The following is a 72,089-nucleotide window of genomic DNA, read 5'->3' on the forward strand; positions in this document are numbered from 1 at the left end:
AGAGGCTTAAGAAGTTAGGCATTGGTTAGGGCGCCTGGGTGGCGGTTAAGCGTCTGACTTCAGCTCTGGTCATGATCTCACAGTATGTGAGTTTGAGCTCTGTGCTCAAAGTCAGAGCCTGGATCCTGCTTTGGATTCAGTGTCTCCCTCTCTCTGCCCCTCTCTGCTCATGCTCTGTCTCTCTGTGTCTCAAAAAATAAATAAAAACATTAAAAAATGAAAAAAAAAGAAGTTAGGCAACACTTTCAGGTGGTAGATTTTTCAGGTGTGTAAAGTAAGTTATTACTTTATTACTGCAGCCACTTTTGTATGAATCAAACCAAGGAGAACAGCGATATAGGCAAAAGTCTGAGGCATCTCTTTTTAAGTAGTGTCAGAATCAATATCCAAACTGCAACTTACATAAATATTTTTTAATGAGGGTTCAATCCTAACTTACTTCTGTTTACTTAAGTTTGGAAATTGTGTACCAAATTTTATTCCTGTTTCTTCCTTTCTATCTCCTTGTTCTTCACCTTGTCTCATATCCTGTTCTGCTTCAATGCTTTATTAGGTCTGCAAGTACAAACATTGTGCTTCCCCACCAGGTTATTGTAATAACCCCCTAACATGTCTTCTGCTGGTGATCTCTTCCAGGTAAACTTCACACTGTTTGTTGTTTCCATAATCATCTTAAAAGACAGCTCCAAATCATTAATATGTGACTCAATGAGTTTACAAAACTCATCAGAATTCTTCCCTCTTTTAGTCAGGGCTCTTCATCATAAGGTTGCAAATGTCTTTATGAGAGCATCTCCTTTCTCTCTTCTCCCCAACACATGATCTTTCTCTTCCTGGTGTATGATCCTTCTTTCTGTTTCCCAAATAAATTAAACCTGCTCCTGACCTGTCTTAAAACCTTTCATATTCTCTTTCTTCCCCTGGAAGGCCTTTCATTCAAAGACCAGCATGGTTCAGTCTTTCACATGGCTTCAGATATGCCGTTAAATGGTATGTTCTTTGAAAGGTCTTCTGTAATCAACTTAAACAAACCAGAGCACTGCTCTGATACTCTCAACTTTTACTGCCAGGCTTTGTTTTTATATAAAACACTCGTCATTAACTGATGACTTATATATTCTTGCATTTGTTTATATTTGTGTCCATCCACTGGAATTTTATTTTGGTTCCCCATTGTGTTATCTGCCCATTGAAGAGTGTGTGATCTTCATAGATGCCCAATAAATAGATGTTATTAATATGATCATTTCTAGTCTTATCTCTTTCTGTCTTGATTTATGCTATTTATTTTCAGAAAAAAATCACAGATCCTGACTGTTGTCCTTCAAACAATGCACTTTCTTACTTCTATATCTTTGTCATGTATTTTATTTAGGGGTGTCTCCTCTGGGCATCATGTTATTTAAATTATTTTAATTCTTCAAGATACAGTTCTTGATGAGATTTTTCCAAATTCTTCCCACCATTGTGACCACATGTTCTCATAATACTCAAAAGGTATAAATCCCTACATGACATATTGTATCACATATTGTTTTATAATTATTTCTGATCTTTCTTTATGCCTTTTACTAGATTATACATTTCTTAGGAACAATGCCAAGCACTAAATTTGTTTATAATTCTTGGAACTTGTAAGGCAATAATAACACTAAAATGGATCTAAAATATTTGGGCAGTAAGTTAGAAAGAATGTAGCTATTTAATTTTCAATGTTTTTTAAGCACTACTAGAATGTATTAAATTGATATCTCAATGTTAAACAAAAGATTTCTCAAGAGTTGACTATTCAACAATTTATAAAGTGCATATTAATTTGCACTGGATCACAACAAGGCATTGTGGAAAAAAAGGTACATGCACACACTCTTAAACCCATAAGCAGAGTGGAAGGCAGAAGAATGGCTGTCAAATGTGTCTAGAGACTAATTCCTGGAACTTCTGAATATGTTATACTGCATGGCAAAAGGGATTTTGCAGATGTAATTAAGGTTATGGGTCTTAGAACAGGGAGATTATCCTCTATTATTGGGGGATTGGCCCAATTTAATCCCATAAACTCTTAAAAGCAGAGCATTTTCTCTGGCTGAAGTAGGAGATAGGAGGCATAAGGAGAGGTCAGAAAGGGTAGAAACATGATGAAAATTCAACCACCCACACTAGCAGTGAAGATGAAAGTGGCAGTGAGTCTCAGCACGCAGGCGGCATCCACAAGAAGAGAATCACCTTCAGCCAACAACCAAGAAAAAGAACCTCAGTCTGACAACCACATGACACACATCTGCCAACAACCTGAATGTGTTTAGAAGCAGATTCATCCCCAGAGCCATCTGTTTGATTTGACAGGGACACCTGGGTGGCTGTCAATTGAGCATTGGACTTTAGCTGTGGTCATGATCTCGCGGTTTGTGAGTTTGAACACTGCATCAGGCTCACTGCTGTCACACTGTAAGCACAGAGCCTGCTTTGGATCCTCTGTCCTCCTCTGTCTGTCCCTTCCCCACTTGTGCTCCTCCAAAAATAAATAAATATTTTTTTTAAAAAGACATGAAACAAAAATACAGCCCTACCAATACCTTGATGTCAACCTGGTAAGACTGAGCTAGAACCCAGCTGAGCTATGCTGTACTATGCTTTCCGGAGAAGGAATCTATCAGTTGGGAAGAGAGCCAACTGGGTCCTCAAATGGCCTCTTCTCTGTGCCTGCACACACACACACATACATGCACAGTGAGAGAGAGAGAGAGAGAGAGAGAGAGAGAGAGAGAGATTGATCTCCACTCTTTTGCTATTCTCTGATGTCTCTTTCTCTTCTTATATAGACATCAACCCTATTAGGTTAGGACTCAATACTTATGACCTTATTTAACTTTATCTACCTCCCTAAAGGTCTTGTCCCCAAATACAGTCACATTGGGGAGTGGGAATCTACCATAGTGAAAGGAGTCAATGATAACTGTAATATTTTTGGCCCAACAAATTAGAACAATTGAAATTTGATTAATTGAGATGAGGAAAACCCTGAGAAGAGAAGTAATTGTTGTGAGAAAGTGAGTTGGCAACAATGTATTGAAATTAGGATATTGAGTAACCAGTGAGATTATGAGTGGCATACAATAGAGATAAATTTGGAAATTGTCATGTGTGGAAGGTAATTAAAGCCTCTAGACGTGGTAAAATTATCAATGGAGTGAAATAGATAGAAATGGGAGATTTTGGCGAACTTCCTTGGAGCACTTGGGTTTTATGAGTTTAAGGATGTGACGAAGGGCCACGGAAAGAGACTGAGAAAGAATGGCCCAGTAATAAAGTCACAGTAAACAGAAAAATGTATGTAGTGTAAAGCCAATTGAAGGAAGTATTTCAAGAGAAGGAAAACATCAACTGTGCCACATATTTTTTTTTCTTTCATGCCTATGCATCTTGAAAAATGTTTCTAGATTATTCTTCATATATTTACAACATACTAATTATTAATGTACTCATAATAATTAGAAAAGAATCCAAATATTTACTTATTATCAAAAACAGATCTATTTTTATTGTTGCCATAAATATTTTTCTTGATTGAAATTTTTCTAATTGTTATAAGACTTCCCTAAATTTTATTGACTACTTTACAAAAAGATGATGTGTCTGAAGAAAAAAATTAAAGCCAGATATCCATTAAATATGCACTAAATATCTTGTCAATACTAATAGTAATGTGTTAGCATGATATTCTTTATTTTTAATACTGGATTTAACTTATTATTTGATTTTCAAATCCTGAAATGCTATTATATAGTTTGTCTTCCATAAGTCAAGGCAGTCAGCACTTGATATCTATGGTAATAATAGAATTGAGAAAAACTGGCTAATGACTATCTAGTATAGAATGACACTCTTTGATTTAGTATGTGCTAAAAATGTGTCAATTATATTCCTTATTAATAACTCTGAAAGCACAACAACCAAATGTACAAACAATTCAAGAATTCAGTATGATATGTGTATTAGATATCCTTTTAAAGACTTCAGAAGAGATGAATATAAATTCATAATTGAATCATTTGGTATATCGTAATAAAAGAGCACGGTCTCAGAAATATTTACATGTTCCTATGAAAGATTTTTTTCTATAAGTATTTTTTTCTATAAGTATCTATTTCTCCATTTATAAAGTTATTGTATGTTCAAAACAACTGATTATTCCCTATCGTATTTTCACTCTTTACGTAACTTTTTTCTTCTCCATACAAAAATGTAAAATGTTTAGAAAACAGTTATCCATCACACCCTTGTCATTGTTTGTCATTGTGTGAACATACACTTGCATATGGAAAAGAAAAAATATTTTTATAGCTTTTATTTTTAGTTAGTGAAGAAGCCTCTCCTTTACTTCTCCAAGTTGACTCCTTTTAGCTTGAATCAGGGAGCCACATGCCTTCTTCTCTGCTAATCACTAGAAAAAGAGTCACTTTTGTACACGTATCTCTGGAGGGTTGACCACACCTCACAAGTGAATATCTGCCCTGAGTTGTATAGGTCCCTATCAATGAGACTTGTTATTCTGAGGCCCTGGGTAGGCACTCTGATTAATTCTACATTAGGAGTTTTTTGCTTTCACAATGGCCACTCTCCTCCTCCTCCTCCTCCTCCTCCTCCTCCTCCTACTTTTTTTTTTTTTAATTTAAGTAATCTCTGCACACAACCTGGGGTTCAAATATACAATCTGGAGATCAAGAGTCTCATGCTCTTCTGACTCAGCCAGCCAGGTGCCCCCAAAATTCTACTCTTTACATTAAGTTTAAAATACTGGAAGCACTATGTTTTTTTGTTTTCTTTCATTTTTTTGAAAGCCAAGTAAAGTATCCAAATGCAAATATTAATTTGTTAATTTTATTTTCAGATGTGCTGAGACTTACATAAAGCACATTTTAATCCTTTCATTTTTTTTAAATTGAATTTAAGAAGTTTTAGATTCATGGGGCACGTGGGTGGCTCAGTTGGTTAAGCCTCCAACTCTTGGTTTTGGCTCAGGGGTTGGTCTCCTGTTTTATGAGTTCAAGCCTTACCTGGGGGTCCATGCAGATAGTGTGGAGCCTGCTTGGAATTCTCTTTCTCCCTCTCTCTCTACCTCTCTCTCTCTCGTTCTCTCTCTCTTTTTCTCCCAAAATAAATAAATAAACTTTAAAAAAGTTTTATATTCATTTTATAAACCTCTATAGAATAATTTTCTCACATCTTAATGCCATTATCCAGAAGGAAACTTCAATATACAACCACTCAAGTTGTATGTTTGAGTTGTATAACTCAAACATTTAATAACACAGGCAGACCATCTCTTAATGATATCTGGATGAGTATGGCATTATCAATAGCCTCTCCAGTTTAATCATAGAAAAAGAAGATTAGATAATTATGCTATTTTTATCATCTCAGTACAAATACATGTCCATATGTGTACTTGATCTAAGAAGAGACAAGAACAGAAGGTAGAAATTTTCTCCTCATAAAGAATGACATTTATTCTTGCTATATGCTAATTCTAAAAAGGTATTTGGCCAATCAGAGTGATTATTCTATTACTATTGATTCCAAATTAGTTTTTATTTTTGTCTTCAAAGTGATATTTCATTTTGTAGGAAACACTTTAAATAGGACAAATATAGTATTTGGGAATAGATGAAATATTAAGTTTCCAAAGAAAAAATCATGTGCCCCAAATTTTTGAAAGTGATTTTCTTTTTGTACACACACATATACACACATGCACAAACAAGCATACATGCTGTGTCATAATCACAAGGAGAACTTAGAGTATTTAACCTTTGGGGTCAATGTCATGCCTTGATATTTCAGTTTTGAAAAGTGAAGTCACTTTTCTTTCATTAATTACAGAGGTTAGGGTACTTTAAAAATAGTCTTTCTCTTTTTGTTGAGGCATCCGAATTTTCTAGAGCAACATATAATCAAACATTTCAAAAATCCTATGAGACACAGATTTGGCAATTTAATGACAATGAAAACACAGAAATCCTATTCTATGTTATTCCCTTTTAGGAATATATCTAAGAAAAACTCACTGCATGTGCATAGATAAAATAATCATTGCCATTTTTAGACATTTAAAAAATGGAAAGAAACTAATTAACTATCAATAATGGAATTGTTAGGGGCACCTGGGTGGCTCAGTCGGTTAAGTGTTTGACTTCAGTTCAAGTCATGATCTCACCATCTGCGAGTTTGAGCCCCACCTCAGGCTCTGTGCTAACAGCTCAGAGCCTGGAGCTTGCTTTGGATCCTATGTCTCCCTCTCTCTCTGCTCCTCCCCTGCTCACTCTCTCTTTCTCTCTCTCTGTCTGTCTCAAAAATAAACATTAAAAAAAATTTAAAAAATAATGGAATTGTTAGATACTAAGGTACACACACATGTGGATCTATTTATAAAAATCAACGAAAGCAGGCACGTGGGTGGCTCAGCTGGTTGAGTGCCCTGCTCTTGGTTTGGGCTCAGGTCATGATCCCAGGGTCCTGGGATCGAGCCCTGCATCGGACTCTGTGCTGAGCATGGAGCCTGCTTAAGAGTCTCTCTCTTTCTCTGCCCCTCTCTAACTTTGCTCCTCTCTCCGACTTGCATGCACACTCTCTGTAAAAAATAAAATGAAAGTAAAGTAAAAACTCAATGAAAACATGTTCATAGCTTATATATAAAAATGGACTAGAATATTGCACAACAATGTGTGCTAAGAATAATGCTATAGAATAAAAATGAAAGTGAGAAAGAAAATTATGCTTTTATACTACTTGAAAATTTTCATCATTGACATTCACTTTGTTGATACATTTTGAGATCTGTTTTAGTGACACTTCAAAGACAAAACATGAAAAATGGTACTTTCCCCTCCTGTTTATATTAATTTTCCTTTTTAAAAAACTGATCTTCCATTGATTTGCCCTTCTTCCATTCTGTTTAGAATTTTGGAAGATTTTTTGTTTGTTTGTTTTTTATGCATTGATAATTTGTATTTTACCCAGCTGATAAGTGAATGACTGTGACAGAGAGGCCCTTTTCCCTCACTTGTCTCATGTTGTTTGTAGCTGCTTTGGTATGTATGACAATCTAATTAATAATTCCGAAGGCATTGTCTCTGAGCTCAGGCTCCAGCCCTGTTCCTTTCTTACAGCTTTGATGTGGAGTATATCTCAGGTGATGACATATTCTGGTATTAAGTTTATTCTAAAGCTTAAATATAGTTGATCATGAAGAGATCACACTTAAGTATCATTGATGCTTGTGACTAAGTGAAGATACAAGTGTTTTTTTTTTTTAATGAAATTGGAAAATGGAATAGAAAAAAAGCACAACTTTTAAAACCCTTGCTATATAGAGTACAAAATAAATTAGATCTTTCTGGTTAAATAAAGTTGTACATTTTAACTGTTACCATCACCTTCTGAAGTAGCAATTTGGATTCTGACAGCTACAGGTCACAGCTAGAGTTCATTTTTAACTCCGTGAACTTGGGCATATGGTGTACTTTGCTCATTATAATTAGTGTATTAGTAACTTATTAGGTTATTTTGAAAATTATTAAATTATTTAACCTTTGTTTTTATGATACATAAAATGGAATCACTTAATTGAAAGTATTATTTTACCGCAACGAGAGTGAGTTTTTTAGTACAAGAGAAGTTGTGTCAAACTAATACTTGTGAAATCGTTCAAATGTTTTCTTTCAAAAAGTGATAATTTCACACAGTGGGGTTTCAGTAAGCCTTTTATAAATTCTTAATAAACTGCGAGAAATATAATGTGAAGCATGATATTAAAAAACAAATAAAAGCTCTTAAATTCCTTTCATATATATAAGTTGCAATTCAAACCATTAAGCTTGGCGCTGTGGAGTGGAGCTATGCACTGGTAAACTCAAACTATCAAGTTAGTTGAGGAAAATCTAACTTGTATAGAATATAAACTCATTTTGTATAGAATATAAGCTCATTAATGAACCACAAGCAGTAGCAAGACATTTCAAACAGGTGAAAGTGATATACAGTAGACATATATACATTTTTTTGTGAGGAGTTGGAAGAATAAGAACATGGCAACAATAACATAGTTTACAGCAAGTGTTTTTATTTTCCTTGCCCAGGTAGAACATGTTGATTTTGTTTGCTGTTTCTTTTGGAATTCTATTATTTTTACTAAGAGAAGCCAAAGTTTACCTTTAATATAAATAGCTGTCACATTTTTAGGCATCCCTACTGTGCCTTATAACTGGCATATATAAATGCAGTGTCTTAGATGTATTCCTACTAATGTATTTTTGTTTTTGTTTACATTTTGTCACAGCAGAGAAACTTCCAAGTGGATTTGTTACAGGGAATATTTGTGCATTATCAGTTGTGGGTAAACTTTGTGATATTTCTGGCTCAATGATTATGAAATATACTAACTTTAATCTAGATTGATGACTGCTATTTATGTTAAGTAAGAAAATGTGTTTATATACAAAATTTTTCATTACTATTGGAATGTAACAGCACCAGGTGGTAGCTATACATTTCTTAAAAATTTCTTATACATTTCTTAAAAAAGGATCTAGACCACAAATGGTGCCAAAAAAACTGGATATCTGCATGCGAAGGAATGAAACTAAATAAACATTTGCCTCATACCATACACAAAATTCATTCAAAATGTATCATAGACTTAAATGTGGGAGCTAAAACTATAAAATTCTTAGAAGAAAATATAAAAGTAGAGCTTTGGCCTAGGATAAGACAATGGTTTCTTAGAAATTACACCAAAAACACAAGGCAAAAGAAAAAGAGATCAATTAGACCTCATTAAAGTTAAAGCTTTTATTCTACAAAGGACACCATCAAGAAACTGAAAAGACAGCTCACAGAATGAGAGAAAATATTTGCAAATTATATATCTGGTAAAGGACTCGTATTCCAGAATATATAATGAGCAGCTCAAAACTAAAAAAAAAAAAAAAAAAGAGAGAGATAAAAAATTTGAAAAATGGGCACAATATTTGAATATACACATCAACAAAGAAGATAGCAAATTGAAAACAAGCACATGAAAAACATATTCAGCATAATTAGTCATATAGAAATTAAAGTCTAAACCCTGAGAGACCACTTTGTATCCAGTAAGAGGGCAAAAATTAAAAAGATAGAAAACAACAAGTGTTGGTGTGCCTGGGTGGCTCAGTCTGTTAAATGTCAAACTCGTGATTTTGGCTCAGGCATTGGTCTTGTAGTTTATGACTCCAAGCCCCATATCAGGCTCTGTGCTGACAGTGTGGACCCTGCTTGGGATTCTCTCTCTCCCCCTCTCTCTCTGCCCCTCCCCAACTCTCTGTGTCTCTCAAAATAAATAAATAAACTTTTCAAAAAATTAAAAAAAGAAAAGGAAAGAGAAAAGAAAAGAATGTGAAAACAATGTGGAAAATTGGAAACCTGATACATTGTGGGGGAAATTGTAAAATAGTGCAGCCACTCCGGAAAACAGTTGGGCAGTTTCACAAAATGGTAAATATAGAGTTACCAGATGATTTGACAATTTCACTTATATATATAGATCCTCTCAAATTGAAAACATATGTCCACACAAAAAGTTTTACATGGATGTTTATAGCTGCACCATTCAAAATAGCCAAAAAGTGGGAACAACTCAACTGTCCATAAACGGATAAGTGGATAGACAAGATATCACATACCAATACAATTATTATTTAATTATGAAAAGAAATGAATTACTGATATATTATACAACTTGAAAACATTTTGCTGATTGAAAGAAGCCAGTCACACAAGTGTGCATATGGTTATCATTCCATTTATATGAAATGTCCAGAATAAGCCAACCCATAGAGTCAGAAAGTGGATTAGTGATTGTCTGGGGGATGGATAGAGGTAAGAATGCTGAGTTACTACTAATTAGTAGTAAATTTCTTTTGGAGGCTGTGAAAATGTTCTAAAATTAGCCAGTGAGATGATTGCACAATTTTGTGAATATACTGAATACCATCATGTATACTTTATTTATTTATTTTTTTTTAATTTTTTTTTTTTTCAACGTTTATTTATTTTTGGGACAGAGAGAGACAGAGCATGAACGGGGGAGGGGCAGAGAGAGAGGGAGACACAGAATCGGAAACAGGCTCCAGGCTCTGAGCCATCAGCCCAGAGCCCGACGCGGGGCTCGAACTCACGGACCGCGAGATCGTGACCTGGCTGAAGTCGGACGCTTAACCGACTGCGCCACCCAGGCGCCCCCATCATGTATACTTTAAAAGAGTGAATTTATGGTATGTAAATTATATCTCAGCAAAGACATTATTTAAAAAATATTTTAAAAAATTATTAATTTTTTTTCAAATGTTTACAAATATAATCTAGACCACAGGTCAGAAAACTTTTTGTAATGGGCCAGAGGATAAATATTTTAGGCTTTGTCAGCTACCTATAGTCTATGTCACATATTTTTCTTTTTTATGTATTTATTTTTTGCACAAAACCTTAACAATGGAAAACGATTCTTACCTAAAATAGTCTCTAGTACAGATTTGACCTATTGAGCTGTAGTTTTCCTACTCTTGGTCTAGACCATTAGTTCTCAAATTTGTTTTCAAATCACCTAGAAACTTAAAAGTATAAGTGCCTGAACTCTATCTAGATGTTCTGAAGCAAAATGTAAAGAAATAGACCTTGGGAACCTTTATATTTAACAGCATTCCTATAGGTTCTTAAGGACACATGTACATAAAAAGACTAGAAATATCTAACCTATTTATTATAACTATATTCCTGATGGCCGAAATTACCTATCAGTGCAGCTCATGTTTCTATCCCTGAAGAGTGACACAACTAATATTAGAATTAGTTGCTGCCCACATTGCATAACAGAAAATAATTACTCTTTACATCAAAAGATATCAGTATATTTGTCTTTAATATTTTTATTTATTATAGTGAAGACCACATTTTCCTGAAAATTTTCTTTGCAATTATATTAGCATTTCTCAAAGTGTGTATTAGAGCTAGTCCTATGAGGTGTTGCAAATAAGTTTAGAAAATGTTAAATATGACATCTTCAATGGAAAATGTGCCATATCCATTAACAAATTAGAATATTTTAGTTCTTTTGTAGAAAGAAATCTACTTCACTGTAACACAGTGTTTCCTATACTTTTCCCCCCTCACTCTTCAGCATCTCCCTCTTTTTTTTTTTTTTTAAATACTTGTGTCAGAATCTGATACTTTGAAAACTCTTATTAGTTACTTTATTAGGGATACTCCATCCTGAGCTATCATTAGCAGCTATAAATACTATTAAGACAAAATCTGTCAAATTAGTATTCATGCAGGTATCTGCTGAAAAACAAGAAAAGACTAATAGGGAAAAGGCACATTTATAAAAATAAAAAACACGAATATTAATCTTCTAAGATAGAGCCAGTTCATTTATATCTCAACAGGAATCTATGAATTTGAGAGAAAACTAAATATTTTCTGCATCATTGAACAGGGAAATTTTCTTCATCAAGAAAATAATATGAAACTGAAATCTTAGTATATCTCATCTTTTTAAAACAAAACTCAATCAGTAAAATTCTCTCAGGGATCATTCTCTATAAAGAGTGTTGCTGCTTGGATACTTCCAGTTTCAGATAAAAATAATAGAGAAATTATACTTAAATTTAGAAATATGCAAGCCATGAAACAATCTATGGACATTGCTATAAAACTGAAATAAATGTCTTAGAATATTCAGAGGCAATATTTAAATCTCCAGAACAGCTCTAAAGTAATAAGAAACATATTTCAACACTTATTTCAAGACATGAAAAACAGAGAAAAGTCTCTGTCATTTTTATATAGTGCAATTATTTCACTGAATAGTCTCACATTGGGAAAATAATGGCAAAAGTTTTTCATTTTTGAGATTTATTAATTGAAATAACAAATATTTCAAATCAGATGCTTTGTCAAACATAATTCACTAGAGTTAAACTACTATTTAATAATGTAATTAATGTAAACTTACATGGAAAGTTAACATGAAATAAACATAGAGGACCATATAGAAATGGAAACTCTACTGACATATGTTTTATTTTTTTTAATTTTTTTAAGTTTATTTATTTATTCTGAGAGAGAGACAGAGACAGCATGAGCAGGGTAGGGGCAGAGAGAGAAGAAGAGAGAGAATCCCAAGAAGGCTCGCGCTGTCAGTACAGAGCTGGATGTGGGGATTGAACTCACAAGCCATGAGATCATGACCCGAATCAAAGCCAAGAGTCAGATGCTCAACTGACTTAGCCACCAGGCACCCCAATGACATATATTTTAGAATTACTAGTCATTTATAAAATTAATACAGAAATAGTAGTGAAATAGATGTTATATATTCTTAGGACATTTAGATTGTAATTATCCCTTTTTGCAAAGTTATTGAAAACCTGAATCTTCATAACTGATTTGCATTACGCATTTAAAGAACGATACAGGATAAAGAAGTTTCTAAATGAAATTTCTTCTCCTCTATTTGCTAGTTTTCACAGGCATCTATTGGTTCTTTGAGAGTTAGATTAAAACATTTACAGAGCCATATCTCACTTTTTGTTTTCACTTTCCTATGGTAAGTAGCATATAATTTGCTCCATAAATATGAGTTAAGTAGTTTTTGACAATATGGAAGACTAACATGGGCTTCTGGCTTTTCCTCCTTTACCCGCATCTGAAAAATCAAAAGTATAAAGAAATGAAAAAGAATTGAAAACCTTCTTATGACTTTCTTATGGCTAGTTAGTACAAATGGCACTGGGCTGGTGGTAGGGTGGGTTCCAAAGACTCTAGGGAAGAGAAGGGTTGAGATCCAGGGAGCAAGTATAGATTGTAAAAATATTTGCCTGTCCTAAGCCTAGTTTAAGGGAGAAATAAGCAAAAGCAGAGCTCTAGGGACCTGGGCCCTGCCAGGGGTGAAGTGTGCAAAGAGGTTTAGTAATGCCTGATAGAATCTAAGCCTACCTTACCCTATTTCTTACTTCAAGATTAGAGTATTATATTTGAAGTAGAAAGTTTTGGAAAGAGAAAGTCTCTTAGTCAGACCTACCAGTAGAGAGCCTGAATGACAAAGCTTTCTAATGCCTGGGAACAAGGAAAGAGCATGAAGCCCAGTCTAACGTCAGAAGCTCTATACTATGAATTTCTTGTTCTATGGCCTCTATACCCCACATTCGGTAGGGAAGGAAGAACCATAGATATAGTCTGGATTTTAGCTTCTGCCCTTGAGCACATATTACCAGTAAATAACTCCATGATAATATAACACTTTAAGCTGTGTATACTGGCTACCTACAATAAATTAAAAAAAAAAAGGAACCAAAGAATGAAAGTAAAGTAGTCATGATTTAAAATATTCAGATATAAATAATATGGAGCACAAAATACTAAATATGATAAGTATGACTTATATTACAAATATAATAGATAAAATAACAGAATAATTAACCCAAAAGATAAAGGGCATTTCATCTGACCATACTTGTATTAATTTTAAAATTAATTAAGAAATTAAGCATTAAAAATTAAAATTAATTATTAGAATATGTAGAAACCAGACTAGTTCACAGTCAAAAAAGTGTGAAGAATGACTGACAAAAACATAAGGGTATTTTCAGGTGATAGAAAAGCTCTACCAAGTAAATGTACATTTACTATACTTACATTTTACCTCATAAAATACGAGTATTAAAAAAACTCAAATAATTTCATACCAGAATTGATAAAGAGGTCATTAGAGATTCAAAGGTAAAAGTAAAGACATTACCCAAATTGCTTCCAAGGCACAAGGAGAGGGAAATATAAATGGGAGCTCATAAGGAATGACAGACGGAGAGTCTAACATATGTCTAATTGGACTTACAGAAGGAAGAATGAGAGAATGGGAAGGAGGTGACACTAGAAGAAAAAAATGTTTCAGAGCAGATGAAAACCTTCAATTCAAATAACAAGAATATAAATCCCAACTAAAGTAATCCAAGGTATCTATACAAAGGTGTAATTTGACTATGAAAGAATATAGAAAGGTGTTAAAGAGAAAAAAAATTATGTTTAAAGGTAAGTTATACTAACTTCTAGAAATAAATAATAAAATCCAGGAAACAATGGAATTTTATCTTCTGTGGTGAAAGTACATAAATTCCTAGCATGAATTCTTTATTCAATATAAACATATGTTAATAACGTTAGAAAAAAATAGGCATTTTTACCAAAGTAGCATTTGCTGTCAGCAAATTCTCACTAAATGTAAATAAATTAATTAGTGAATTAAATGACAAAATAAAATAAAACAAGGAATGTTATTTCAGTTGGGAAGTCAGTTGAAGAACTAAAGGAAACAAGTTATACAGGTATCATAAATAATCACTTTGTAAATTGGCAATAATAGTTATTTTGATGTTTAAGAAATTTAAGCTAAAATTAAAATATACAGTAATAGTACATGCAAGTACAAGAGGGGAATGAAATTTAAGTGTTTTGCTTTGTATTTGCTAATCAAAAAGTGAGTAGAGATACTAGCTGACCCATAATCACTGATCCACAAATGACCATCAGTGACCCATAGTCACTGATCCACAAATATCAAAATAAGAAAGCTCTGAAAACACATATTAAAAAATGGTATTAACTCATTTAGTGCCAAATCCTGAGCTGAACTGAAAAGAAATTTAATAACAATTTTATTGCAATCTTATTTATGGCAATCTTATTGCCAATTCTAGTTGAATTACTATTAGTTTCACAACGTATTAATAGATTTTACTTTATTTTACAATTATTACCTCACTCAAGAGAGATTAGAGTCTATCTGAATTTAGCTGATGTTCACCAGCACTGTTTTTGTTTCATTTATTAAACTGGGTGCCTCATCCAGTTCTGGGCTTGGGCATAGGATTGGGATCAGCATAAACAGACAAACAATGCTGGAGGAAAGAAAAAACAATAAAGCTTTTGGTAATCAAAATTAAGATCTGGAGGATGATCAACCACATGCCTACACAGAATATTTGAGCTCTGGAGATGCTCGAGAGGCCAGAGACCTAGACTGAGTTACAGTTTTTTAAAAAGGAGATTAAAATTCCCTGCATTGTCACTGTGCTCAAGGAACAAAGCATATAACTAGTCTTTGCTTACAGATGTATCTTGAAGATTTATTTCTCATTCGGATAGGAGAACAGAAACCCAAACTAGGGAACCGTTTAAGAATAATGATGAATATTCTGCAGTCTTTTAAGGGTGAAGCCACAAAAACCTGACAAAGTCTCAATCAAAAGCCTAAGAGCCCATGCTCAACAGACAGGAATGAAGCAGAGATATTCCAAGTATCTTCAAATTTCCATCTAGATGTGTTCATGTTTGGATTGAAATGATATCCTTGTGCTATCTGTATAACAGAGGAGTGAGAGAATCTTTCCTGGTAAAAAAAGAAAAAAACACGTTCTGGATTCTCCACAGTGCCTTTATTTTTCTTAAGGATTTTTTTTTAATTTTTTTTTTTCAAAGTTTATTTATTTTTGGGACAGAGAGAGACAGAGCATGAACGGGGGAAGGGCAGAGAGAGAGGGAGACACAGAATCGGAAACAGGCTCCAGGCTCTGAGCCATCAGCCCAGAGCCCGACGCGGGGCTCGAACTCACGGACCGCAAGATCATGACCTGGCTGAAGTCAGACGCTTAACCGACTGCGCCACCCAGGCGCCCCAATTTTTCTTAAGGATTTTTAAAGTTTATTTACTTATTTTTGAGACAGAGAGAGAGGTGAAGAGAGAGAGAGAGAAAGCACGAGTGGAAGAGGGGCAGAAAGAGAGGGAGAGAGAATCCTAAGCAGGCTCTGTGCTGTTGGAGCAGAGCCTGATGCCGGGCTGGATCTCACAAACCATGAGATCACGACCTGAGCCAAATCAAGAGTCGGATGCTTAACCCACTGAGCCACCCGGTGCCCCTATCGTAACTTTAAGTTTACAGTTTAGCATACATAAAAACTACTAGACATTCAAATAGACCAAAATGACAAATATTGTAGAGAAAATTAACAGTAAGAGCAAATGTGAAAATGGTTAAGAGTTTTGAGTTAGCAAAAAAATGGATAAAACTGTGCCTTATACAGTGAAAAAGATATATGAAATTAAGGTGAAAATAGATAAAAAGAAGAATTTTACAAGAAATTTGGCAACTTTAGAATAAGCATCTTTAGCCACATTCTATAATGGAAGAATTCAATATTAGAAATTAGCTAAAGATACAGAATTAACAGCAGATCAACACACAAAAAATATTTAGATAAAGAAATAAACTGAAGAAACAAAAGAAAAAATACAGTAGAAAGAAAATGTAGAAATGCAAGAGGGAATTCAAAGAGATTATTAATAAAAACAGATGTGAAAACCAATTCAAGGTGATTGAACCTACTTCAGGATAAATCCAAAGAAAACCACATTTTAGTATATCATAGCAAAATTACTGAAAATCAAAGGCTTTTTCAAATCATAAAAATAGCTAAACGTAAAGGTACATCGTTTCAAATAAGCAATAATAACACTATCACTTAAGAGAACAATGAGAATGAAGAGACATTGGAAAAATTCTCTTAAACACTGAGAGTGAAAAGAATGGCACATTTAAAGTCGGAGAATTTTAAAGATAAAAGATATTATAGATGTTATGCCAATAAATGTAATAAAGTCTTTGTGAGACTGCTCAAAAAAAAAGGCACTGGAAATTACTTCTATGTGGTTTTTAACAAGATATTTGATTCTTAGTCCACTATCATTTTGTTATTTTTGTTATTTTCAGCACAACCGTCAGATCAAAATGGAATACTTAAAAAAATTTAAACGGAGCACAAAATTGAAAAATATACAAATTGATAACCTAAGTACTTATGATCACCAACATGCATTACTACCAGAGGGAAAAAATTTAAAAGTGTAGTCACAATGAAGGGAAATATTTTTAACTAATATAATTCATAAGGAATTAACAAGAAAAGTAAGTCATACAGTCAGTAAAAAAAAAAAAGGAGAAAATCACAGAAGGAAATCAACAAAAGATTTGAACAGATACATGACAAAACAGGTTGTGGCAAATGGTCATAAGTGTGTGACAGGTTGTTCAAATGTGTTAGTGATCAGAGCACTGAAAATTAAAACCCATCCCTTAAATTATCAGAAAAAAATAAAAAATATATAAAATGAACTTTAGGTTTTGGTGGAGTTTGAACTTCTGGAACACTTATCCATTGTGGTGGGAATATAAACTAGCACTACCTGGCATATTCTAACTATCTCCTATCTCATGACCTAGCAATTCAACTTTAACACAAGATATATAACTTAGTATTGGAAGAGTTCCAGATATGCTCATAGACATGCATTGTTTATAAAGGCATAAAACTACAAACAGGTTATAAGTCATGAAATGGAAATCGCAAAAATAAAAGAGATAAATGCATTGTTATATGCTCATTCAACAAATTTGAACAGGTGCCTGGATGAATGGAATGAGAAAGCTTAGCATATATCTTACGTTAAAAGCCTTTCAAGCAGAAGGAATAGCTAAAGTAAAGGTAAAAAATGTGCACTTGATATATTGAGGATCTACAAAGTAGCCAGAGAATTACAGCAGAGTAGGAGGGCAGAAAAGGTAGAAGGGCAGGTCAAAGAGGTAATGAAGAAGAGAAAGTTCATATAAATCTATGTGGTTATTCTCAGAAGGGATTCCACTGCATAGTTTTGAGCAATACTGTGGAATTACCTGATTTAAGTTTTAGCAGGATCATTTCAAGACAAAGTTATAGTAGGATAATTTACAAGCATGTAAATGTGTTTCCAATGAAATTATTTATACAGCAATGCAACAATTTTGTTAGGAGATAATAGAAACAATGCAGGGTAGAGGCCTACAACAGTGACATTGAAAAGATGGTCAAATTATGAATGAAGTTGATTAACAAATATGCAATATGAAGACTTCAAATGGATCAAGATATTTAGGCTTATTATCATTCTATTTTCTGAACAAATAAACTCTTGAAATGTCAAGGACTTAGCACTTGTACATTTCCTGCACACATATCAATCTGCTGTTCATTTTTTTTTGATCAGGTGAATCACACCAAAACAACAAAGTAGGGATCCCAGCTCCTTCCATTAAATGATTCTGCCCTCTTTACACATGGTCTGAGGATTGTCTCCACACCAGCCACCAGAACACAATAGGTCATAGCAGATTTTAAGTGGTATTTATTTTCAGTCAAGGACGTACTGTGATATACATCACTTTTACACATATTCTCATGGCTAGAATTAGTAACATGTTCTCATCTAACACAGTAGAAATTGGGAAAAAAATATCAAAAAAAAGGAATGAGCTTTGTTTGTCACCTTGTTACTGACTGAATAAAAGTGTAATTTACTGAGAAGAATGCAGATGGAACTCATCTTTTGTGGGAAGAAATTGGCAATTCCACTTTAGATATGTGAAGCTGTGGAAACATTTCAACATTTTGGTTGCCTGAGTGGAGATATTGATAAGGTACATGCATGTGTGAATCTGTAGGTCAAGAAGCAACCTAGCCAGCTCATTAAATTGGGGCATAGCTGGAACACAAATGATACTTTAAATCACCTACAGAGTGAACAGTAGAAGAGACAGGAACTGAGGATGACATCCTGATATGCTTTCATGTTTCAATCTAAGAAAATGAGGGTAAATCAACAAACAAGTCTGTGATAAGGAGAGGTTGGTGAGGTCATTCCAACTCCCCCCTTCTTTTAATTTTGTCAGTGAAATGAAAATCTCATGTGTTGAGATTAAGATTCAAGGAGGAAGCATCAGAAGAGAAGAGTCTGAATAGAAAACAAAAAAGCAAGTGGACTTGTGGAAATACAATAGGATTGGTAGGCATCAGTAAGGTCATAATTGATGTTAGAGTTTCTAGATTTAAAGTAAGACTAGGGGCACCTGGGTGGCTCAGTTGGTTAAGCCTCTGACTTCACCTCAGGTCATGATCTCATGGCTCATGAGTTCAAGCCCTGCATCAGGCTCTGTGCTGACAGCTCAGAGCCTGGAGCCTGCTTCAGATTCTGTGTCTCCCTCTCTCTCTGCCCCTCCCCTGCTTGTGCTCTGTCTCTCTCTCCTTCAAAAATAAATACACATTAAAACATTTTTTAAAAAATACAGTAAGACTATTGAAGGTTTCATATTTGCTTTACCGCTCACATTTGGCTGTCCTACTGTAGACATGAATTGGGCTTTTTCAGACTTGCATCATGAAGATAGTGCTTTGTGGTAAATGAGGTTTTTATAATGTAAGTAAGGTTTCATAATGATGAAATATGGGGTGTAAGTAGTAAGAAGACAATTTAGATGTTGAAGGGTCTTAACTTTTAAGTAGGGGATAGGATGTTGAAAGATGAATGTAGAGGACAATAAAAGGATGATAGGATTGATAAAGTGTGGGTGTCTTCCTTATGCAGGGCCATGCTAATCTTCTCTGTATCATTCCAATTTTAGTATATTTGCTGCTGAGGTGAGCACAGGATGAGAAGGCTTAAAACTTTATTGCTATACATAAATGATGATGAGTAAATAAAAAATTATACTTTCTTCATGATGAAATTATTTAACATTACGATATTTTATTTCTTTCCACATTGATCAATAGATTAAATGTAATCCCTATTACAGTAATAGGAAGATTTTACTGAGGACCTCAACAATTTACCCGAGAAATTTTATAGATGTGTAAAGTTCATGAATAATTATTATCACAAAATAATAGTAAAAACAATATAGTCCTATCGGTGACATTAACCATGAACCAGTATTGAAAGTTCAGTACTAGATAAATGTACATATAAGAAATTGTAATATGGCAAAAGTGACACCACATGTCAGTGGGAAACAGATGAATTTTTACTAAATCATTTGGGAAAAAAAGTTATCATTTAGGACAAAAACTATTTACAGAAAACTAGGGCTAAACATTTATGCTATGTTATATACAAAACATACACCCCACTGACTGTCAAAATGTGAAGGAAAAAACTGTTAGTGTAATCAAAGAAAATTCAGACAATTAATTATTACGTAAGGATAGAGATTCATATATTAAACAAATCCACAAAGAATATATCATAAGTAAAATCATGAACTTGACTACATACATACAAAATAGGAATTTCTGTTCAAAGACAGCTTTCTTGAGTAAGAGTACGGTAACAGTATGAGAAAACATTTGTGCCATATAAATCTGAAAATGAATTAATCTTTGGAATATAAAAGTTGTCCTCCATATACCCAAAGTAAATATTACAAAATTAGGAATATTAAATAAACAGGAAATCCACTAGTGGGAAAATCTGTAGAGCTGGTAAGTCCATTGCTATTTTAGGAAATGAATGTTTTATATATTGCTTGCAAGTCTCTAGAACGATATAGCCATTCTGGAGGTCAACCTCAGAAGAATGTAATGAACTAAGGCAAATATTCACTCTAGGATTGAGTAACTCATCCTGCACATATATGAATGGAAATGCTTGCCCTCGTCCACAAGGAACATTTGTGGAGATTTTCCTTTTATGTAGTTTTGTGACATTGATTATTGGAAATAATGTGCATCCCCGCAGTGGGAGGAAGCAGGTAAAATGTGATTAATGCATACAAAGCAACACTCTTAGCAATTATAAGTGGTTAATTTATAAAAAGTGCAACATGGTTGGAGTACATAATTGTACATACATTACATAATGCTATGTAACATAATGCTTAGTGAAAAAATGAAAAATGTTTTCCAACATATAAAGTAAAATTTTAAATCCTATATATTTAAAATGATACGGACATATTGTAAAATATTTATCAAACACATTGAAGTATATACTTTGGAGAAGAGAGAAACAGTAATGTGATCAACAGGAAATTAATAAAAGAAAACTGGTAGAGCATACTTGCACAGTCAATGGTAGTATAACATTAATGTACATGTTTGACATCTAAATAAAGAAACCTATGATACATACATAATTTTTACTAATTTGGGCTTCAGTTTCTAGACAAAACTGTACTTTCTGTCTTTGCCTTGTGTGTAGAATATTGTATTTCTAGAGAACTTTACAAGGATTTATGTACATTTGAACTAAAATTGTAGATTTTCTGAAGAGCACTATATTAGTAAGAACATAATTTACAAGTTTTCTTGTTATGCAAGTAAGTTATTTTTCTTGCCTCATAGCTACATTACAAGTCTTGTTTGGCTTCTTTGTAACTTTGAAACAATATGAATAAAATTTCAATACTATTCAAGAAGAATAGTATGAAGGCTCAGTCGGTTGAGCATCCGACTCTTGATTTTGGTTCAGGTCATGATCGCAGGGTCCTGGGATGGACCCCCACATTGGGCTCTGTGCTGACAGTGTGGAGTCTGCTTGGGATTCTCTCTCTCTCTCTCTCTCTCTCTCTCTCTCTGTCGCTCTCTGCCCCTCTCCTCTGCACACACACACACACACACACACACACACACACACTCTCTCTCTCTCTCTCTGTCTGTCTGTCTCTCTCTGAAAATGAAATAAATCTAAAAAAAAAGTACTTTCCCTTTGATGTTTCATTTAACAATAAGAGTCTGAGGCAGAAAGTGCAAGAAGCATATCCTGTGATTTCATATTTAATTCAAATTCTTTTTAATCCTTAGTCTTGTAACAGTTCCCTGAAAAAACAGTGGATTTATTATGAATTCAACAAATCAGTATCTTTGCGAACACTAGTTTCTATTGTACTCCTAATAGTTTTAAGTTGTTCCTACCAATAGAAATATGATTTTAATTAAGCATAAACTATATTTTCTTCTCTAGAATTAATAAAATTTAACTATATTTATATTGGTGGATTTCATTGTAAAGTTAATATTTAGAAATATTCCACTACGTGTTTTTCACTTAGTTTGACCCTGAATAATGCAAGCTAACTAGCACTTTTCTTTTCCACTTTCAAATTGCTTTTTCTCTTGTCTAGAACTTGAATTTAGAAATGGCAGAATCTCAATAGAGGTAGAGGGTAATTTCCCACAAGACCTGGCTAATTTATAGCTTTCAACACACCAATGACCCCTACAATTTGGCAGTTGCTTCATTAATTCCTCTACACCTGCTCCATTTATCTTGCAAAAAAAAAAAAAAAGACAGATAAAAGACACAATCCTCTTTCACTGCAGCTATTTGCGAAGAAAAGTCCTTCATGTCTTTCTGAAGTAAATTGTAACCTGCATTATGGAGAACAAAACGACGGTAGCGTCAGATGAATGTTCCCAGTTTGTCACTGGGATGAAGAAGGAAAGTTTGAACAGCCACATATTTTTGGAAGAAGTTTTTTTCTGCTCTTTGAAATGTTATGGCCATTCAAAGACTTCAGTTTTCACCAGGATCTGCCATCTGAGTCATAAAATTTTGGAATTAAAAAAATAAAAATAAAAATAGTCTGAGATATTTTTAAAAATAATGTGTTCTTATAGTTAGTGATAAATTATATAGGCTATCTCTTTCTCTCTCTCTCTATCATTTATCATCTCTCATCTGTATCATCTATGTATCAAATGAAAAAGACCATTTTAAGCTACCTATATTTAATACATTTATAAGAACAAGCATTTTATTTCCATGGAATATAAATGGTAATGTGAGTACTTCTAGCAGCATGGAAAATGTACTTTCATCAACAAGGAGTTGCATTGATTAAAAATAAAACATTTTAGTGTCAAACTTAGGAAAGCATCTATGTAACTGGTTGACTAACCAAGCACTTTTTTCCTTTTTTTTTTTTTGCAGTTTTTTCTATCGTTATGGATTTAATAAAAACAAATATAATTTGTATTTTTGTTCCTCTTTTAAGGTAAATGGTTTGAATTCTTGGTGTCTAGCAGGTGACGACATTTTAAAAAATAATATAATTCATAAAATATACTAAGGAAAGCTTTTGAGAATTTGCATTATTAACATATATAAAAGGTAGATATACACTTGAATTAGATATGGGTTCCCTCTTCAGTATTTCTATTTTCTATTATAAATTATTGAGGGTTGGTGATCACTGCAAAGACTGGACATTTAATTCTTTGGTAAGATCCCCATGCCACTATTGCCAGGAGAAAGGTTTAACTTACACAGAACTACTTCTATTCTTGTGTTACCTGTATGTATCAAATATGGAGCTCACAAATTCACACCATTGTTATCAACAGAGGCTGAATAAGAACAGAATAGTAAATCATATCACCTCTATAGTCGTCAAAATGGGAACAACTGAAAATCATGCTACACGTGATACAGCCTTGCGGTGTTTATATAGTCAGTCATATTATTTAGTTATAAGAATTATAACATAAAACATAATGTTTCAGATGCCAAAAAATATTTATGGCGTATGTGACTTAAAAAATAACCCATCAACAAGTATTAGTAAATAACATAAGAAAATATTTAAACATAGCATATATAGGCATGTCTAGATACTGCATTACTCTCTCTTTACTTTTTATTAATTCAGACTTACTTCCTAATTCAAATTAAAATATACTTCTAACTGTGGTGGATATCAACAGAAATGGAAATCTGAGAATTCTCCTTCTTTCATATGCGAAGTATAATAAGACATTGATACAACTGTTGGCAAGATGGTGTAACACTTTGTGATTTAGATTTATGTGGGACTGGGATCCTTCTTTAGAAATAATTACAACTGGGTTTATAATTATTTATAAAATAATGAACATTTAATGTAGTTATTTCAAAATGCCATTTACTACTTAAGGTCATTTCTATTAAAATGTTCATAAAATTATTTTTGGCTACAAGGAAGTATACACTTGGCTAATAAATTTCATTTTTTTCTATTTGGAAGTCACTTTAAATATAACAATTGTACAAAGAAAAGTAAAATTTAAAACAAATAAACAACTCCTCCAGGAACATTGAGCTACTAGTGGACCAGAATCATGATTAAAATGCATAATCTAGAACAATGACTAGAATCTCAGTGTATTAATTACCTATTACTGTGTAGCAAATTATCCCCATACTTAATGGTTGATATCTGGAAGGCAAAACTTCCTTTCTTCCATTTGAGAATTTTCTCAATATTTCTTGACACTTAACAGTTCTATATGTAATTAGTTCTATATGTAATTAGTTCTATATGTAATATGAATTCTGTATGTAATTAGTTCTATATGTAATATGTAGTTCTATATGTAATTAGTTCTATATGTAATATGAATTCTATATGTAATTAGTTCTATATGTAATATGTAATTCTTTTCTTTTTTTTAGAGTATCTAATTTCTTCTTGCCTCATTTTGTTTGACCTGTTCATGCCTGTGTGTGTGTGTGTGTGTGTGTGTGTGTGTGTCTGAGTTTTTGTGTTCCTTGTGTATTTTGAAATTTTTATGTGACAGTTCATTGTCTGTTAGGATCTTCTAAAGGGATGTTTGCCTATAAGATGGTATAAACATTGTCAATGAGTTGGCTTTTTATTGTTCACAGTTCTTAGCTAGTCTCACATTAACAGCTAAGTTCTAGGCTCTGAATCACATAAAAGGTTCATTTCTGGGCTTATACAAACAAGAGACCAAGATCTGGTCTTGGGTTTTACCTAAAGTTATTGGACACTTCATTTCCAAATTTAAACATTGGAGAGTAATTATCTCTGCCAAGTTAGAAACAAGTCCACAGACTCTGTTTATTAGGATTATGAAGTTGGACCACAATAGTTTTCTATAATATTTTATATTATAAGTTATAATATTTTAGGCTCAACTCTTCAGGGACTTTCCTTTTACAGACCACAAAGATGTTTGTTTCTTGTACTAACCTGTATCTGTCTGCCTATCTTTTATCTATCTGTCATCTGTCATCTATCATATCTATCTATCTATCTATCTATCATCTATCAATCATCAACTGATTGATCAATCTTCTCATTTTTAAAGGTATTTCCCCCTAGACGATAGAGATCTTCTTTCAAGAAAAGAAGATTTGTAGAAGGACTTATAATAAAGAAGTCACTTGAGGTAAGTAAACATTCACTATTCTGGAAAATATTTGTGGGTTTACATGGACTAGGTATGGGGATTAACATACTAGAAAATCTCTTGCCTATCCTGCTATGTCCAACAGCATGGATGGACCTTGAGTATATTATGCTAAGTGTAATAAGCAGATATATAAAGGCAAGTACTGTATAATATCACTTATATGTGGAATATAAAAGGCTTAACTCATAGAAACCAAAGACTAGAATGCTGGTTACCAGGAGCTAGGGGTTTGGGGAAATGAGGAGATATTGGTCAAAGGGTATAAACTTCCAATCATAAAATGAGTCAGTTTGGGGGATCTAGCATTTAGCATCATAGTTACAGTTAACAATACTGTATTAAACACTTGAAAGTTTCTTCTTTTAAAAGTTAATTTATTTATTTTTGAGAGAGAGAGAGAGCAAGTGGGACAGTGGCAGAGAGAGGGAGACAGAGAATCCCAAGCAGGCTCCACACTATCAGTGTAGAGCCTGGCCTGGGGCTGGAACACATGAACCCTGAGATCATGACCTGAGCCAAAACCAAGAGTTGGACACTTAACCACCTGAGCCACCTGGGCTCCCCTATACTTGAAAGTTTCTCAGAGAGTAAATCTTAAGTGTTCTCTCTATAGAAAATAAATGGTAATTATGTGAGATGATGTAACTATATTAAAACTACTATGGTAATCATTATGCATGATGTAAGTATATCAAATCAACACATTGTACACCTTAAAGTCACACAATATTGTAAGTCAATTATATTTCAATAAAGCTGAGAAAAAAGAAAATTTCTGTCCTTAAGAGTTTTTTTTTTCAGGTTTATTTTTCCAGAACTAAATAGTGGTTTTCCAATACATTTTGGGATAATAAAATTTGTTAAATAGAATAAAAATTACTATACCCACAGGTGACTAAACTAGGATATTTTGAACAACTGATTAAAAATTGACTTTTTTGGGGCGCCTGGGTGGCGTAGTCGGTTAAGCGTCCGACTTCAACCAGGTCACGATCTTGCGGTCCGTGAGTTCGAGCCCCGCATCGGGCTCTGGGCTGATGGCTCAGAGCCTGGAGCCTGTTTCCGATTCTGTGTCTCCCTCTCTCTCTGCCCCTCCCCCGTTCATGCTCTGTCTCTCTCTGTCCCAAAAATAAATAAACGTTGAAAAAATTGACTTTTTTGGTTTGTATTTTCTTTATTTCATACAATGGAGATTAGTTAATGGACATACTAATCATGAGTTTGGCAAAAGCCATTTCAGACTAAGCCATCATCAGATTTTTTTTTCTTAGAAAATTCAACAATTTTTCAAGGCACTAATACAATCATTACCTTAAAAATTCTCTCAAATATATTTGTTGCATTGAGTCATATTGGATTACTAGTATCATCTAAACATTCTTCAATGTATACAATTAAGTTATGGGACTATATGTTACTCATTATAAATAGTTTAATGATAAAAATGATAGAAGAAGAAGGTTGAGTACATTATACATTAAAGTGCCTCATGGATGGCTGCCAACATACATTCTATTTCTATAAAGTATAGTGCAATAATTTAATGAAATCTATAAATGTTACAAAATAATTTTCGTGAGAAAATATATCTAATATGCTGATATCTAAATTAGCTGTGATAAGATAGAAAATTCTAATTTAAGAAATGCTTAGCAAGTTCATGAGCTTGAATAAATTCATTTTGAATCTAAAAATATAGAATGTAATGTTAAAATGGTATGATGTTATCCAAGAGGTTATTCCTCAGGAGTAGGAAACATTTTTCTATCCTTTTTACTCACAATTTTAAACTTACATAGCATTATAAAATCCTTACTAAATTATAAACTTACATACCAACATGGAAAACATTTTCAACTTATAAAATGATAAAAGAGTTAATTTATTTAATAAAAATTTAAAAATAAAATTTGGGTTAAAAATGGCAATAATCAAAATAAAAACTAGAAAAAACCAGAAACCATTTTTTCATGCTAAAAAAGAGAGACAGGGATAATTGCATCTATGTTCATCAGAGATATTGACTTCTGGTTCTCTTTTTGAGAGAGGAAGACATTTTAATCAAAGCAAAATATTTGTCTGAAAACTGCCTAATTTTTTTTCTTGTGCTCTTAAGGTAATCTACTTAGGAAGGTTGCTCCCAAAGTTATTCTCTTTGCTTATTGGTTTTTTAAATATATAAAATCCACAGTACAGACATATTTGAAAACTTGTTTTTTTCTTTTTGAAATTTTTGATGCTCACTAGAAAGATCACACAGAAAATTATTTTCCAAAACCAATGTAAGCAATATACTCTATGTCAATATTCTTACATATTTTTGTACATAGACACAGAATGGAGAGAAACAAATGTTTTTTTTTTTTAAATATGTAAGAAACTAATCAATAGCTTTGTATATCTTTCTCTTTTAATTAAGTCCCAATTATCATTGCAAAACTGAAATAGAAATGCTCCACTGGTTTTATTCACAGGCATGTATAATGCATATATAGCTTAATGACTAAAACAGAAGTCATGGAATTAAGTGAATAACTACACTAGTTTTTGAAAGATACTAATTATACATTTAGTTCAATTGGAGGTACTAATTTTAATTGAATTTAGCAAACATACATTTTCAAAATGAATTATTTGATATGAATGCAAAGTGAATTGGTTAATATGAACACAGAAATAAACAATATCTTTAATTATTAATATCTGTTATTTTGTGCAATCGGTTTTTATAGGAGTGTTCAGTAGTAGTATTATTCCATGAAAGCTTTGTTTAAATCCTCTTGTCTTTGATAGTTGTGGTTAGTTGATGTTATCTATTAAATTCCTAAGGATCTTTCAGACCAACAATCAGCAAAATCTGGGCAGGGAAAATGCTCTGGACCATGTACTCTCTGGTCTCCTCCTATAATATCACATTACTTCTCTGATTTCCTTCTTTGACTTACTGCTCTGGCCAATAACGTCTGGAAAGTATAATCATAGTTTATAAGCTCACCTCATAGAAGAAAGTTAATTTATATTGAGGTATTTGGACTGCAGTTCAGATTAAGTGCAATGGTAATGCAACTACATGTTTCACACACACACACACACACACACACACACACACAAGGTAATAAGAGTATAAGAAATAAAGAGATGCTGGTTAAAGCAATTCATTTTATACTCAGTCTATTTGGTATATGAAAAGCTATATTGCTATATAGGAAACAAAATGTGTGTCCTAAATGCTTTACAGGTATTTATTGTTGAATATTTACTCAGCAGTTAGTGTCTGTGGAATTATGATCTTCCACTTACCTATGAGGAAACTGACAGGTGAACAATTACCTACTGTCAGAACTAGTAAAAAAAGAGCACAGGTGCAAATTTAATCCATATGATTGCCAACTCCCTGTTCTTAACTACCATATTAAAGGGTATCATATAATCATGTAATTGGAGTTCAAGATTAAAAGAAGATAGTGCATCTGACAGAAAATGAATAATGGAAGAGATAAAGTCTAAGAATATCCGGAAACTGATGACACAATAAATAACTGATTTTAGTTTTTTTAAACCAAATTGAATAAATACAGAGAAAAACCACCCCAAGGCACATAATACTAAACCTAATGAAAACAAATCTTATAACAGAGCCAGAAAATAAAATCATATTATTTTCAAAAGACATGAGGAAACTGATGATTGATTACTCAAATATAGAACCAAGCAGAAGAGGGGGGGGGGGCAGTGTCATCAAACTGCTGGAAAAAAATAACTACCCAAACAAAGCCCCATATGAGCAAAAACCAATCTTTCAGAGATGAAGCAAACTTAGAAATATTGTCCAACCCCAAATGGCATTATTAGCAAGTCTGCAGTTAAAAAAAAACAGAGATGAAAGGAAAATTATATCAGATGGAAGCATGGAAATATAGAGAGCGAGTATAAAGTGATAGAGTTGGTATGCAGAAAATATAAATTGTCATAGACTATATAAAATAAGATTTTGTAGAGGTTAAAATATGAGTAGAAATAAAAACTACATAAAATAACATGCAGGTTTAGGGCAAAGTGGAGTTAAAGTGTTCTAAGATCATGCACTTTTCAATAAATGGTAGATGTACTAATTAATATTAGACTTTAGCAACTAAATGGGACATGTCATAATTTCTAGATAACCACTAAATGAGCTAGAAAGAATGTGTTAACATGTCACAGTAGGAAAAATGAATAGTAAAAACAAGTAATCCCAAAGAAAACAAAGAAGCAAAAATATAACATAAAACAAGTAGAATAATATAACACAAAAATTAAGTTGTATATTAAAAATATATATCACAACAATATTCCATTGGAATACACAGAATAATACAACTAAGATACATACATTCAATATAGGTAATCAGTAATTTTGAAAGTAATAGAATGGGAAGAGTTATGCTATGAAACACTGTTTCAGGCTAAATAATTCCCTTTCTCAAAATGTCTGTGTTCTAATCCCTGGAACATGTAAATATTCCCTTATATTGCAAAAAAAGACTTTGCAGATGTGATTAAGTTAAACATTTTGAGATGGGAAGATTATCATGAATTTTCTGGGTTGCCCTGATATAATGAAAGGATATTTATTTAAAGGAGTCAGAAGGATCAGATGGGCAATAGAGGATGAGATGATAGAAGCAAGTGGTTATAGTGACATTAAGAAAGGGCCATAAGTCAAGGGATCCAGGGGCCACAAAGATTTTAAAATGGCAAGAAAGCAGTAATCCTCTTACACTCTCCCATCAACACCTTGATTTTAACTCAGTGAAACTGGTTTTGGACATCCAAACTGCAGAACAAAAAGAAGAATAAATTTGATTGCTTTAAGGCACTAAGTGTATGGATTTGTTAAAGCAGGAATAGAAAACTAATACATTATACCAAGGGAGGTGGGAGTTATGCAATAACAGAAGGCAGTATAGAATTTAGGATAGAAGAATTAGCAGATATACAGATGGCCATTTCTTTAAAATGAAGAAGTGAATCCATCAGGGAGATACACAACTTCAAGTCTGCATCCATCTAACACATAGCTTCCAAATATGCGAAGCAAAATGGACATAGATAAGAAGAAATATACAAACTGAATGTTGTAGGTAGACTGTTTCTGTCACTGATAGACAAAGAAACAAAATTCATTAACTATTTTAAACATGAAATATGAACATGATTGACAGAATCGACTTAATTGATATATATTAAGCATTGCTCACAGGACAATGATGATCAAAAGATTAGCAGAACAAACTCAGTGTCACTAATTACTAGTGTTAATATTAGGTTTATTTCATTATTCAATAATGTAAAGGTCACTTAACAATTTTAATTCAATCAGTAAGATTTACTATGTGATCAGAATAATAGATAAAAATAATGTAAAAATAAAATTTTAAAGTAACTAAAGATAATATTCTGCAATATCGGATATAAATCATAGTTTGTAAAATTCAACATCCACTCAGAAAAAAAGAAAAAAGAACCTCATGAACCAAGAAATAGAAGGAAATTAGAAATTTCCTTAACTAGTATGGAGAAACCATACAAAATCCCACAAAAGCATCATGTTTAATTATGAATTATTGACAATATTACTCAAATGTTGGAAGCAAAAACAAAAAAAATGTGTGATTATCACTTTAACTCAATATTGTACTCTATATTTTACCAAGTACATTAAGGCAAGAAAAAAATATATGTGAGGATCAGAAAAGTTGTGCTAAAACTGCTGAGATTTAAGACAACATAATTGTGAATGTCTAACTACAAAAATTTGAAATATTTGATTTAACAAGGTTAATAAGCACAAAATTAAGATAGATGAATCAATCCTACTCTTATATACCACTAAAAATTGAATTAGAATATTAAAATGATATGTGAAATAGCATAAAAATCAGTCGTACAAATCTAACAGAAATTGTGCAAGATATCTAATAAGAAGGTATAAAAATACTCAAAAAATTAAAGGAGGCCTAAATAATGGACAACATAAAATATTTATGAGTGCAGGACACTCAATTTTGTAAAAATATTTTTCCAAATATATATATAAATTTAATTTAATCCCATTCAAAGCCATAGCTGCTATTTTGTGGAAAAATACTAGCTGATACAAGTAAAAACATAAAAATGAAAAGAAACAAAATGTCCAAGAAAATTTTGAAGTGAAGGAGAAAGAAGATTTACACTATGAGACAATAATGTATTTAGATATAGCTATTACAAAAATGTAATATCAGTTCAAGTATAGACTAATAAAATAATGGAACAGAATAGAGTTCAGAAATACAACCACACATGCATGGTTTGTAAGAAGATTGGCACTGCAGTAGGGAGAGAAAGAGGCAAGCAAATATCCCAATTAGAAAAAAAAAAAATAGTGAGTCTAAATTAAATAAATATTAAAGTATAAAAAATTAAAATACTAAATTTCTAGAAGAAAGCATAGAATATTCTAAACCGAGAAATAAAACAAGACACAAATATCTGCTACCATAAAGGAAAGTGATAAATATAACTACATTAAATGTAATAATGCAAGCTCATCATTTTTTAAGAGGATGAAAGGCTATCCATAAGGTATACATACACAAGGTATACATCTTTCCAATATTCAAAATATGTAACAATCTTAAAATCAATAAGAAAAACAGATAAATAGAAAAGTGAGTAAAAATCTCCAGTGGAAATTGCATCTCGAAAAACAGTTATCTAAAGGGTTGTCAATAAAAATATGAAAATATCTCAATCTCATTAGTCACTAAGGAAATGCAAAAAAAAAAAAAAAAATGAAACAAACCAAACCCTCTATGAGAGACAACTTTATATCTACCAGAATGATTATATGTGAAATGATTGACAATGCTAAGTGTTGGCAAGGATGTGGGGCTGCAAGGGAACAATCATGAAATACTAGCGGAAATTTTAATGTTCATAAATTACATTGAGAAACTATTTGATAATATCCATTAAAAGTGGATCATACCATGTCAATCAGCCATTTTATGCCTGTGTATAGACTTAATAGTCATGCACAGAAATGATTTGAGCAACTTTATTCATAATAGAATAATAGACAAAAATTGGAAACATGTGAATGCTTATTAACAGGACAATGGGTTCTATTCATATAGTAGAATACTACACAACAATGAGAATGAACAATAAACCTTCTACAATCTATGGCATAGACAAATAGTACAAATTGCTAAGTAAAAGGAGCCAAAGAGATAAACGTAAACAATGTATGATTCCATTTGTAGAAAATTATAAAGCAAGTGATGTTAATTCATGGCATTATGTCAATAGTGCAGTGAAATTGATGGGGCATATCCTGGGAGGGAGAGTAGCATGACTTTGGGATATTGGTAATGTTCTATTTCTTGACTTTGATGTTGTATGGCATCTTGACTTTGATGTTGTATGTTGTATGGTTCACTTTGTGTGAATTCATTGCATTGTAAACTTAAAATGTATGTACCTTTTAGCATGTGTATTTTATATCACTAAAAAATCACCAAACAAATCTGCCACTGAGGTTGTTTTTTAATATTTGTTTTTTAAAAAATTTTAACGTTTATTTATTTTTGAGAGAAAGAGACAGGGCATGAGTGGGGGAGGGGCAGAGAGAGAGGGAGACAGAATCTGAAGCAGGTTCCAGGCTCTGAGCTGTTAGCACAGAGCCTGACGTGGGGCTTGAACCCACGAACAGGGAGATCATGACCTGAGCGGAAATCAGAGGCTTAACCCACTGAGCCACCCGGGTGCCCCTAGTTTTGCAAATTTTTTTTTTAATTTTTTTTTTTTTCAACGTTTATTTACTTTTGGGACAGAGAGAGACAGAGCATGAATGGGGGAGGGGCAGAGAGAGAGGGAGACACAGAATCGGAAACAGGCTCCAGGCTCTGAGCCATCAGCCCAGAGCCCGACGTGGGGCTCAAACTGACGGACCGCGAGATCGTGACCTGGCTGAAGTCGGAGGCTTAACCGACTGCGCCACCCAGGCGCCCCTAGTTTTGCAAATTTTAATAGGGTTCTGTCATTTGCTCCATATAGTTTTCACCATTTTATAAGGACAAATAATTTTTGTTGTATATATTTAGTTAAATTACATTATCATTATCTAAGGGCCCTATTCATCTTTAATAGTACATATGGGTTTAAGTCAATTTCATGTGATGTTAATAATGATATTAGCTTCTAACTGTTTCATGTTTGCCTGGTATACTGGTAAGTATATCTTTAATGTTTACTTTCAATCTTCCTGCATCCTTACGTATTATGTGTACCTCTTAATAAATATATTATTATTAGATTTTGATTTAAGCCCAATCTGGCAGCCTCTGTTTTTTCACAGGATAATTAAGGCCATTTACATTTTTATGATTAGTGGTATATTTGAAAGTATTTAAACAATTTTATTTTTGACTTTCCTTATATGTCTTTGTAGCAGATGATGTTGAAAACTTGGCCAGATTTCCTTAGATCTTTTTAGCATTATGTCTTTTTTTAGATTTGGCCACAGCCCGCTTCTGCAGCCCGTGGCTGGAAAGGTTTTCTCAGGTTACTGGGACATATTTTGCTTCCTGGGGCAGAACTTGGAGAACTTGGGAGTTCACATTCCCCTAGGGCAGCTCTTTACCAAAGCCTGATGGTGCAGGAATATAAAAGCCCTGTCCTTAGGTTTGGACATATCTGAAGATAACTTACACAACAGAGCAGTCATGAAGGATTAGACTGAAGATAACCTTTGCAAGACTGTTTGAAATCATATCCTTGCTTAATTACATCCCCTTCCTTTTGTCTTGATTCAAAGAAGAAGAAGGAGAAGGAGAAGAAAAGGAGAAGGAGAAGAGAAGGAGAGGGATTAGGAGAAGAAGGAGAAGAAGGAGGAAAATAAACCACTTACCCAGGATCTGCTTTTGTGCAACCAGGCATAGGACAGTCATTTATGTCCTTTTCTTATTTCTTCTTCTTCTACCTTCGTTTTGATTGACTGGAGGTGATTTTTGTTTGTTTTTGTTGCTTGCCTAGTTTTGTTTTCTTTTTCCTGGTTTGGAAATTACATACATTCTCATTTACTAATGGCTACCTAAAATTTTAAATTGAGAGTGCCTGTGTGGTTCAGTTGGTTAAGTGGCTAACTTCAGCTCAGGTCATGATCTCACAGTTCATGGGTTCAAGCCCAGTTTCAGGCTCTGTGCCAATAGCTCGGAGCCTGGAACCTGCTTCAGATTCTGTGTCTCCCTCTCTTTCTCTGCCCCTCCCCTGCTTGTGGTCTCTCTCTCTTTCAAAAATAAATATTTCGAAAAAATAAAATAAAATATTAAATTGAATGTTTAATTTGACAAAATCTAAAATTAAAACATGCCTGTAGCTGTTTCTCAAATAATAAGAATAAACAAAGACAAAAAAAATGCCTTTTAAAAATTTAATACCAAGCACCATGCTACCAACTTCATGTTAGCGTTTTCCAGGTTTTATGTACATTTTCTTTTCCCCTCCTCTGTTTGACAATGATTATTACTATTCATAATAATACTTTTGAAAAATAATAAAAGTTTTGAGGGGCGTCTGCATGGCTCAGTCAGTTAAGTGTCAGACTCTTGATTTTGTCTCAGGTCATGATCTGGCAGTTTGTGGGATGGAGTCCCACATTAGGCTCATGCTGACAGCACAGAGCCTGCTTGGGATTCTCTCGCTCCTTTCTCTCTTTGTTCCTCCCCATGCTCTTTTTCTCTCTCAAAATAAATACATATTTTCAAAAATTTTTTTAAAATTCAAAATAAACATTTTGAAAAAATCAAAAAGTAGTGTTTAAAACAGTCAACGTTCATTTGGAGTCATACCCACCTTTTTCAGTTTCTTTCCTCAGTAGTGTTTGTTGTTTCATCTTGGACTATGCTGTTGAAATAATGTCCTTTCTTATAAAAAGCATTCTTTAAAAATCGCTTTTGAGTGACATTTTGTGGATATTAGCTCTGTAATCTCCCTTTGTTGGATGATCCACAGTAGGTTTCAAGATCTTGGTTTTAGGTGTCTGAGTTTCATTACACAAGTTCGTGTGAAAGCCAGGCCACCTTTCCAGGACACCAAGACATTGATACTTAATATACTTGATCACAGAGATGAGCAAACAATATCAGAGCCAGTAAGGTACCAATACCTGCTTACCATTTTACTAACTTACCGTTTTGTTTTGTTTTGTTTTGTTTTGTTTTGTTTTGTTTTGCTTTGCTTTGCTTTGTTTTGCTTTGCTTTGTTTTGAAGATATTTTTCTGTGATGTTTCTAAGGTGTGTATGAGATCATAGGTGCATTTTTGTGATGGACTATGTGTATATGGGTGCATAATTCAGTGGCCTCGCTGTGCGGCCAAGGTTAAGGGGCATATAAGTGGCAGCCAAGGAAGAGACCAGTGTATGATGCAAGGCACCTAAGAAGATAGCATGTATAACAGGCTCAAGTAGGGCAGTGATTCTGTACTCACAGTGAGAAAGGAGAAAGAGTGCATAAGATCCAGCCCCTTGCAATGCATCAGTTCCCCTGGCCAGTGGACACATGCCCATGTGGGTGGTGTAGCTATGCACACCCTGGTCCAGGCTGCAGTAGAAGTACCTCAGCCCCTCTCCCGTGGGGTCTGAAATAAAGAAAGTTGGGTGTGTGCCTCAGGGCTATTAGCAGAACAGAAGATTTTCCCTGAGTCTGAAACAGGCAAATATATTCCCGTACAAGATGATAATTCCAGTACAGGCTGCGAAGGCTCCCTTTCTCCTGGCAAGGAACTGTTCCTAAGCCCATTCTTAGTCATCCAGGCAGCAGAAAGACTGCGTGGAGGAGAACGACTTTCTCAACATTACGGATTTTCATTGTCCACATTAGCGATATGATTCTAAAGAAGTCTCACTTGTAGTATTCATTATTTTGGCAAATTTACCAAAGTCTGCATTCTCACCATCAATCATAACTTTCTCATAATATCAAAAATGTGACTATATTTATAAGAAAGAAAATCAAATCAATAAATTTTAAGAGAAAATTCTGTGGAATAAAAAGGCCATTAAAAATAAGAAGCAATTCCCACTAGCACAGAAATACTTGCATGCGTATGACTAACCCATTCTCTCCACAGAGAGGTAGTATCTTGCTGAGTACATATGGATGTAAGCAAATTGAATTAGATTGTTTTTGCAGTTAATGTCAAGAGGTAAAATTATACAAATGCATGTATCCCTTTAATAGCATTGGACCAGCTAATGAGACAAAGTTGCTTCAGTCCATAGGTCAGAACCTTCCTTTCAAACTTCCTCTTATTTGCTTCAATGTTTCTCTTCTTCCATGATTTTTTGATTGGATGAGTCCTCCTCTCCATGGAACGTTTATTTTTTATGTGTGTTAACTACTTCAAGCAGATAAGAATCCAGGCCAGCTGCCTGAGACTTGTTTCATTTTAAAACATGTATGTATTTAATGTGACATACTTGTGATGATTTAAAAGTTTAACTCTCAGAAGATATTCTTTTTAAAAATTATTTTCTAATTCCAAGAATCTTATGAAGGATCACATTCTTGGGACGCCTGGGTGGCTCAGTTGATTAAGCAGCCAAGTCTGGGTTTCGGCTCAGGTCATGATCTCATGGTTGGTGAGATCGAGCTTCGTGTTGGGCTATGCCCTGACAGGGCAGAGCCTGCTTGGGAATCTCTCCCTCTCTCTCTCTGCTCCTCCCCCATGTGTGCTCGTTCTCTCTCTCTCTCTTTCTCTCTCTCTCTCAAAATAAACAAACCTTAAAAAAAATCACATTCTTGCCAAAAGAAATGTTCACATTTCTTATTGTGTGTAGGTGCTGAAGGATGGGTTACTTGGACTAATTTAATGCTTGCTATCTACTGCAGCAATATTATTTCACAGTATTTTTTTAATCGTTACTATTTTGTTTATTATTTTCATTTTAGAAATTAAAGACCAGTCCTAAAAGGACAGAAGTGTTATATGATCAGATCAATATGTGAGCTTTAATATAACTCATGCATGTGGAACACTAAATAGGATGCAGATTTCATAAATTTCAAAGAACATTTCAAGCCTCTATTATAGCAGCATTGCTATTCAGAGGTATGAACAGTGGAATTTGCTTCCTTATTTAGTAATAAACTATGAATTACTGAAAAGTATCACGCTGGCAATGAGTTAGCCATCACTTTTATAGAAGATAGTTTTGGGGTGCCTGGGTGGCTCAGTTGGTTGAAGCTTCGGATCCTGCTTTCTGCTCAGGTCATGATTCTAGGGTCATGGGATAGAGCCCTACATTGGGCCCTGTGCTGCGGATGGAGCCTGCTTATGATTCTCTCTCTTTCACTCTGCCCTTCTCCCAAACTGGCATGCATACTCTCTCTCTCTCTCTCTTTCTAAAAGAAAAAAAGAAAAAAATAGAAGACATTTTTACATGGAACATGACATTGTCTCCAGACACCAGAAAGAAATATGATTCCTCTTTCTATATCACTATGTTTTATAAGACATATGACATTAAGGAATAAAATAAATGTCCTTAGGGTCATAACATATAGTTTCAAGATAATATTTACCTAGCTAAACAGGAAGATTGGGTAAACAAGGATAAAACTTCTGTGTCATTTGAAAAAATTAATTCCAGCCTTTAATTACAATTTATACTGCACTTTGGGAAACTTTGAGTTAAAGCGTTGCAATTTTTCTTCTTTAACAAGAGAGGTGACCTCAGCCTTCACTAAGTGCTTAGTGGAAGCATTTAGCACAGCAAAATTGCAAGAGCATCCCAAGAGAAAATGAATTGCCATTGATACCAATGCCCTTTATAGAAAAGGAACTTCAAAACACATTTTACCTTAGTAAAAGAATGGAGATAGAACTGATTAACTCCAAGCTAATCAAAAGAGTTGGCCAAAACACTAAGTGGGTATACTCAAAGCCTTTTTTAAACAAAAGTAATCAAGAATCTGTATCATGCTAATGACTTTCATCATAAGGTTCTGAAATCTCTGTATACTTAGTCAAAGGTGTTATTTCAAGATATAGGTTGTCCTTAACCTGTATTGTATTTTGTACTTGCCTTTCACAATGATACTCATGTATAGTTCTAAAGGTTTTATTCAAAAGATTTCAACTTTAGGAGTTCAGAGTGTACACAGTACTTTAAGTTAAAAAAAATTGCAGAGTAGAAAAATAACAAAGATGTGTATGAACATCAACATCTGCATGTTTGCATTTATTTATTCATATATCAATAGGTGTGATTTTACAAATGATCACATGCAAAAATAAATAGTAGTCAATATTACACCAAGAAATAAGTGGAAAATATTTAGAGATATAAAACCTTTTGAATACCCAGTGAAGAGCATATTATCTTCAATATGGATCTCTAAAATTCCAGTGGAACTTTTTTTTCCTGAATATACTATTTTGTTAATGGTTATCTCATGATAAGTGTCATGAGAGTAAACTTGATCCATATTGTCCTTTCAATAGAGAACCTCACAGAAATGATATATGCATCCAAATTGAAGTTCCTATTTTCCAAATGAGAATATTAAAAATACATATAAGTACTTTGTTTAAAATAAGAAAAAAATAATATGAGCACTTGGTGATGCTAAATAGCTCAAATCCTTTGCTATCCTCTAGATTATAAGAAAAAAAAATGAAGCTAAAGTTCAAGATGAATCTTTATTTAAATGCCTTTGCTGCTTAGCTATGTATCTTAGCTATTATACCCTTGTTATAAGTAATAGAAATCAACTTGAAATAATTTCAGTAAAATTCCAGACAGTTTCACGAAGGAATCTGGTTGAATCTCATGGAAACCAGGAGGTAGTATACAGTAGGGTCTCAAAAAGGTATCGAAACCAAGGCCTGGGAAGCCATCAAGGTATATTTCCAAGTTTCTGAGTCACCCTTAAGATTTTACACATTTTCTGTTCTTCTCCATGCATGTGCTTTGAACTGTAGTTTATTTGCACCTCTCTTAGAGGAAAATCAGAAGTGTCTGACCCTCTTAGCCCTAGTTTCAAAATTGTGAGAAACTTCATTGTATTGGCCCAGAGTGGAGAATATTTATCCTACTTTTCAGCTTTGCTCTGTATTATTTCTTTTCTTCTGTTTGTTTAGAGTTAGTTAAATTGCTCTTCTTTCTCTAATTATCTCAAAATAGAAGCTTAGATTTTCTATTTCAGATCCTTATCTTTCCTAATATATGGATTACATACTGTAAATTTCCCTCGAAGCACTGTTTCACTGCATTCCACAATTTTTGGTGAGTTGTGTTTTGGTTTTTGATAAGTTCAAAATATTATTTAACTTCTCTTGAAATTTTTTTTTCTATTTGTTATTTAAAAGTGTGTTCTTTAATCTCCAAATATTTGGGGATTTTTCTAGCTATCCTTCTGTAATTGATTTCTAGTTTAATTTCATTTGGTCTAAGAACACACTTTGCATGCTTCCATTCTTTTAAATTTCTTAAGGTGTGTTTTATAGCTGAGAATGTGGTCTAGGTGTGTGTTCAATGTGAGGTTAAGAAGAATGTGTATTCTGCTGTTGGATGAAGTAGTCTATCAGCATCAATTAGATGAAATTGATTGATAACGCTGTTCAGGTCAACTATATCCTCACTGATTTTCTACCTCTTTAATTTATCAATTATTGAGAGAGGTGGTGAAACCTCAGACAATAATAATGGATTTGCCAATTTCTCCTTGCAGTTTTATCAGTTTTTGTCTCACAAATTCTGACATTCTGTTGTTAGATACATACACTTTTAGGATTTTTATGTATTCTTAAAGAGTTGACCACTTTATTATGATGTAATGTCTCTCTTTATCACTGATAATGTTTTTAATTTTTAAAGTCTGCTTTATCTGACATAAATATGGCTTTCTTTGGTTTAGTGTTAACATGATACTTAACTTTTCCATCTTTTTATGTTTAGCCCACATAAGCCTTAAATTTTAAGTGGTTTCTCTGCAGACAACATATAATCAGGTCATGATTTTTTTTTTTGTCCACTTCTGTCAGTCTGTTTTAATTGACATATTTAGACCATTTATATTTTAAGTGATCATTGATACAGTTGCATTAAAAGCTATCTTGTTGAAACAAATTTTCTATTAGTTACATTTTCTCTCTTCCCCTCTCTCTCAAGGTCTTCTTTGGTTTTAATTGGGCATGTTATATGATTCTATTTTAACTCCTTTCTTTGAATATCAAGTGTGCTTAAAAAATACTTTTAATGGGGTGCCTGGGTGGCTCAGTCAGTCAAGCGTCCAACTTCAGCTCAGGTCATGATCTCCCCGTTCATGGGTTCAAGCTCTGCATTGGGCTCTGTACTGACAGCTCAAGAGCCTAGAGTCTGCTTCACATTCTGTGTCTCTCTCTACCCCTCTTCCTTTTGCACTCTCTCTTGCTCTCAAAAATAAATAAATAAACATTAAAAAAATAATTTTAGTGGTTGTTCCAGAGTCTGCAGTATATATTTTTAACTAGTCTAAGTCCACCTTCAAATAATACTATGCCAAGTCATGTCTAAGCAGGTATCTTACAACAGAGAATTCTCACATCTTTCCTCTTGTCCACTAGGCCATTATACCATTCATTTTACTCATGCGTATTTTATAAACACCCATTACATGGTTACTGCTATTCCTTGAAATGAACAGCTGTCTTATAGATCAACAAATAATAAATAAAAGTACAAAGGTCATTTTACTTTCTTTTATTCCTTCTCTAGTGGTTTCCTTTCTCTGTGTAAATACAAACTCCTTACGTCTACCATTTTAATCTTCCTAAAAATCTTCATTTTATATTACTTTAGTGCCGTCTGCTGGATTATCTCAGTTTTCGGCTGAAAGTGTTTTTTTTTTTCTCTTCCATTTTGAAAAGAAAATTTTGTTTCTCTATTGTTAAGGTATTCCACCATCCACCCTTCCCCCCTCCCCTCAGCCCCCACTCTGTTTTTGGATTTTTAAAACCTTTTCTATCTTTGGTTTCCTACAGTTTGAATATGATATATATTGGTCTAATTTTTTGGTATATATCCCACTTGGTATTCTCTGAGCTACTTAGATCTGTGATTTGATTATTTCATTAATTTTAGATAATTCTCAGCCATTATTACTTCAAATATTACTTCCCTTATGTTCTTTTCCTTCTAGGATCCTACATGCATATAAAATGTTTGAATTTCCCCTGGGATATTAAATATTCTGGTTTTGGTTTTTATATTATTTGTTGTTGCATTTGAGCAGTTGAACAGTGTTATTGACCTATTTTCAAGTTTCCTTATTCCTTTCTTTCCCATGCTTAGTCTACTGATAAATACATCAAAAGTATTCTATAATTTTGTTTCAGAGTTTTCAGTTTCTGACTTTTCCTTTTAATTCGCTCTTAGGTTTTCTATCTCTCTGCTTGTATTACCCATCTATTATCACTTGCTGTCTACTTTATAGACTTTAACATATTAACCACAGGTATTTTAAATTCCATGTCTGAGAATTCCAAGCTCTATGTCATACTTGAGTCTGATTCTGATGCTTACTTTGTCCCTCTAGACTATGGTTTTCTGTTTTGTTTTGTTTTTTCTTTTTTCCTAGAATTTTCTTGTTGAAAGCTAGGCATGATGTAATGGGCAATTGGAATCTGAGGTAACTAGGATTTTAGAATGAGATCTGCTAATCTGTTTGAACGTTGGATCATGTTTGATATCTGCTGTAGCTGTAGGTACCAGGCATTTTAGTATCCTTTGTGGCATTATTTTTGTTCTCCTTCTATTTTGGTTATCAAAGAAGAGTCTGTGCCTCGCATCTCTTTCAGCTGTAATCCACTATTATTATTCTGGAAAACTACTGGTATCATACTAAGGTTTGAATGAAGGGAAACCTTCTATAATCTTAAAATTAAATTTCAATTTTGTCGTTGGCCTGTGTCCTTGGACTACAAACTTCATCAATATTTCTTGATTCCTCCACATCTTAGATAACACAGAAAGGCTACATGAGGATGCAGTGGGAGAAATGTTTATCTTGCAGGTGAGATAACACTCTGGTAAGGTCAGCTCCCCTTTAGAGTGAGCCTTTATCATGGACAATGCCCTGATCATATTTCACAAGGTTGATTCTTCCTCCTCCCTCTGCCAAGGCCATGAGAGATTATACTTAGTTCTTGCCAATGAGAACCTGGAGGCTTCATATGGAAATGAAAATGTGGGGACCCTGCATAGACTGTGGGCCCCAGGAATTTCTCCCTCTATATCTAGCCCACACTCAGACTCCAGCACTTTGTCAAAATTATCATTTTAGTGTTCCTACCAGTTGATGGCTCCAGCAGCTGTGCTCCGGGTAGTAGCTCTTGACTTTAACTCTATGGATTCATCCATCTACAAGTTTCAGGGCTTTGATTTGTTCTGTAATGCCAGTCCTTGGATGGGTTCAAGAAAAGTCATTGAGTTTTAATTTGCTTTGCTTTTTTTTTTTTGTATTGTAAGGAAGAGAGTGGTGATTTCTCTGCACCTTCTGTATATTCTCTGTATCTGCTCTCCTTTCTCTTCTTTATTATCAGTATTTCTACTCAGCTATATTTACAGTCCACTCTCAGCAGATTTATTCAGTCTTCTTGGGAAAGAGCTTTTGTTGGGTACTTTGAGATTTTAGCCACACCTCACCCAAAGTACTCTCCAAATTTTTCACAGTAACTTTGACATAATTTACAGATGGAACCTGTGTATTCTTTTCCTCAGTTTTGGCTGTCTTTATCAGATTCATGTGCTGAATTTCCATTTCGTTTTTTGGGAACTAACAAGTAAGTACCTGTGGGGAACTTCTGGGTTCTCTGGCTTAAGTATAAGACCATCTGACTAACTCTTTCCTTCCCTCTGCACTCTCCTATGCTACTGCTCATCTGGAACCAGGGACTTGCTGGTGTCAGTATCTTGTCCCCACATATTCATATTCTGGATGAGGAGATATAAAGATGACTTATCTTTAGATTTTATTGACAATGTTATCATGACTGTAGTTTTTGCTTGTTGGTTTGATTTTAGATTGGCTATATGGAATTTTTGTTAATGTTCATGAGGATATTTGATAAGATTAAAAACGAATTCCACCACAATCATCTAGTCCTATGCAAAATATAATTATTTCTTTATTTTAATGTTTTATTTTATTTTTGTTAAATGAAAATTTAATATATTAATTTGGTTGGGAACCGCTAACTCCTGTGAATATATTAGGAATAAACCCTTTATTTTCAAATAATTTTTGACTTACAGAAAAATTGAAAAAAAAATAGTATAGAGTTTACTTATACCTTTCACCTAGCCTTCTCTATATTTAACATAACCACAATTATTAGATTTTTAAAAAATTTTTTTAACATTTATTTATTTTTGAGACAGAGAGACAGAGCATGAACACGGGAGGGGCAGAGAGAGAGGGAGACACAGAATCTGAAACGGCTCCAGGCTCTGAGCTGTCAGCACAGAGCCCGATATTAGATTTTAAAAGATCATTGACAGTAGTGATATTAACTATATTAACTAATATAAGACCTTATTTAAATTTCAATCTTTTCCCCCTAACGTCCTTCTGTTTCTGGAGCCCACACTGCATTTAATTATTGTGTCTCCTCAGTTTCTTCCAATCTGAACTAGTTTCTCAGTCTTTCTATGACTTTGATTAATCTTCACTTCTTTTGAAAAGTACTAGTAATCATTTTTACTTCAGAATGTCTCCCAATTTTAATTTTTCTGATGTTTTCTCATGATTAGATTGAGGTTATACAGTTTTGATAAGAATACCCCATAATGATGTGGTGTCCTCAGTTCATCTTGTCAGATGAACTATTTGATGTTAATAAGTCTTATTACTAATAATGTTATCCTTGATCACTTGGTCTTCTGAGTTTCTTCACTGAATGTCAATGTTCTTCTTTTTGCAATTCATAAATATCATGACACTATACTTTGAAACTATAAGATATTCTCAAGTTTGTCCCTAAACTTTGGTCCATTGATTTTAACATCCACTAGAGGAGTGTGTCTGCAACAATTATTATTACAGTGACCATTGTTTTTAATGATTAAGATTTTTAGTTCTAATTAAGTTAGTTTTTTGTCTTTTGCTGTAAAGTTCATTTTGAGTTGTGTAAGTAAAAATACTATGTCTGCTTCAGTAATCTACAGCTTAAGGAATTTTTAATTTCCTTTATTTTTTGCATATTTTGCTGTTTTGATCTCCTTAAAAATTCCTTTCTTGAACACTTAAATATACTGCAACTAATATCAAATAATTTATTAAGTAATAATAAATAATAATAAGTAATTTTATATCATAAAAATATATAAAGCAAACAAAAAACTGATGGTGACAATAGCAATAGGAAGCCAAATAATTTTATGGACCAGATTTTGTATAATAGTCTTGAAAAAAATTAAATAACAAACATCTGGGTCAAATTCAAGGTGAACAGTCTTAGAAAGAAGCCATAGATTTCAGCTAATCCCCTCAGAACTGGTTACCAACAATAAAATACTTTTTGAACTCCAATAGCTTGCTGTTTTCATTTTGACATGACTACAGAATAAATTCTACTAGATTCTTTGAGAACTAAAAATATCAGATCATTTAATCCTTTTGGGTAAATTATTTTTTTCTACTTTGCAAGCCTTCTCACATACATATGTGAAAATCTCACATAAAACTGGTATTCTATTGACTGTGCTTGCACAGACTCTCAACATTTTTTTTTTGAGAGTACAGACATTCAAAATGTTTACTTGTAAATCCTAAAATACACTTACTAATCTGGAAAAAATCACCGTGTTTACCATAAGGCTATGCCTAATCCTGCTATGTTACTACATAGCCTCAGGTGTACACAGAAGCATCCATATATAAGAAACAGTTTTGAGTAAATATTTGTAGAAAGTAGAAATTAGATTTTTTAAATGCCAAATCTTTTTTTTTTTTTTAATTTTTTTTTTCAACATTTATTTATTTTTGGGACAGAGAGAGACAGAGCATGAACGGGGGAGGGGCAGAGAGAGAGGGAGACACAGAATCGGAAACAGGCTCCAGGCTCTGAGCCATCAGCCCAGAGCCTGACGCGGGGCTCGAACTCCCGGACCGCGAGATCGTGACCTGGCTGAAGTCGGACGCTTAACCGACTGCGCCACCCAGGCGCCCCTAAATGCCAAATCTTTTTGATAAAAAATGCTTTATATACTATTCTTTTTTAAATTGCATCATCCATTCTTCTGGTTAATTAAAACGATCGATATCTGATGAACTCTAAAGTTTCTGTCAAGTTCAGTATGGTGATATCCTGGCATGGCAGTACTCAGGAGTAATTGTATTGTCAGTAATATAACATTGCCTTCAGGCATATGCTGAGTATTCATGAATGCTTGTTCTAAGCTTCATGTCACAAAGCTACAACAATTTTTAAACCATTTTCATTTTGAAAGAATTGTAGATTTGGAAGAATTTGCAATAATGGTAGAGAAGTCCCTTCACCCAGTTTTCAACTGATACATTTTACACAACTATAGAACATCAAAACCAGGAAATTGATGTTGGTATAATCCACATAATTTATTCAGACATTTTATTATTTGTATGTTTGCATTGCAATTGTGTGTGCTTCTATGAAATTTTATTACATGAATAAATGGATATAACTATCACAACCAAAATACAGAACTGTTGAATTGCCATAAATATCTTCTGTTATCTTTTCATAATTACATCCACTCTTTCCCCCTGTTCGGTCTCTAAACTCTAGCAACTATTAATATGGACTCTGCTTGAATAAATTTGCCACTTCAGGAATATTAGGTAGTCCTGGGCCACAGAGACAGTGCTTGGACAGCCATTTCCCTGGGGCACCATTTCCAAGGTCATGAGCCATGCCTGCCATAAGCCCTCCAATAAAGCCAGCCAGAGTCACCTGCCTCAGAGCCCAGAAGAAAAACCAGTGGAAAAGTAAAGAGTCAAAGCTTGAGATGGACCTTTTTAAAGGACCAGCCATCATACTGAAAAGACTCATTTTATGAAAGTTATCATTCTGGGAAGGCATCGGTGCAGGGTTGGCTACTCCAGCCCTCTTTTCAGTCACTCACTGCACCTGTTCTCCATCCTGTTCATGAACACCACCACATACCTGCCTCTGTTGAGGCAGGAGCTGCTACCCCGTGTGGAGTAACTGCAGTGAAGGCTTAGGAATAATCACCTTGCCCTTCTAGCTGCATCTTCTGGGTCATTCTCACCTCTTCTTTACATTGATCTGCAATGGGAAAGGCCCTCTCCCCCTCCTCTTCCAAGAAAGGAAACAAAAGCCACATTCACCTTAGAGTTGAGAAAGGTAGGGTGGGGTAAGGAATGTTATAGAAATATATTACTAAAGTATATATATTTTGGGATTTCCATTTTTTACTCAGCATAATTCTTTAGACATCCATCCAAGTTGTGTGGACTCATAGTTTCCTTTTGTTGCCAAGCAGTGTCACATAATATGGCATAATATGGATGTACAGTTTATTCAACCATTTATTTGATGAAAACCATCTGGAGAGATAACTTTGGTGTTCTTCTGAATAATTTTATGTGAACATTTAGGTACAGCTTTTGTGTGAACACACAGTTTCATTTCTCTGAGTTAAATTCCAGGAGAGCAGTTGCTGAGTTGTATGGTAGTGTCATGCTTAGATTTTTAAGAAACTACCAATTCTCAATTCTAAAATAAAGCTATGTTTTCCATGTGTTTGTTTTTTAAATATGGTTAAGCACTGATAAGTTCCCTTTATTATTTATTTATAGATCAACATGGGGAGAAATGGATTTTTTACTCTGTCTTCTAATCCATGAACATGGTGTATCATATCACTACAATTATTTAGATTTTCTTCGATTTATTTCATTAGCATTTTGTAGTTTTTAGTATGCAAGTCCCGTACATCTTTGTTATATTTATACACAAGGATTTAATCTTTTGAGTAATTGTAACTCCTTTTGTGTTTTCCACATTATTACTAGTAGATAGAAATACGGCTTATTTATATATGCTGATCTTACCTTAGGTTTTGAAAGTTTTGTTCACATTTCCTGGAATTTTCTACATATACAATCATATAAACTGCAAATAAGGACATTTAATTTTTTTTTTCTTTCCAATCCATGTGCCTTTTATTTCCTTTTTCCCCTATTGCCCTGACTTGGACTTCCAGGATTATGTAGAGTAAGAACATCTTTTCCTTGTTCCTTTTTTTTTTTAATGTTTATTTATTTTTGAGAGAGACAGAGACAGAATGTGAGTGGGTTAGGGGCAGAGAAAGAGGGAGACACAGAATCCAAAGCAGGCTCTAGGCTCTGAGCTTTCAGCACAGAGCCTGACTAGGGGCTCAAACTGATGAGCTGTGAGATCATGACCTGAGCCAAAGTTGATCGGTCAACCGACTGAGCCACCCAGGCGCCCCTCCTTGTTCTTAATCTAAGAAGAAAACATTTACTCATTAATCCAGAAATATGTTAGCTTTATTATTATTTTTTTTTGTGGAAGTCCTTTATCAAGCTGAGGAAATTTCTATTTCTAATTTACTCAGAGAAAATTTTGTCTCCAGTGGTTGTTGAATATTGGCACATATTTTTTTCCATATCAATGATATATTCATGTTGCTTTTCTACTTTAACTTATTAATATGGTAAATTATATTGATTAATTTTAGTGTACTGAGCCAGCCTTGCATTTCTGGAATAAAAATCCCTTGGTCACAATGTATAATTACTTTTCATATTGCTAAACTTAATTTGTTATACGTTTTCTTGAGGATTTTTGCACTTACTTTCATGAGGGATACTGGTTTGTGATTTTCTCTTTTTGAACTGCTCTTATCCAATTTTTGAATCAGGATAATATGGAATTTATAAAATGAGTTTGGAAGCATACCCTCTTCTATTTTCTAAAAGAGACTGTAGAATTGGTGTTAATTATTTTATAAACTTTTAGTAGAATTCTCTGGTACAATCATCTGTATTTGGAGATTTATTTGGGGGAGATTTTTTCTAACTAACTAAACAAATTCAATTTTTAAAATAGATAAAGGCAATCTAATATCAGCTCAGTTTTGATAGTTTGTGCATTTTAAGAAATTGATCTTTATTAGCTCAGTCGTAGAATTGGCACCACTTGAATGGGTTTCTGTTTCATTTGAACCTTGGTTTCTCTTTTATTTAATTTACAATACTATTCCATATTAAACACACTTTTGAATCTATGTTGTATGCTGGCACATTGAAGCATTGTTTCTTAATAGATTAAATTCCTGCCATATAGAAACTCCACATATCCAACCTGCTCTCTACCTATGAAAAAAATCCCCAAACTTATTTTAGCCATCATGTTATCAGAAAACTATATTTCATACTGATGGGTCATAACAGAATCACACTTTCAAAATGATTTTAAGAAAAAGCCCAAGGCATGTTTGTTCTGTTTAAAAGGCCTGGGAAGTACAAAAATGAAACAGGAGTCATAAATGGAAGTTGATTTACTTTATGAAGCCCAAATTCCTCTGTGGTGTTTATCCCAATTTCTACACAATAACTTGAAAATCAGAAAACCTTTGTCATCAAGCAAAACAACAAAATGGCTAAAATAAAGTAGAAAAACCTTTGCTTTTTTTGAATATAATGTTGTATTCTTGTTTAAAGTCTAGCTGGTTTTTAATTCTGCCATTTTAACTTAATGTTAAATATGCATTGTGTGTCTTTCAATGTTACTTAGAGAATTTTATTGAGTAGTTTTAAATTGGTATTTACAAAGAGAAAAAAAATGTCTATCCAAATATTTTCGATAATATATCCAGTACCAAGTTCTTATATTGGAAAAAAATGCAATGCAAAGTCAAAATAAGCTGAAAAAATATATAATGCTGGGATGATAAGTAATCTACACAAAGGTGACATTTCTAACTACAAAATTTATGCTTAGAGGATAAAAATCTAAGCAGTAGGTTGATACAAATGCATGCCCATATAAAAAGATGATGGAATTGATGGAATTCTTTAAAATCGAATTCAGCAAAAGGGCAAGTTTATACGATGGCAAACCATGTTTGACTAGAAAAATGAATATTCAATCTGTTTTGTCATTATTTTTTCACTTCAAAAATAAGCATATGTGAGAAAGTAAAAAAAAATAGGTAATTTATACATTTATCTTTTTTTCCCCTTTTCCCTGAGTATACCTACTTGGGACTAAATCCTTGTGTTAGTTTGCTATTGTCACAAAAATGCTGTGATTAAAAAACAAGCAAAAGAAGCTAACCATCTCCAAAGTCACAGTAATCATTCGTCCTCACAAGTTTCCAGATCAGTTGAGGGTCCATTGGTCTAGACTGTGTTTTGATTGGTCACTCTGCTGAGCTTTGGGCTCCCACAGGTGACTCAGTGGAGATTAGGCAGGGTTCAGCTGATCTGGATTGCACTCAGATGGACAGTGTGATTGTTCCAAGACTTTTTTTTCTCCCTTCTGATAAAAACCAAACTATACTGGGCATGTTTTTCTCATGACAATTTCAGATGTTCTGGAATAAATGCAAAAGTACAAACATTTTTCAAGCCTGAGCTTGCTTCTTGAATAATCATTCCAAAAGTGAGATGCATAGCCGAACTGAGAGTGGAGGAGTAGGGAAATATGGCCCATGGAAGCAACATGGCAAAGAATGTGAATGTGTGATCCTATTACTGAATATGTGTAGAACGCTGAAAAAAAATACTCATTCTACTACATGTCCCCAAAAGACATTAGACAATAGATTGTTTGTCTGTTATTCTAAGTAGAACTGCCAAGACATTGTCATACAAATTTGTGGAATTCCCATTAATACATATGAAGAAGACCCCACAAAAATCCAATAAATGTGGAAACAATTATACAAAGAAGGGACTGGTATTTCATTGATAAGCTTGGTTCTTTGTTTATAAAATGGCATTGATGATTTACTTTTTGTGATCATCTGAAAAGGAAAATTGGGCAAATTGAAGGAGATGGAAGGTAAGAAGAAGAGACTATTTATTTATTTATTTATGGTTATATATTTATTTTGGGAGAGAGAAAGAGAGGGAGGGGTAGAGCCAGAGGGAAAGAGAGAATCCTAAGCAGTTCCATGTTGTCAGCACAGGTCCTGATGCCAGGCTTGATCTCATGAACTGTGAGATCATGATCTGAGCCAAAATCAAGAGTCAGATGCTTAACCTACTGAGTCATCCAGGCTTCCCAAGTTTTATTTATTTAGGTGGAGAGAGACACCACAAGAGAGGTGGAGAAGGAGAGAGAGAGAGAGAAAGAGTGAGAGGGAATCCCACGCATTCTTCACACTGTCAGTGTAGAGCCCAACGGGGGGCTCAATCTCACAGATTGTGAATATTATGTACTGAGCAGACATCAAAGTCTGATGCTTAACCGATTGAGCCATCCATCTGCCCCAAGAATAGAATCTTAATTACCAGCCTGAATACTACTGTTTAGTAAGAAAAGAATGCTCTATGCTTAATTTTATGTGTGAGCTTGACTGCGTCAAGGGTGCCCAGACATTTGATCAAACATTATTCTGAGTGTGTCTATTGAATATGTTTTTGGATGAGATTAACATTTGAACTATTAGACTTAGTAAAGAAGATTGGCCTCCCTAAAGCGGGTGGCCCTCATGTAATCAATTGAAGACCTGAATAGAAGGAAAAGAGTGGGTAACAGGAAACTTCTCTTTCCTGTCTTTAAGCTGGGACATCGGTTTCCCGACTTAAGACTTGAACTTGGACTGAACCTATACCATTAGTTCTCCTGGGTCTCCAGTTTACCAGTGCAGATCTTAGGACTCTAAATCCATAATCATGTAACCCAATTCCTTAATAGTTTCTCTGAAGAACCCCAAATAATACAAACACATTGGCCACCACAGAAGTTAGCTATTAATTCAAGCCAGTAAGAGAGCTGGTTACTAAGAGAAGGGCCTCTGCAGTAACTAGATCACAAAAGTGAGAGGTAAGAAAGAGTAAAGAGGTGAAGGCAGAGTAATTAAGAACCTATGAAGTGGGGAAGTTTTTTATGTGAGGATTTTCAAAGAATTCACACATGTGTACAACAAGAAGTCAAGTATTTAGCCATATCACGCATGGAAGGTATCATCGGGCAAGCAATAACAGCCAAAAGGGGACAACTTTATCACCAGTTAGGTGAGAATTTTAATGTTTTCCTAATCCTACTCACGAATTTCAAATATTCCAAAAGTTAAAAGCATCTTGAAGAGGAAATTGTGGTGAAAAGAGAATGAATATCACATGCCTTTTCACTGTGTGTTTCCAAAAATTTGAAGCCTCCCTGTTGGGGAAGACATGAGTAGTGAATTGGGTAAACAATTTAAAACCAATTAGCCTTGATGGAATTTAAGAAAAATTCAATTTCTTTAAACAAAAACAAAAACAAAAAAACCCCAAATAAACGAACAATGACAACAGCAAAACCAGTTTTCTCATGTCTGCTACCTCCCATCCCTCCCCTGGCAAACACCAATCTGTTCTCTGTATCTACGAGCTTGTTTTTTTTTTTTTCTTGTAGTTTTTTAAAACTGAAAGTGCCCAGAAAGTTATAAAGGCTGTCCAAGGAACAGTAAAGGAGATTTCAAAACGCATGATCAAAAGCAATGATTGTACCAAATTCACATATCATGGCTGTACTCTTCTGTGAGGGAAGTATCAACTTTCCCAAGACTGGGTTGGCCTCCTAAAGAGCTCCCTGAAAAATTGCTACATCCAAATTGTAACGTAATCAATTCACTAGAGAACTGAAGGTAAGAAATCAAGTCATTCATCTATCATACCATGTTAGCCACAAGCCAAGGCTGAGACCTTGGTGCCTGACCATGCCAGAAGAGGGATCAATGTTCCCTCAACTATAAATATCAAGCTGGCAAAATAAGACTGAAGTCAAGGTCCTGCCATTTCATTATGCTACTAGAACTGGCCCCAGATAATGACAAGGAAAAGACTAATGTCTCATCAATCATGCAGCTTAAACTCTACACTCTAAAAGTAAGAATGTCTTTCCTAGACACTGAAGTTCTTCTCTTGTACCCAAGTATGCAACGGGAAACAAAAACTGGTACTTCTACATTTGTGTCTCTCTACTTGTGTGCTCCTATTTATATCTTTTCCCTGGAAAATCCAATCTGTGTTTCTCCCGTAGCTAATGACAACTCATATTTTAAGAATAAAGTATTCCACCATTGCATTTAGTCAAGTATTGCTCCTGCTTGCCTCCCACTCTCCCATCCAAATGTCTGACTAGAGCTCTTTTCTTTGCTTTCATTTCAGTATGGGTTTTCCTCTATCAGAGCATCTGTAACATTAATTTGTGAGTAAGACTGTTCACTTGTTTCTATGTTTTATTTATGTACCATACTTTCTGACTCTCCCATAATTAGATATCTGATTTCAGCAAATATATTCAGTACATTTATATTCTCAATGGCTTGCAAGGTTCCTGAAACCAAAAAGACGCTCAGTGTGTTTGAGTAGAATGAAGTGGCTTAAATTTCCGTTTTGAAGTACCTGCTTTGTGTCAGCCACTGTGCTGATTGACATGCTTATGTACTAATACTCTCTTGTATAACAAACCCAGTATGTTTGTAGAATATGTTTTTTAATTACCTGACTAGCATCTATCCCTGCTTCCTTTATGCTGCCAGACCCCCAGTTTGTTTGGACATCCACCACCCTAAGTCTTTACTGATCATGGCTACGTATTGTGGTTTCAGTACAACAATTATCAGTGAATGGATTAAATGTGAGGTGTGTAGTGCAAATCTGGGTAAAGGGTAATCAAAGAGATGTCTGTGGGCTTCTGGGAAGAGTCTCTGTGACCTTGTGAAGCATTGAAGTAAAAGACTGACTCCTAGATTTATTACACTATCTTATTATTTTTTTAAGTAGGCTTCATGCCCAGTGTGGAGTACAACATGGGGCTTGAACTCACAACCCCGAAATCAAGATCCAAGCTGACATGAAGAGTCAGACACTTAACTGACTGAGCCACCCAGGCACTCCTGCTATACTATCTTGAGTGAACGAAGATCACTTTTTTTCTCTCCTTTTTTTTTTTTTAACCGATGAAGGAAAAACTAATTACTGCATTATTTTTACCAACATTTTATATGTGGGGAAGTTGAAGTCCAGGTTTAAGTAAGACATCTATGTAGACAAGTAGAAAAAAATTAGAACTCAAATCCAAGACTCTCTTTCCAATACTGCTGTTTTTCCATGGCACCACAGAGTTTATGAGAAGTCTCAGAATACTAATGAGTGACTTCATTCACCAGGGCAATGTGTCGGCTTTTCTTTTTTTCAACGTTTTTTTTATTTTTTTATTTTTATTTTTGGGACAGAGAGAGACAGAGCATGAACGGGGGAGGGGCAGAGAGAGAGGGAGACACAGAATCGGAAACAGGCTCCAGGCTCTGAGCCATCAGCCTAGAGCCCAACGCGGGGCTCGAACTCACGGACCGCGAGATCGTGACCTGGCTGAAGTCGGACGCTTAACCGACTGCGCCACCCAGGCGCCCCTGTGTGGGCTTTTCTAAGCAAAGCTACACAAGACAGAGACAAAAACAGCATTTCTGTAATATTTGTATAAATCTCAACAAATTATTCTACTAAATTGATACCAATATCAAAACTAACCTCTATTGTCAATGTTAATAATTTTTAACTATTTCCATTTTTAACTTAATACATGATACAGTTCTTATCCTTGGCTAGTCTGGTCGTAGATGACATATTTAAATGGTACTATTTGAAAGGAATAATTTTGATACTGACCTTCTTTCATGGGAATAATGAGGTTAATCATTTACTCTGTAGTGTAGTGAGATTCCCAATGTCTATTTAATGATAATAGAGTTGAAATAACACACTGAAGGGAAACATGGGGAGGGTCATTTAGACTCTGTACAAGGTCCTTGTCACTACAATATATAGTTATTAAGAGAACATTACTCCCTCTGGATAATAAAAATGGTGTCCTACAGGGCAGAATACATGAATTGTAAGACAGCATATGCATAGAAGAAAAAACCGATCTATTATTATTATATTATATTATATTATATTATATTATATTATCGAAGGACATTATAGAGATACAAATGTTAGGAAAAACAAATTTAAAACTAGAAAGCTTATCAGAATTAGGAAACAGCGAAAATACATCAAGAAGATATATGCAAGAAGATATTCTAGCTTTATCTCTTTCTCAAGCAATCATAAATCAAATACTAAAAGGAAGACCAGACTGTTTATTGGAAGTACATGGCAGACTGGTTATAAATTTGAGAAATGTGTCAAATAAGAAAGAAAAGAAAGACAATTTTACACATAGTTAACTGTATGAAAAGGTCTGCTTCTGAGGAATGATATTAACTGCGTGCTAGTGCTCATCACAGTGTAAAGGGATCTTCCAGAAAGCAAAGGGTTTCTATTAGACTGTTGCCGGTTCTCAAGTTCCGAGCAAGAGGCGGCAATTGCATTTGCGGTATTCCCCAGAGCGTTTCTTCTCGCTCTTCTGTCTTGGCTGCACTGACGGCGCAGCTTTGCACAGGCCTTTGCTTTATGAAAAGCTCAAAGAGGGTAATTGAGTACAAGGAAAGAAAAGAATTCACTTCAAGGTTATGCTCAAACTATTTAACACTGAATTCCACCAATAAGGAATCTGTTGGTTGGAAGCAGCGTTGCAGTCAGGCAAAATAGATGAGCTCTTTGAGGTAAATGCTAGAGCTTTATATAAGCACTGGAATCTCATTGAGGAACAGTTGATAGATCCAGGCAAGTATTAGGAAAGTTTCTATTTAACCTAAACAATATTCAGTAGAAGTACTACAGCCAGAATAAGAACTCGAGAAAAGCAATTGCCAAATGGTCAGTCATCAATATTCAATAACTGCATATGGGTAAATCGCTTATATGTATGAGTGATCTGCGGAAGCTTAGTTATCGCTTCTAGATAATGAACAGAAGTACAATGCAACAGACAGTAATCTCTGTGTAGCTAACTGCTGTCCTACCACAAATATGCCTCTAATACCAACGGAGATGCCAGTCAAGCTAAGAAAGAAGAAAACTCAATAATTAAGTGAAACTGTTGGAATTTGAGGTTGAGATAGAAGTTGCCTTTTCCAAACTGCCATCAGATATTTCAGCTTGGAATAGAAGCACACTTTCATGTGGACTAAAGCCAATTTCCTAATGATTACACAAAAGGATTTAATGTCTTTCTTCCATATCATTTTGTTATTAAAATAATTCAATTTTTTAAGGAATCTAACCCTGCGTTAAAATACAAATGAAGGCAACTCACATAATGGATGATGCAATGTGCAATTTTACCTTTTCAGGACACAAAGAAACCTGCCCTTGAAGAGAATTTTACATATTTAGAAAAAAGCAACTAGCAAACAGATTTCAGTGGTATTTCACTTTTGGTGGCATGTTTGATTGCCTCTACCAACAGTTCAGACTGTGGAACCCTTGAAAGAAATAGATATGAAGTAGTTTTAATGAGACCTTGTCAATGGGCTCAAATAAGCAAGATCACCTCATGAATGTTGGTATAATAGTCTGCTCTTACCCACTGGAAATATGTTCCAAGACTCCCCAGTAGATGCCTGAAACTGCAGATAGTAGTGAATCCTATATATACTTATATGTCTTTTCCTATCCCTACATACGTATGATAAAGTTTACTTTATAAATTAGGCACAGTTAGAGATTAACAGCAATAACTAGTAATAAAATACAACCATTAGGGGCACCTGGGAGGCTCAGTCTGTTAAGGGACCGACTTCGGCTCAGGTCACCATCTTGCTATTCGTGAGTTGGAGCCCTGCACTGGGCTCTGTGCTGACAGCTCAGAGCCTGGAGCCTACTTTGGATTCTGTGTCTCTCTCACTCTCTGCCCCCTCCCCTGCTCTCTCACACACACACAATCTCTCTCTCTTAAAAATAAATAAACATTAAAAGAAAAAAAAAAACTAAAAAAAATACCCCAAACAACCATTATAACAATATATTGTAGTAAAAGTTTATGTGAATGTGGTTTCTCTTTCAAAATGTCTTATTGTACTGAACTCATCCTTCTTGTGATGATATGAGATGACACAATACCTACACAACAAGGTGAAGTGAGGTGAATGACGCAGGCACTGTGATGTTGTGATGTAGTGTTGGGCCACTATTGATCTTCTGGCCATCTGTTGGAGAAAAGGTTATCTGCTTCTTGATTAAAGGTTGACCTCGGGTAACTGACACCACTGAACATGAAACTGTGGATAAGTAGGGACTACTATATCAAAATCAGCAGGTTGAAAGCAACACTGATGAAGGAAGCTTGTCCACTGCACTGAAATCAGAGTTGAGGCTAAAGTGAGTCTGATACTTTGATTTAATAGTTAACATTAGTTGATGATTAATGACACAAGGACTGAGTCAAGTTAAGTAAACAAGTATACATGTTAACACTGCAAAAATTTAAGTGACTTCTCAGTTATTGTGTTGCAAGCTTATTTTTTTTTGTACCTGGTGCATTTCAGGAGATTAGTGCCATATATGCATGTTTAAACATATGTGCATGAGTGTGTTGTGTGGGTTTGTAAATCAATGCCATTAATAAACTTTCAATGGTTACAGCTTGAGAGTTTAAACTTTTTTTTCAAAAGTTTATATATTTTAAGAGAGATAGAGAAGATGGCGGCGTAGGAGGACGCTGGGCTCACCGCGCGTCCTGCTGATCACTTAGATTTCACCTACACCTGCCTAAATAACCCAGAAAACCACCAGAGGATTAGCAGAACGGAGTCCCCAGAGCCAAGCGCAGACGAGAGGCCCACGGAAGAGGGTAGGAAGGGTGGCCAGGCGGTGCGCGCTCCACGGACTGGTGGGAGGGAGCCGGGGTGGAGGGGTGGCTCGCCGGCCAAGCAGAGTCCCCGAGTCTGGCTTGCAAAAGCGGAGGGGCCTGACGGACTGTGTTCCCACAACAAGCGCGACTTAGCGTCTGGGAGGTCATAAGTTAACAGCTCTGCTCAGAAAGCGGGAAGGCTGGAGGACAAAGGGAGGGAGAGCTGCTGAGCCCCCGGATGACAGAGCTCAGTTTGGTGGGGAACAAAGGCGCTTGCCAGCGCCATTCCCCCGCCCATCCCCCAGCCAAAATCCCAAAGGGATCCGGTTCCTGCTGGGGAAATTGCTCGCTCCACGCAAATACCCAACTCTGTGCTTTTGCGGAGCCAAACCTCCGGCAGCGGATCTGACTCCCTCCTGCTGCCACAGGGCCCCTCCTGAAGTGGATCACCTAAGGAGAAGCAAGCTAAGCCTGCCCCTCCTGCCCCCGTGCACCTTGCCTACCCACCCCAGCTAATACGCCAGATCCCCAGCATCACAAGCCTGGCAGTGTGCAAGTAGCCCAGACGGGCCACGCCACCCCACAGTGAATCCCGCCCCTAGGAGAAGGGAAGAGAAGGCACACACCAGTCTGACTGTGGCCCCAGCTGTGGGCTGGGGGCAGACATCAGGACTGACTGCGGCCCCGCCCACCAACTCCAGGTATACACCACAGCACAGGGGAAGTGCCCTGCAGGTCCTCACCACACCAGGGACTATCCAAAATGACCAAGCGGAAGAATTCCCCTCAGAGGAATCTCCAGGAAATAACAACAGCTAATGAGCTGATCAAAAAGGATTTAAATAATATAACAGAAAGTGAATTTAGAATAATAGTCATAAAATTAATCGCTGGGCTTGAAAACAGTATACAGGACAGCAGAGAATCTCTTGCTACAGAGATCAAGGGACTAAGGAACAGTCACGAGGAGCTGAAAAACGCTTTAAATGAAATGAAAAACAAAATGGAAACCACCACGGCTCGTATTGAAGAGGCAGAGGAGAGAATACGTGAACTAGAAGATAAAGTTATGGAAAAAGAGGAAGCTGAGAAAAAGAGAGATAAAAAAATCCAGGAGTATGAGGGGAAAATTAGAGAACTAAGTGATACACTAAAAAGAAATAATATACGCATAATTGGTATCCCAGAGGAGGAAGAGAGAGGGAAAGGTGCTGAAGGGGTACTTGAAGAAATAATAGCTGAGAACTTCCCTGAACTGGGGAAGGAAAAAGGCATTGAAATCCAAGAGGCACAGAGAACTCCCTTCAGACGTAACTTGAATCGATCTTCTGCACGACATATCATAGTGAAACTGGCAAAATACAAGGATAAAGAGAAGATTCTGAAAGCAGCAAGGGGTAAACGTGCCCTCACATATAAAGGGAGACCTATAAGACTCGTGACTGATCTCTCTTTTGAAACTTGGCAGGCCAGAAAGAATTGGCATGAGATTTTCAGGGTGCTAGACAGAAAAAATATGCAGCCGAGAATCCTTTATCCAGCAAGTCTGTCATTTGGAATAGAAGGAGAGATAAAGGTCTTCCCAAACAAACAAAAACTGAAGGAATTTGTCACCACTAAACCAGCCCTACAAGAGATCCTAAGGGGGACCCTGTGAGACAAAGTCCCAGAGACATCACTATAAGCATAAAACATACAGACATCACAATGACTCTAAACCCGTATCTTTCTATAATAACACTGAATGTAAATGGATTAAACGTGCCAACCAAAAGACATAGGGTATCAGAATGGATATAAAAACAAGACCCATCTATTTGCTGTCTACAAGAGACTCATTTTAGACCTGAGGACACCTTTAGATTGAGAGTGAGGGGATGGAGAACTATTTACCATGCTACTGGAAGCCTAAAGAAAGCTGGAGTAGCCATACTTATATCAGACAAACTAGACTTTAAATTAAAGGCTGTAACAAGAGATGAAGAAGGATATTATATAATAGTTACAGGGTCTATCCATCAGGAAGAGCTAACAATTATAAATGTCTATGCGCCGAATACCGGAGCCCCCAAATATATAAAACAATTACTCACAAACATAAGCAACCTTATTGAGAAGAATGTGGTAATGGCAGGGGACTTTAACACCCCACTTACAGAAAAGGATAGATCATCTAGACACACGGTCAATAAAGAAACAAGGGCCCTGAATGAGACATTGGATCAGATGGACTTGACAGATATATTTAGAACTCTGCATCCAAAGCAACAGAATATACTTTCTTCTCGAGTGCACATGGAACATTCTCCAAGATAGATCATACACTGGGTCACAAAACAGCCCTTCATAAGTTTACAAGAATTGAAATTATACCATGCATACTTTCAGACCACAATGCTATGAAGCTTGAAATCAACCACAGAAAAAAGTCTGGAAAACCTCCAAAAGCATGGAGGTTAAAGAACACCCTACTAACGAATGAGTGGGTCAACCAGGCAATTAGAGAAGAAATTAAAAAATATATGGAAACAAACGAAAATGAAAATACAACAATCCAAATGCTTTGGGACGCAGCAAAGGCAGTCCTGAGAGGAAAATACATTGCCATCCAGGCCTATCTCAAGAAACAAGAAAAATCCCAAATACAAAATCTAACAGCACGCCTAAAGGAACTAGAATCAGAACAGCAAAGACAGCCTAAACCCAGCCGAGGAAGAGAAATAATAATTAAGATCAGAGCAGAAATAAACAATATAGAATCTAAAAAAACTGTAGAGCAGATCAACGAAACCAAGAATTGGTTTTTTGAAAAAATAAACAAAATTGACAAACCTCTAGCCAGGCTTCTCAAAAAGAAAAGGGAGATGACCCAAATAGATAAAATCTTGAATGGAAATGGAATTATTACAACCAATCCCTCAGAGATACAAACAATTATCAGGGAATACTATGAAAAATTATATGCCAACAAACTGGACAACCTGGAAGAAATGGACAAATTCCTGAACACCCACACTCTTCCAAAACTCAATCAGGAGGAAATAGAAAGCTTGAACAGACCCATAACCAGCAAAGAAATTGAATCGGTTATCAAAAATCTCCCAACAAATAAGAGTCCAGGACCAGATGGCTTCCCAGGGGAGTTCTACCAGACGTTTAAAGCAGAGATAATACCTATCCTTCTCAAGCTATTCCAGGAAATAGAAAGGGAAGGAAAACTTCCAGACTCATTCTATGAAGCCAGTATTACTTTGATTCCTAAACCAGACAGAGACCCAGTAAAAAAAAGAGAACTACAGGCCAATATCCCTGATGAATATGGATGCAAAAATTCTCAATAAGATACTAGCAAATAGAATTCAATGGCATATAAAAAGAATTATTCACCATGATCAAGTGGGATTCATTCCTGGGCTGCAGGGCTGGTTCAACATTCGCAAATCAATCAACGTGATACATCACATCAACAAAAAAAAAGAGAAGAACCATATGATCCTGTCAATCGATGCAGAAAAGGCCTTTGACAAAATCTGGCACCATTTCTTAATAAAAACCCTTGAGAAAGTCGGGATAGAAGGAACATACTTAAAGATCATAAAAGCCATTTATGAAAAGCCCACAGCTAACATCATCCTCAACGGGGAAAAACTGAGAGCTTTTTCCCTGAGATCAGGAACACGACAGGGATGCCCACTCTCACCGCTGCTGTTTAACATAGTGCTGGAAGTTCTAGCATCGGCAATCAGACAACAAAAGGAAATCAAAGGCATCAAAATTGGCAAAGATGAAGTCAAGCTTTCGCTTTTTGCAGATGACATGATATTATACATGGAAAATCCGGTAGACTCTACCAAAAGTCTGCTAGAACTGATACATGAATTCAGCAAAGTTGCAGGATACAAAATCAATGTACAGAAATCAGTTGCATTCTTATACACTAACAATGAAGGAACAGAAAGACAAATAAAGAAACTGATCCCATTCACAATTGCACCAAGAAGCATAAAATACCTAGGAATAAATCTAACCAAAGATGTAAAGGATCTGTATGCTGAAAACTATAGAAAGCTTATGAAGGTAATTGAAGAAGATTTAAAGAAATGGAAAGACATTCCCTGCTCATGGATTGGAAGAATAAATATTGTAAAAATGTCAATACTACCCAAAGCTATCTACACATTCAATGCAATCCCAATCAAAATTGCACCAACATTCTTCTCGAAACTAGAATAAGCCATCCTAAAATTCATATGGAACCACAAAAGGCCCCGAATAGCCAAAGGAATTTTGAAGAAGAAGACCAAAGCAGGAGGCATCACAATCCCAGACTTTAGCCTCTACTACAAAGCTGTCATCATCAAGACAGCATGGTATTGGCACAAAAACAGACACATAGACCAATGGAATAGAATAGAAACCCCAGAACTAGACCCACAAACGTATGGCCAACTCATCTTTGACAAAGCAGGAAAGAACATCCAATGGAAAAAAGACAGCCTCTTTAACAAATGGTGCTGGGAGAACTGGACAGCAACATGCAGAAGGTTGAAACTAGACTACTTTCTCACACCATTCACAAAAATAAACTCAAAATGGATAAAGGACCTAAATGTGAGACAGGAAACCATCAAAACCTTAGAGGAGAAAGCAGGAAAAGACCTCTCTGACCTCAGCCGTAGCAATCTCTTACTCGACACATCCCCAAAGGCAAGGGAATTAAAAGCAAAAGTGAATTACTGGGACCTTATGAAGATAAAAAGCTTCTGCACAGCAAAGGAAACAACCAATAAAACTAAAAGGCAACCAACAGAATGGGAAAAGATATTTGCAAATGACATATCGGACAAAGGGCTAATATCTAAAATCTATAAAGAGCTCACCAAACTCCACACCCGAAAAACAAATAACCCAGTGAAGAAATGGGCAGAAAACATGAATAGACACTTCTCTAAAGAAGACATCCAGATGGCCAACAGGCACATGAAAAGATGTTTAGCATCGCTCCTTATCAGGGAAATACAAATCAAAACCACACTCAGGTATCACCTCACGCCAGTCAGAGTGGCCAAAATGAACAAGTCAGGAGACTATAGATGCTGGAGAGGATGTGGAGAAACGGGAACCCTCTTGCACTGTTGGTGGGAAGGCAAATTGGTGCAGCTGCTCTGGAAAACAGTGTGGAGGTTCCTCAGAAAATTAAAAATAGACCTACCCTATGACCCAGCAATAGCACTGCTAGGAATTTATCCAAGGGATACAGGAGCACTGATGCATAGGGCCACTTGTACCCCAATGTTCATAGCAGCACTCTCCACAATAGCCAAATTATGGAAAGAGCCTAAATGTCCACCAACTGATGAATGGATAAAGAAATTGTGGTTTATATACACAATGGAATATTACGTGGCAATGAGAAAAAATGAAATATGGCCTTTTGTAGCAACGTGGATGGAACTGGAGAGTGTGATGCTAAGTGAAATAAGCCATACAGAGAAAGACAGATACCATATGATTTCACTCTTCTGTGGATCCTGAGAAACTTAACAGGAACCCATGGGGGAGGGGAAGGAAAAAAAAAAGAGGTTAGAGGGGGAGAGAGCCAAAGCATAAGAGACTGTTAAAAACTGAGAACAAACTGAGGGTTGTTGGGGGTGGGAGGGAGGGTAGGGTGGGTGATGGGTATTGAGGAGGGCACCTTTTGGGATGAGCACTGGGTGTTGTATGGAAACCAATTGGTCAATAAATTTCATATATATATAAAAAAAGAGAGATAGAGAGAAAGCAAGGGAGGGGCAGGAAGAGAGGAAGAGAGAGAATCCCAAGGAGGCTCCACACTCTGAGGGCAGAGCCCAAGGCAGGACTCAATCTCATGAACCATGGGACCATGACTTGATTCTTGAAATCAAGAGTCAGATGCTTAAGGTATGAACTGAGCCACCCAGATGCCCTGAGGGCTTGAACTGTTTTAAGTGAAAAAAAGTTAAATTTCCTAATATGGAGGCATTTTCAATTTCATTTACTGCACTATGCTTTTCATGGCAGGGGGAGAGGGAGAATAAAACTCATTTTATTATGTTTGTCTTAAAGTAGTATTCAACTTTCAATTAGAGGGCATGCAAATTTCTGTGCTTACAGATATTTAAAATATTTAAATATAAGACTGTAATTAGAATTATTTAATTTGCATGGACAGTGTTTATTTTATCCTAAGCAAAGATGATATTTAAATTGCTGGCATAATTTGATGACAGTGGTAAGAAACTCAACGATAATTAAAGACTCATTAGATTATCATCAGAGCATTAACCTGTCCCATTTCACCTTCAATAAAACATATTGACTCAGTGATAGATTTATAAGAGCATTATTTTAAGGTTAGAACTACTTTTGTGGAGAAAATGGATATAAAAATAAGGGAAACATCATTTGTCTGTATTATTCATAATCTGATGCTCCATTAATCACAAAACTGTACTTCACCCCCGGCCCCCATGAAGGGAGTAGAGCATTCATCTTTTAAAAAACATACATTTCATGTTCTTAAGAAGTAAAGTACATTCCCATAACATTTCCAAATAACCTTATGAATGTTTCTCATGCGTAACTTTTAAGGGGGGGCATGAGAAAAAAGGTCACTGTTCTATTCTTCTTTTATTCTTACTGCTCCATTGACAACTTGTCACAGTTGTGTCAGAGCTTTATGGGAAAGTTTTCATTATGATAACTGAAATAAACCCCTAATGTTTCCTTAATTTCTATCAAAGATCACATAGTTGATGATGTAACTGTGATTCTGTAATAATGTATCTTAAAAACAAGAAATTGATACTGTGTGCAATTGGCTACCTGATTGAAGAAAACATTTGACACCACTGTTGTAACATCAACCACATGTAATTGAAATCTGTGCATTTTAATATTGAGCAGAATGAGGACATATGCCACAATGCTCCTAAAATTGCTATAACTTGACCAGGAAATGCCTGAGTATTAAGTTTTCTCCCTAATCATTAAAGAAATAGGACACACAAGAACCTGTCCCTAAATATCTTATTAGGTTTGCAGGGTTTTTCACCACTGCTTTCACTTAGAAATCAATATATATATATTTTTTATTTTTAGAACAAAACTCTAATGATTGAACAAAACTTGCTTTTCAATAAATTTTCCAAACCAGCCAAACTATATTATTTACCTGCTAATATTTATCATTCAAAGTCAAAATGTTGGGTTCCCATACAATCATTTTCCAGCTATGTGAAATTGCAAAACATAACTCACACATGTGGGTCTTCAAGCCCTCATTTGTAAAGTGCCTATTCCTCTGAGATATATTTAAAGCACATTTTACACCTCAAAAGTATTTTCCAAAAGAAAGTTTCCTCACAGCTATGGAGGGGTAAAGTGGGAGAGCAAAATGAATGGCATGTTTGTTTTGAGAAGATAAAGGTTGTAATCTGGCTCCCATTGATTGGGATCTCCTGATAGAGAGGATGTCAAGTTTATATTCATAAAATGGACATACTCTACCTGCAAGAAAACTGTAATAGTCAAATGAACGACAAAGATTTGGACACTGAAATCATACATTCATCCCCCCCCCTTTTTATATTCTAAATGCTATCTGTTAGTTTTTTGGCCTAAGATGAGAGAGTAATGTCCATAAAATCTGGTTTGATTTTCAAAAAGCAAGCTTATATAATGAGATTTAATACAAAAATAGGTCTTAAAATACTATAGTTTGTTGCTGTTAAGCATTCCTTTGGGAGAGTTAAAACAAGGAAGTCAATTAACATCAAAGTACTAGTTTAGGCTTGCCAAAAGAAGGGAGATCAAATCATTATTTGGAATTAAAAACATAAGGTAAGATCTTGGTCTAACCTATATAGTATTATATGACATGTATAATGTGATATAGCTATTGAATCAATGAAAAGTTACTCTACTGCTAGGAGTAAACTTGCTCCTGAATAGAAAAATAATGAGTCGATACCATAAACCTTATACTCATAAGTTTCTTCCAACCTATAAAAATATATGTTTGTTTATACTACAATATTAGAAATGTAATCTTGGTGTTTATTTTATAGAGTATTATATTATTAACATAATGCTCATGCTTTACTTTCAGAAAGGGCACATTGTGTCAGGTATAATAGATAGAGTGTTATTAAAAGAAGCAAGGGATAATATGTCACATTAGCAAGTGCAGTTTTGTTTAGGAATTGTGTATAATGTTCATGTACCAGAGAGGTGAGTTATGTTTAGACTAAATAGCACCATAAAGCTTATTATTATGAGTCATGGTAAATATTCACGATTAATTCTTACAGCAGGAATTTGTTGTTGCTGTTGGAGGGTGGGGATTCCTTTACATATTGATTTTACAAAAACAGAAAATGAATCTATCCTGAATGGCAGTCAGTAAACAGTCAGAAAACTCCCTCCAAGTGTAGAGAAGCCTATAGGGTATTGTAATTGCTGTTGAGATTCTATAAATAGTTTTCTTTAGATGTTGCTGTGTTTCTAATTATACTGGAAGTTATCTTATTACATGCTACAGAGATTCTGAATAATTAAATGTAATCGAATGTAATATCTGACTTTAATCATTGGTGTCAGGAGCTAATATGTTTTCCACATGGTGCATGAACTGCACAGCCATTGGAAGATGTATTAACCAAAGCAAAAATTTTAATTTTACTCTTGAAATTAAAACATTTTTTGTCATGTAGAAATTGTAAGGCTTTAACAAATACAGTAGAAATTGTTTCTGTATTTAAAAGAGCATGCTTATACCCATCAATCTATGAGTGATATCTTATGAATCACACTATTGTAAAAAGTATTACGTTAGCCTTTAGTCACTGATTCTACTGGGTCTTTCCATAAATCCAAGCAGTTGGTGTGTGAAAGTACCTGGTTATACATAAGAGATAAACTACAAAACAATTTATATGTAGTGATCTTTCATGTTTTTAGAAAATAAATGCTAAGTGAAATAAATCATAGAGAGAGAGACAGGTACCATATGTTTTCACTCTTATGTGGATCCTGAGAAACTTAACAGAAGACCATGGGGGAGGGGAAGAAAAAAAAAGTTAGAGAGAGAGGGAGCCAAACCATAGGAGACTCTTAAAAACTGAGAACAGTCTGAGGGTTGATGGGAGGTGGGAGGGAGGGGAAAGTGGGTATGGGCACTGAGAAGGGCACCTGTTGGGAAGAGCACTGGGTGTTGTATGGAAACCAGTTTGACAATAAATTTCATATTAAAAAAATAAAACTAAAAAATGTAGGAAATACAAACCAACTGTTCTATCAGCACCCAGTTGAAAGGAGGCTCACACATATTTTATTTTCACATGATTGCCAAAATTTAATACAAATATAAGATAGTATGCGTTTTTAACTATATTAGGTTCTGGTTCTTTATATTGTTACATTTCTATTACAAACACAGTTTTTTTTAAAAATTTTTTTTTTTCAACGTTTATTTATTTTTGGGACAGAGAGAGACAGAGCATGAACGGGGGAGGGGCAGAGAGAGAGGGAGACACAGAATCGGAAACAGGCTCCAGGCTCTGAGCCATCAGCCCAGAGCCCGACGCGGGGCTCGAACTCACGGGCCGCGAGATCGTGACCTGGCTGAAGTCGGACGCTTAACCGACTGCGCCACCCAGGTGCCCCTACAAACACAGTTTTGAGGCATATGGCCATATGCCTCAATAAATACTTTTTCATGGTAAAATAATATACAATATATGTTACAACATTTTGTTGATAAGTAGACATAATGTAATTATTAATTACTTATCCAGAGACTACTTGAGATGGGAAGTATTCATTGTTCAATAACATTGTTCAGAATTGCATAGATTAACACCCTAATTCAGTTAGAACCTTCTGCACTGCTTAATGTACATTCTTTCTTCCAAAACATGCCATGTTTGGGGTTTTCCAGGTATTGTTTGCCACTACTCTTACTCTCGCATATAGCTGTAGCTGTCGAGTCAGCCATTCTAGGTGCTGGGACACACACACACACACACACACACACACACACACACACCCTGGGAAAACAGTATTATTATTTTTTTTTCCAAACCATCAGGTAACATCTGGATTATGCCATAACTCTATTATATATCAAGCTCTTCACTAGATATGATACCCATACCCTTTAAGCAGCAACCCCTGGTGAAATTGAATCTAGTTTTGAACATTGTTGACTTCATTTCTGTCTTGATCAATTACCAATCTTCTACTTTCCTGGTTGGACTAGAGTCCTATCTAGAATCCCAGTTTACTCATCTGAGGCCTTCTTCCCTGAGGGCTAAACATTGGCCAAATATTTTAAACAACTTGGCAGTCTGCCCACAGAAGATGGTTTGGAACCAAATAGAATGGACCCTCTTCCTGTTTTGGAGTATAAGTTGTTGCAGAATAGTTTACTTCAGTGCAGAAACCAACCAATCACTGAAGTCCACTGGGATAATATTTGCTGAGTTGTATGATACACAAATTCATCTTGCAGTTTCTTATGGTTTCCACAATTCCCAACCAACTCATCCTGATTTTTTTCCTTTTCTTTTTATTTAAAACAGAAGATCAACTAAGCCCAGTGGAGCTTTAACAAATGCATTTCTGAAATGTCTTTTTTTTTAAATACCTATTTCTACTCTTCTCTACCCTACAAGATTCACATTTACTTCTCAATCACCCTTATAGTAGATGATTCCTTGTTCTTTGTCCCTGTGAAAGACACTGGAAATAAAATATTTGTTAAATTATTTAATGTGTGCATGAGTAATAACCAGAGACAGGTAGCATCTGCTGTTGATTGAAAGCAGATTATTAGTTAATTATGGTGACAATTTAGTACATTGTATTAAAAGCAGACTCTTTAAGCTGAATAAGAAACATCAAGACAGACTTTTAAAAATTACTTCCTGTGTCCTGTAGAATTTTTCTTTATCTCCTAATTTCCATCTTGTCTTTCAAGACACAAATTGAGCAAATCAAATCAACATAATAATCACCTAATCATGTGCCTAATTCAACTAGAAGCATATGCACACTTCTGTAACTGTCACTTAAGTGTGAATGTATATCTTAGCGGCACCTCCTTCCACCCTTTTTAATTGATTCATAAATTTTCTGTCTTTAATTATGTTGGAGATTGTAGTTTATGACCTTTCTACTATAATGGGGGCTGTCTAAGCATCAATTTACATCTTAAGTTATGTCTTCAGATGTAAATGTGTGCCTATTGGAAAAGAAACCTTTCTCATCATCCTTCTTTATAATATGGATTGGCTTAGAATTTTCCAAATCTGTTTCCTCTTGATTAAAAATCCTGTATCTAAATCATTTCTCTCTTCTCACATTTTACCATAAGCGGTCAGGAGATATCAGGTCACTATAATGCTCTGCTTAGAAATTTCCTTGGACAAATATCCAATTTTGTCACTGTCAAGTTCTACCTTCCACAAAGCATTAGGACATGAACACAATTCTGCAAAATTCTTTGCCACTTTCTAACAAGGATTTCCTTTCCCTCCTAGTTTACAATAATACGTTTCTCATTTCCACCTAAGAGAGGGACTTAGGTCATCAAAGTGCATCAGAATGGCCTTTACCATACATATTTATACCAATGCTTTATTCAGGATTACTTAGATATTTCCTAAAAGGTCCAAGACCTTTTCAACAGCTCTCCTCTTCTTTCTGGGATCTTGTCAGAATTGCCCTAAATGATCCATTCACAGCAAAGTAGGTTTTTTTCTGGCATGTATCTATGAAAACTCTTCTAGTCTCTACCCGGTACTCAGGTCCAAAGCCACTTCCACATTTTTAGATATGTTACAGCACCTCCTTCCTCAGGACCAATTTCTTAGTCCATTCAAGCTGCTAGAGTAGCATACTATCTATAGATGGGGTCACAGAAGTTTGTAAGTTTGTCTCTTTCCTGGGAAAATGACAGATGAGCATTGGTTCTCATTCATTTGAAGTTCAGTGACAGACAGATGATTATGGTAAATAAGATATGGCTCCCTGAGATGATAAGCGCCGTAATTTTATAATTATTTAAATTTATTTTTATTTTTTTATTTTAGAGTTTATTTGAGAGAGAGAGAGAGAGAGAGAGAGAGAGAGAATCTCAGTCTCCATGCTCAGCACAGGACCTGACCTGGGGCTCTGTCCCATAACCCTGGGAGCATGACCTGAGCCAAAATCAAGAGTCAGACACTCAACTGCCTGAGCCACTCAGGGGCCCCAATAAGTGTAGTAATTTTAAAAAGAAAAAAAAAAAACAAACCACTGAGGGGGATGGGCTAGAGGGGTGATGGGTATTAAGGAGGGCACTTGTTATGATGAGCACTAGGTATTTTATGTAAGTGCTGAATCACTGAATTCTACTCCTGAAACCAATATTGTGCTGTATGTTAACTGACTAGAATTTAAGTACAAATTAAAACACAAAAAAGAAAAGAAACAGGTAGCAAGATAAAGTTACCTATAGCTAGCATAGGATATACTTGTGGCTTGGAAGTGCATTTTAAAGGAATAGGGAAAGAAAACTCCAGATACAAACCCACAGGGACTGGAATTAAACAAACAAACAAACAAACAAACAAACAAACAAAAACAATTCAGTGTGAGTGCAGGGTAGAGAGATTTTGTCATTTTGGAGCAACTGTGAAACCAGTGAACTGGCTTTATCAAAGTCTAATTTAAATGTTTTATTGAAGTTAAGTTGAAAAATACCAAACAAGGAAAGAAAAAAAAGGTTTCCAGCTAGTGTAAAATAGGTAAGAGCAAACAATAATTACTGAGAGGTATTACGGTTCATGTTTCCTGAAAAATGTTATGCCATATGGCTTAGATTTTCATTTATACTTTTGTGGAAATGGCCATTGCAAACTAAACCATAACACATAGTCAAAGTATAACAAAGAGAAAGAAAAATACAAAGTTCTATTGATGGATGGTGTGAGCACCTGAAGCTGAAAAAGTAGAGATAGTGATCCAAATCTGAGGAAGAAAACAGCCCTGAGAGCAATGAGAGATACCTGGTAATACTGAAGAGAAGATACTTTGCAGGGAAGTGACAGTTTCACGGGTGGAATTTCCAGTCGTTTGTGTCATGTGTCTCTGTGATCAGAAGAGTGGCCCAAAGGAAACTTCCATGGCTAATTGCCATGAACTATGTTTAATTTAATAAAGTCACAGCTGCAGTGCTCTTCAGTAGGGAAATCTCTTGAGTCTGTATTGCTTGAGGGGGTTGAAATCCATAAAACCACAGCATTTCCTTGCCTGAACATTAACTTAAAGACAGAGTACTTAGAAAAAATAGAAGGTTTCATGGATTCAGGTACTGAATGCAGTGAGTTTGATTTAGGATTAATGTTTAATAGCTGCATTAGTTATGCTATTTCCAGGACTCAATATATTTCCAGGACTAAATATATTTTCAATTTGAAAAGAATAAAGTATTAGCATTATTGAGTTTGATAATGTTTATAATACTCTAAATATATGTAGCGAAATGGATGTTCTAAAACTCACCTTTTTATCTTCCCTGTAAATGTAAGCCCCATTACCATTTCCCTAGCACCTCACACCGTCGCGGGAACAGAGTAGTCGTGAAATAATGTTTTTAATTAAATGAGCAAATGCAAGAACTGTAGAGAGATTCAACTAAACAGACACAAGAGGTTTTGCACTCATTCATGCTTATTTGGTAATATTTATTGACAAGTTATCATAAGGTCACTGAAACATAATGCTATTTAAAGAGATAAAAATATGTGTATACTTAGATACAATAAAAATTAAATTTTGAAAAATCACAATATAATTAAAGTGTGTTGGGAAAATTTACTGAATAAGGAAGGAATCGAATGATTGTGAAATATGAGTGGAAGGCTTAATTTATCCTGCCTATGTGATTTTGATTTTATTTTTCCTCAGTAAGATGGAATTCTTTTACTGCTTACTTTTATAAAATTTGTCAAGGAAATTTGAATAGCAGATAATTTAGGAAACTAAGACTTCTTTGTAAAAAGAAAGTTGGCAGAGGTATTTTATCCATTACAAGCATCATATTATCATTAGATCTAGTCAAAAGCATTTCTTTCCAAAATTGCATAAGATTCAAAATAAGTTGTCTCCTATAATCATTGATTTCAACAGAAAGTAGAGGAAAAAATAAAGCACTTCAGCATGGAACAATGGAAAATGAAAAGCTTGGAAGTGGACAAGCCAGTTCAAACACACAGAAAAAGTACCAGCTAAAATTGACTGCAGTTAAGTATATGAAGAGTAACTGTAGACAGAATTGTATATGCAGCAGGCAGGATAAATACTAAGGTAGTTGGTAAAGAAGTCCATGGTTAATTCAACAGTCTATTAAAATTTAGGGAGAGGAGACTGCCATGGCTACTTCTCTGCTATTTTCTTATTAATCTGAAATGTGGAGGAACAAGAAGCAGGAACAATGGTAGAGGTACACTGGAGTATTTAAATGAGTTTATAGTCTTGACTATAAATCTACTGATTTTATCAGCAAGCACATCACACTGTTAATTTCTACAAAATATGAATCTTAATAGTAATAAAATCATCAGTGAAAAAAGTTTGCAGTTAAGTATGACATATCTTGATATTTTTTTCCTTACCAAATGGATTTTGTGCACCATGAGGAGTATTGCATACTGTTCACAGGGCAGCTGAATGTCTTAAGGGGATATCAAAATGTAAACTATGATTTCCCTAAGTTTTGCAGCATAATACATCAGATCAGTAATAGGTTAACTCAGAAGGAAGAAGTAAGTTGGATTCTTAGGCAGCAAGAATGACCTAAGTGATTCTATATTTGCACATTGAAGAAAAAGGTATCAGTTTACAATTTGAAGTTAAGAAAACAAGACTCCAGAAGAT

General features: G+C 34.9%; 1 non-coding gene across 1 annotated transcript; it reads right to left on the minus strand.

Moving 5' to 3' along the window:
- Nucleotides 1-19,497: 19,497 nt before the first annotated feature.
- LOC122492452 lies at nucleotides 19,498-19,604 on the minus strand. Its single transcript, XR_006299639.1, has one exon. It is a non-coding gene; the product is annotated as a U6 spliceosomal RNA (small nuclear RNA).
- Nucleotides 19,605-72,089: the final 52,485 nt, after the last annotated feature.

This window comes from Prionailurus bengalensis, chromosome C2 (assembly GCF_016509475.1).
Source record: "Prionailurus bengalensis isolate Pbe53 chromosome C2, Fcat_Pben_1.1_paternal_pri, whole genome shotgun sequence".
Classification (NCBI taxonomy): domain Eukaryota; kingdom Metazoa; phylum Chordata; class Mammalia; order Carnivora; family Felidae; genus Prionailurus; species Prionailurus bengalensis.